Source organism: Macrosteles quadrilineatus, unplaced genomic scaffold, assembly GCF_028750875.1.
Source record: "Macrosteles quadrilineatus isolate MER2022 unplaced genomic scaffold, UCM_ALF_1.0 Scaffold_2__2_contigs__length_208266976, whole genome shotgun sequence".
In the NCBI taxonomy this organism is placed as follows: Eukaryota; Metazoa; Arthropoda; class Insecta; order Hemiptera; family Cicadellidae; genus Macrosteles; species Macrosteles quadrilineatus.
The window spans coordinates 19119059-19180006 of NW_026542595.1; the positions used below are offsets into that span (position 1 = coordinate 19119059).

Consider the following 60948-nt stretch of genomic DNA (forward strand, 5'->3'; position numbering starts at 1 on the left):
AAAAACTTAAATGAACTCTTGAGGTTTTAAGAGTAGGAGTTTAAGAGTTTTACATTTCCCTACATGGATAGTTCTTAAAATAACTCAAGCATGAGTTAGTATTTTGAAACTCTTTTAGATATATTATTTGTGTTTACAAAAATACTATGGCAGGGAATAAACCTAGTATTAGCAGTTATTCCTAGTATTTGTATCACCCAAGTATCCTATGATTGAATTACATCAATATTCTTGTATGACTCAACTTATAAACCTGCTAAGCTTACTTTAGGTATTGCTCACTACTAGTTTGAACTGAGAAAGGCTGAATAAGATCCAGATGTTACTAGGTTTGATTCTGTAGTGTCATTCATATGCCTTTGCATTTAACATATATGTTTTATTATTTAGATTGTTGTGTGTGATGAGGACTCTTGTAGAATAATAATAAATCACATTCTTGCAACATTTATTTGTATTTTATTTATATTATCTTACATCAGATTCAATGTTCCTAACTAATGGACTGTTATTCCTCAGTAATAAAGCTGCCCACAGCCTCATACTCAAACTTATTCTACATTTAAAACACTGGGTATTATTATATGCAAATCATGCATTTTTGTACTATGGAAAAATCTATAATATGGGCATAGAGGAGATTTTCAACTTACTTCACACTAGATTTACTGATTTTTACTTTCTCCCCCTATACGGATGCTCATAAGTATATGGATACTTACCCCCTATTGTATATGGAGAAAGTATTGTTTTGTCATAATTTTCGAGTTTGAGTTTTGAGTGGATATATTCGTTTTGGGTCCCCCTGGACCCAAAAAAGTGGTTTTCGAAGTGATGTCTGTGTTGGTGTGTGTCTGTGTGTCTGGATGTGTACAGAGCTAGGGACTACACCTGTGGTCCGATTTCGATGAAATTTGGTATTTGGGTTCTAATCCATGGTATCTCCAGGCATTATTTCATTTTTTTTATTTTGATTTTTAATGGGGATTTTCCCATAAAACCCCATGAAATAATGGAAAAATAGGATTTTACCAAAAATGGCCCGAACGATTTAGTATGTTATAGTCCTTTAAATTCAGAACAAAATTGTACAAATCCCATTTCCGTATATTTACTCTCACCGCTTGCAGATGATAAAGGTTGTTGACAAACTTATGGGAGAAAGTATGTGTCAGAATGCTGATACCGTTTATTTTCATTGTTAGAGTTAAAGCATCAAAAAACATCATGTGGTTACAGAATGGAAAAGCTGGAACATTTTAAATTATTGAAGAGAAATAAACACCGGTCGATATTGGACCAACTGTCATGGGACAGCAATAAGCTTTTGGAAGCAATGAGTTTGATTGGGGAAACAAAACTGATCTTCTTATACATTTTTCAAGCAATTTAGCTTTAATTAGAGCATGTTCATTGTTTGCCTGGGAAGATAATTATGTCATAACAACGAACCACAATTGAATAACTTTTTAATAATTTAAGCATGCTTTAATTTGTTTTAGGATAAGACTAGCATTCACTGGTACCCCAAGTAGTTAATATTAGACAAGTAAAATCTGTCTTAAAGGGAGTCCAAATCAAAATTTTTAAATTTTTACTTTTTATGCCCTTTTTATAGCACAGAATTTCTTCTTTAAAACGGTATACTTACTTTTTTTAATTACTAACCTAGAAATGTATAAAAAAATATATTTTCAATAACATTGCAGTGACGTTTTAAAGGTAAAAATCATAGACCCTTGGAGGCTTTTCTTACCGATTTTACTTTCTAGAACTTAAATGTTATTTTTTCAGGACTGGTAATACAGTTGTGAAATTTTTACCATGTAGTCTTAGTGACTTATTCTAAACACAGACATAAGGATTTCATCATATCTTTAATAGAAACCTGTAAAAAAAATTAATTAATTTGTTAAACAAATATTTTTAAAATTTAGAAAAACCTATAAAATAATTATTTTTTATTTTAAATGAAAAATCTTGTGTCTGTGACTAGTTTATTAGTTAATATAAAAGTATACCAAGTTTCACTATCAATTCCTATAATGTTACATTATTAATATCTTGAACTCAAAAATAGCAAATGAAAAATTACCAGAGTTTGTGTATGGTTACATCTTCTGTTATGTAGATAAATGGAATCCTTGTCAAATAATGGTTGAAAACCCCTTTAATCTTGCAAAGTACAAAGAGAAACCAGCTTTGGAGGTCTGTCCCTTGCACTTCAGGCACTTATTGTCTACAACTTTGTGTGCCACTCAACACTGCCTGACCAGGCTGTCAGAACTACCCCACCTAAACGACATATTGTTAGTGGGCTGAAATTAATTTGCAAGTCACCAAACAAACAATGGACGTAGTTTCCAAGCTATTACCAATGCAATTTAACTATGGACATTTTTAGTAAAATTGTGTATGATATGATATGAGAAAAGAAAACTTTTACTAAAAAGATAAGACACGCCTACATGTTTGTTTATTAAATAAGGAGACACGTTTAACATTAGTACGGGACCTATGTAATCCATAAAAAAATGACATTAACATCTACGATTTTTGGTTGATTTAACTCTAAATAAAGTTAATGATATCTTTTCAAAAAGTGAACTGTAAATAATGGTGAATGTGTAAATTCGCACAACAGTTTGTATGCAATTACCAGCCAAACTGTAATGTTATGGTTTCCAAGTTTTTTATCTCAATCAAACTATTGTTGGTAATTTTTAGTAAGAAAAAAGAAACTTATTATCTGCGGGAGAAACAAACTTTTGTCCCGAAGGAATTGAGCTGGTTGAAACAGCAAGGAAGTGTAATCCAATATCAGCCGTCAATGAGAACAAACTTCAATGTAATTTTAACTTTAAACTTCTATTGAAAGGATTTTATGTTGTCGAAACTACAGAAAATACTCAAGAAATAATTGCAAACTTTATAAAAGGCTGATCTAAGACAATTTTTTTTACACATTGTACTGAGGATCTATTCAAATTGTATTTAATAGTTTTAACCAAAATAATATTTTAAGATCTTACAAAGCTACTTATATCTGTATTTGGCTATAACACTGTATTAAGGTATATATACCCCTACCACTTTTGAAAAAAAAAACATTATCTTATCTTAAAATACACGATTGTGGACAGACCTCAGTCCTCAGTGTGATAAAGGCTTAGATAAATTTAAACAGCAAAACATAAGACAATAAGTAATATGAAGGCTATGTGAGAATGAAAATCCCTAGAAAAATTAAAGATAAAAGTCATTGCTTTACAGAAACGTAAATTTAAAGTCTGATACTCAACACAACAAAATTTACAAAAATGCATTTGTTCTAATTGTTTCAGTGATAATTTTGTATGAGCTCAGTTTTTTAATAATAATAAGATTTAAAAACCATTTCTGGGACATGTGAGAAAGAATATTTGTTCATACAGCACAACAATTACTCAAATAACCACATCAAATAACCGAGAAATTTTCCAACTTGTTCACAAAAAAATATCCGGCCTATCATTTTAAAGATTTTAACTAAGGACTGAGAGATGATATCTGTCGAGTTTGTGTTACGATAACTATGGCAATCATTGTAAAAGCAATGTTTTTATTTTTCTTAAGCTTTTAAAAATAACTCAATTTTCTGTGGTTTCCCTCTTTAATATCATCAAACAAACTAAAATAAAAACAAGACAACAATAAACTACTGCAAATATTAATAATCAATTACTAGTATTGGCTGTTTGAATTTTCATCAATACCTTTGCAGGGAAAGAAAACCCTCCAATGCCCAACCTTTACATCCTAATCGTATTAATTGATAGAACTTTTTAATGGGTAAAAAAATGTCTACAGTTTATAAAAAAAGTGGAATCTTGTTAAAACTATTTGCATAATTTACACCTGCATTAATAAACAATACAACAATAACTATGTCGAAAGGATTAGAGGGGTCTTCAATAGTCCTTTTGACAAATAGGGTAACATAGGGAAGGCATCTACGCAATCCAATTAAACTATCATTAACACAATTTAAATAATAATATATTCTATAAACTCATTGGTGACAGAACATTAAATAGCATAGTAAAGTGATTTTTCTCTTTAACAAAACATTTACTTAGCAACAACAAAATTCTGTTAATGTACCACTTTATCTACTCTTATTAAATTAAAATTATTTTTACCATCTTCTTTCAAAATTATATCAAGATCTTCTTTCTTCTAATTCTATCATTGATCTTTCTTATATGTGGCTAGTAACAAATGATAAACGTAAAATGTAACATTGCATGTTGTGACCTCAGACAATATGTAAATCCCAATGCAACAATGTAGGAAATGAAATATTTCTCTAGTTGAAAAAATATCTACTGTACATATTTCAAAATTAATATCACGCCTACTGGTGTTTCATGCTACAGGACAAAGTTTAAGGTGATACGTAGCCATCGTCAGGGGACTGAAGATGTTTGGTGTTCATCAAACTATCACGATGCATTGTTCTGAAAACAACAACATGTCTAAGCTGAGTAGAGGGACAGTATACATTGTTCTACTTTATTATTAGGGAAAGAAATCCTCCCCAGCTCCCTTACATTGTCTGGCAACACGTACCTTTGTTGATAATTTTGAATTTGTATTTATTGTCTAAACATATACTTCAAAAAATAACACATAGTTGAAGATTACTACAAGCAACAACTTGAGAGAAATGTTGGCTGGTTTTATTGTTGTAGAACTTTTAATGATATTTTTAGTGTTTTGGCTTTTAATTATGTTTGTGGCATCTGACAGATTAGGAGACCCTTACTCACACACATACAAACACAGCAAGTCCGGCTGCTAGGTAGATGACTCAAACACTGAGGCTCCAGTAAGCAACTGCTTTTGATTAAATACAAATTTCAATAGTTATATAACATGTTTATTTGTAATATTTATAAAATTTAAAAGCAAATGACAACAAACTTGATATGATTATGATAATATAGTGTGTATAGTAATGAGACTAATGTGGTTGAACTTCTTGTATTGACATCTCAAATATTTTATGATTCTATGCAAAGATTTTTTACCACCGTCAAATAGTCCTGCATCCTCCAAAGACTTTTGTAGTTTTTTTACGCCTAGGAAGCTCTTGCCGCTCATAATTTTGCAGTATGTGCCGTCGCACAGCCAATTTACCGAACTCGTCAATACCCGTTACTGATTTCTTCCTTTGCTGTTCTCTTGGGGTTGATATTTTAATTCTTTTAGGGGATGAAACTACACCTACATCTTTAGTAACTTCCGCTGAACTCTTCAATTGTCTCCGTATTTCATGCTGATAATACTGAATTCAGTTCCACATTTATCCACATTTATTTAGTGACAGTGCGTTTCAAAACACTACAGGCCGCTGAAAGTCGTTCAAGTACCTTTTTGACATCCAAAATAGGCCATATACTGTACTTTTCCAAATAAAAGTAGGTTATCACAGAAGCAACAATACTTCTTGCTCGTATATGCAACACTTCCTTTGACTTCTTTGATGACATCTTTATAGTATACTGTAAAACTATGAGCTCAACACCACTATACAACAATGACCACAACAATGACCACCTTACTTCACAAATACCAAAGGGCTACTGATGTATGTGAAACCCACCAGTCTCTTTTAGGGAATAGTACAGAACATGACTCATGTTATGTAGGGTAAGACTACTACCCTTGACTCATAGTAGCGTCCAAACAACCCTTTGTCGTCGTATGTCAGAGACCAAGCGTTCACGTTCACACTAAATATTCTTGCACAAATGACCCAAGGAAATTTAAGAAAGCAGTAAACAATTGACTACTGGGCATGCAGAAGAGCTCTCTATCTGTCCTAGTCTCCACCTGCCAAGTGCCTCCACTTCTCCCCAAGTCTTCTTAACCTCTTTCGCTTCTTTGATAATGGTCCTCTTCCAGGTTTCTCAGCGTCGACCTCTTCTTCTGATACCTTGTGGGTTCCAATCTGGGGCCTCTTTCTCAATGGTTCCATTTGGCTTCCTCAGAGTATGTCCCAGCCATTCCATTATATCTGATCCTTTACCAAGTAAAGTCATTCTGACATACCTTGATATTTCTTTCCTTTAAGACATTCTGCCTGCCTTGGTGGGATGTTGTTTCTAAGTTCATGTTTTAGTTTTTCTAAGATTCTTTGTTTGTTAGTGTTTTCATGATTCTTCATGCAAAATCATAAAATGTTAGTAGTCGTCCGTTGTTTTCCAAAACAATAGAGTATGTCCCAGCCACCTCCACTTCCTCTCGAATTTGCAGTTTGATCTGAATTTGACCTGTTTATCTCCATAAATCTTCGTTTGCAATGATCTCAGGCCAATTAATGTTCATGATATGGCAAAGACACCTATTAATGAAAACTTGTAACTTTCAACGTCTCACTTGCATACAGCAAAACATCTATATAAATAAAATTAGAGTTTTGTCTGTACATTGCTCAGAATCATAAACTTTTAGGTTATTTTTACGTTTTATACATTAGAGAAACCGAAACAAGTCTCATCTAAATTTCTGTCTGTCTTCATGTCTGTTACGACCCAAGAGCCATTTTACGCGGACTACTCCTGAAAAACGAGAGTACCTATCAAGTTCCAAATCATTTTAATGTATTCACTGGATTGGCGAAATTGTCTTTAGTCATTAAAATATGGCGTCACCACTTTGTAAATAAAATAACGGACGTTTAAAAACCCAATTTTGTGCGATTTTTTGTTAAGTTTTCTCCCAATGTTTAGCACATATTCTTCTATGAAATAACGAACAGCTGTTCAAATCAAGATTATTTCTTCTAGCTGTCACTGATATGTTTACATTGAATGTTGTTTACAAATACCGCAACCATTTCCGATCACGTTTTGAAAGCAAATCCAAACCAATTAAGATTAAAAACGTTTTTCCTTACATAACGGATTTAATTAATCGCAAGTGCAACAATATGTAGGGTAACAGTAAATGAAAATAGAGATTCTTTGTGTATAAAATTGTTCTTGAGTTTTGATAACCGGGAAATAGACCTTGAATCTGAATCAGTGTTGTATATTGCTGGGAAACTTGCATTTTTTAAATGAGCGTTTTCAGTCGAGACTCGGCACACGACCGACGCGCGTCTACTTGTCTATAGTAAAAATAAAAGTAGGCCTACTGTGTATTTATGTTTTATTCGTCATGTGTATAAGTATACATTTCGTGTATGTGTTTCAAAAACTCCAAGACGCACCTAATGGGGAAGCTCAAGACCTTTAGGACTGATGATGGCGATTTAATTTCGCCGAAATGCATCTCCTGTAATAGGATACATTAGGATCGACCAGCGGACACAGGTAATTTAGCCTTTTATTGATTGTCATACCGATCCGGAACCACAACAAACAACATAAAATGAAGTTATGTATAATAAATAGTTTGGCCAGCATATATGAAAATATGCAAACCAACTGCTGTTTTTTTATATAAGAAGGTTTCAACTGATTACTATAAGATCCCCGTGCGTAGAACGGGTACACAGCTAGTACTTAATATTTGTGTAAGATAAGATGCAAAGCTTTGTTTTCTTTGAGATGTTTGGATTACGCCAAATTGGGTACAGCTGTATAAAGGCGGCATTTGCTTTTTTAATGCAGGTCTTCACATTCTCATCAGCTCCTCTACTTGTTGAAACATAATTCCCAAGTAAGAAAAAGTGTCGACCTCCTCTATTTCTTCTCCATCATAGTTTAGGATTTGTCTGTTTTCTGCATTCATCTTCATAACTTTAGTTTTCCGATGGTTTATCTTGAGTCCTTCAGCACATTCAACTTAAACTGCATGTCAGTGTATCTCTGTACAAGCAGGCATATATCAACTGCGTAGTCTAGATCTTAAAGACATCTGTGTAATCTCCATTGAAATTCTCGGCTTCTACCACCAATTGTACTCCTCATAACTGCACCCAACACCAAAAGAAAAAGGATTGGCGACAAGGTGCATCCCTGACGGACACCTGCTTCAATGGAGATGGGCTGCGTCAACTTTCCTTGGTGAAGATTGATCCCTGTCATACAGATCTTTTATTATACTTCTTCGTATTCCATAATCTTCGAGTACATACCATAAGATCCTATGGCTAACGGAGTCAAATGCTTTCTCGGAGTCAATAAATGCCAAGTAAATCGCTGCCTAAAATCCTCCGGAGTGTGGACATGCACACAGCTGCGATGTGCTCTGCAACCTGCCTATTCATTTCGAAGTATGCTCTCAACTATAATTTTGATCCGATTTAAAATTATTCATGAAACAATTTTGTTAAGGACAGTACATTCCAAGTCAATATCTCAATTTGTAGGGATCTCATCAACTCTTTCTCTTCTCTACGGTTGTTGACTGTCCCCCTTACTACGTATTTCCTTTAAATGATCTTCCCATCTCCTGAGTTGTTCTTCCTGTAAGGTTAACAGTATTCCATTTTTGTTTTTTCCATTCAATTGCACCAGTAGTAAGTGTCTAAGGTGTTTGAGAGGCTTCTCAACACACAAGTAGTTGCGTTTTTGAGAGTAACCTATTATTCTCAAATGATCAAAATATGGTTTTAGAGCAAAAATAGGCACATGGAGTGCAATTGTTAATTTTATGAAAGATTGTACTAGTAGCATAGTAAAAAGAGGTATAAGTAGTTTTTATGACATGTCAAAAGCCTTTGACACTTTAGAAAATAAGCGTTTACTTTCTAAGCTTTAGTTTTATGGGTTTACCAACCACTCCATTGAACTTGTAAATTCATATTTGTCAGAAATATTTAGACTGTGTATTCTAATAATTGTTTTTATAACTACAATCAAGTCTGTCAATACTGGTGTTCTACAAGGGTCAATTTTTGGACCCACAACGTTTATTGTTTATGTAAATGATTTACCAGCATCAATCACAAATGTTTGTGTGCCATCTTAAATATATGCAGATGACTTTGCAATCCAGATTGATTGTCATAGCCTAGTTGACTAACTTTTAGATCAATCAAATGAAATAATTGAAGATTGGACTGGATCTAATTTATTGTTTTGAATAAAAATAAAACACAAGTTCTTAAACTTAGCCTAAGTGGTTATGAAGTTTCTGAAGATGTTAAATTTATTGGTGTGTTGTTGCAACCTAATATTAAATGGTACAGTCATATTTTAAGCTTGTGTAAGAAGATTTCTAAAGCTATCTTTTTAATTAGGTGACTTAGGTTAATTGTTAGCTTAGATATTGATGACAGTCTACTGTCTACTAGATCAGCGCAATCTGTAGGTGGCTCACATCAACTAAGACAAATTTTATTAAAAACCTGGCTACAACTTTAACATGGGTATGGAATGTCTGCTTGTTGTATTAATAGTCAAAAATACTGTGCATATATACAGGGTGAATAAAAAGTCAAGACCCCCCTCTAATATTTTTCCAAGTAAGTATACAGGGATATCCTTTTGATGGTCGTGCAATCCTAGCAGGAAGTTTCATTTTATGATTTTGAAATTTTTTAGTGTCTCCAAGGGGGGATTTGGGTGGCAACTTAAATATTTTAAATGTTTGTATCACGTCGTGTCGTGTCCCGTAGGCCTACCGTTTTCAGTATTTTTATGTTCGTGTACGTGTTTGTGTTTTGTTTATTTACTAGCGTACATGTTGCTCGAATTCGAGCAATTGCAATGTATTACAGGAGTTATTTCACAATGAATAACAGTCATATTTACAATGAGTTTAAAAGAGTCAACTCAAAGATTACCGGTGTGTAACTCAGACCATGTTTATCTTCGTTATTGATAAACCTAAAGCATTCCGGTCGGTTTTGTCCTTCTCTAAATGCCTCGCTGTACAGGCAACACAGGTCATTGATAGAGGGCCAATTGAGAACGAAAAGTCATTTTGGGGTAGTGTTAAGGCGGATTTGTAACCTAATAGTTGAGATTGTCTAGGGTCAGGTGCTGACTGTGATGAGTTAAGCCTAATACGCGCCACTGTTCTGTAGCTGCGGTCGTTATCACGATTACGCCTCCTGTCTATGTTTCGTTTTCGTCGCGTCGGAGGTATTTAAAAGAAAAAAAAACAACAAATAAACAAATTATAGGTACACAAAACAACGATAAATGCACAAATTTAAGTTAGAATTATGCTAACACGATCCGTCATAGCGACACAAAACAACCATAAATACACAAATTTAAGATAAAACCATACTAACACGATCCGTCTTGGGGGTTATGTTTACACAAACTCAAATAGTAAACACATGTACTCAATACGTGTCATTGAATTGAAAAATAAATAACAGCAATTAAATTATACAGCTGATCAAAATGTAAACAATTATGTTCTTCATAAGGATAACATGGGAACTTTCAAAGCCACTGGGGCAGAACCCAAAGGACTTATTCAAAAATGTAAGGCCAGTTTGCAAATCTACGCGACACGCTCTTTCCAATGAGACGTCAATGGATAAAATCGGTTAAGAAATGGCAGAGGAGTTCAACCGACAAAGTTTCATGTAGCGTATTAATTATATAGATTTATTATATATTGACGACCTTCGGATGAAGCGAGAAGACATCTTATAACTGCCTGAAGATGACTCCAATGTGAGTTGAAACCGGTAGCAACTCAGCTACAAACAAGATCGCATAAATGCAGGTATTTTATACCAATTTATAGTATTTAAATGCGATCAGGAGGCTAAAATTCAATATAATATTCTGTTTGTATATTCATTTTTTATAATTTAAGGAACATTTTGAATACAACCCTTAAATTTATTAATATTTGTAATTTATTACAATTAGCAATTGTCAACTGGACTCCTCAGTGGTGAGTCAGTGGCCAGGCAAGTCAGACCCAGGTGCTCGTGAGTGTACAAGAGTCAAGGGTCTCCTATGATTCATCAAGTGTCACGGACCGTGGAACCGGGTATAGTTGGTCAATGTGAAACCATTGTGAACTAAGCAATGTAATTGGTAAATATAATAGCACTATATCCGGATCACATGTTACGTTCTCTATATTAAGCAAAAGAGAACTAAGTGATATTTGCAATAACACCCCTGTAAAAGGGAAATTCCACTCTGGTTGATAGCAAGACTGCCAACAGCTGGTTCAGACAGAGTGAACCAAGTGCTGTCCAGATCACGCGAGTGACCATGAATTACTTAGTATTCCTTATTTGTTTTCGGAATCTGGCAGTGGATTTGCTTCTTCTTTGCTGTTTTCAGTCAAGTCTAAGTTATAATATCAATAATCGTTTATTTTATAAGAGTAAAAAGGTGTAGTTCACTAGTGTTCTAATCAAGGTAACCTGCTCTCAGCCAAAGTAAACCAAGTTACTTTAAATGTGTTCTCAGTTTTATTTAGGGTTACAACAATATTGAGTATTCACGATTTTTATTTACACTTTCTAAGGCATATTAGGTCCTAATATAAGCAACCAGCGTCACTCCCACTAATTGGGGCCGAGTTATAAATTGCCAAGTTATTCATATTGCCTTATGAACTCTATACCTTCCAATCAACCAGAGTGAACGAAGTAGCTAAAATAAATAAAATGGTTCAACCACAATGAAGTAAGTGTTTGCATTGTTAAAATTACAGTATATCCATTACAAAAGTTATTAAAAGAAGGAATTTTATATTAATGAGCTCTAATACCAAGAAAAGTTCACATATTTTAATGTGGTAAGGTTTAAATGGGCTAAAGTTGATCAAATTTTTTTTTTTTAATCCAAACTTTAACCTCGTTTTTTCTCAAAACATTGAAAATGTCACTTGGTTCACTATGGTTTCACATGAAAGAAAGTCAGGAGGTTTATCTGGAATTCCATTAGTAAAGGATGATTATTTATTACCAGCCGATCACGAAACTCGAAAAATTGGGAATAATGACAGAATTTGTACGACTCCCCAAATTCCAGTGAATGGTCAGTAGGCTACCTACGTAGCTTTTGCATAGGATTGGCAAATTTTAATTTTGAAAGAATTAACCCCAATATTCTATATATCTGAATATTCATATATTCAATTTATTAGCCAGAAGAGAACACAGGAACACAGGAGATGAGGTGGTTGCCATCTAACCATGTTGCCATAATCGCGAGGTGGTTTTTTTTATGTTGGTTTTGAATGTTGTCTTAGACACATCACTAATTATCTAATGTACTAAGTAAAATAAATAAATAATAAAAATTAACGTCAAATGGCACAGAGTGTATTAATAGCCAACATCGTCAAAACGTTCCTGCAAATAGGCCTCTTTCCTGTTGTTATTGAAATACTGGTATCATACTCCTATTTCAACGTTGATTGTCAGTACCACTTGTCATAAAAATCGATGGCACCATGAATTGCCTCCAGGTTCTGATATCAATGAATCACTAATTATAATTAATATTGTAAAATTGTTAAGAGATATATATTTTTTAATTCCCTTCCCCCTTCAGCCACCAATGTGAGAAACATTTTACAGATGGTACACCATGCAACTTTCTAAGCATAATAAATACCTCTAAGGTATTTGAAATCTATACGCTTTCTCGTATCCGGAAATAAATCAGCTTCTAGTAAATAGCAACCAATAATTTGATTCATTTTTTTTACATTTGGTCTAAAAAGTAGGAATTTATGTATTGTTTTATTTAGTTACTAATTATCAGTATAGAGTTTTTACCTGACCACCAGGTTGGCATATGGAATGATAGCCTCCTTTGTGTAGCGTGTCACTTCTAGTAACTCTGGGGTCCACACTGGAGTGAGTCCCAAGCGGCACCTGGCAACCATCACAATGGCAGCTGCCACTCTCGATGGGGGATGACCAACAAAAGTTAATGCTGCACACCAAATTGGACAATGAGTACAAAGTATCACAGTAATGGTGTTAATGACTAATTTCATATATATGTATGACCATTGATTAATCCTTATATTTCTGTTGTATGATTTATTTGTGAAGATAAATTACCACATGTTTTAATAATGTTAAATAATGAGTAAATAAATAGTGATGGAAATGTTGTACTGAAATTGACTACTCTTATTTTGACTTTGATAATTGACAATTTAATATTGGTGCCGAAACTAAAAAAAAGAACCATGTCTTACAGAAAAAGTAATAGGGAAGTTAAACCTCCAAAAAGATAATATACCCCTGATCAGAAAGAAAATAATGATAGTGACAAATTATCAAAGAATGTTTCTGAGAATGGAAACAATGACACTCAAGGAGTAGCATTGAGACAAACCAGCATTACTTCTAATAGTCCAAGGAAAACAAAAAGTAAATCAGCAACATCAAGCAGCAGGAGACAAATGGAAATAGAACTTGAAAAATTGGAGGAAATACAAAAACTGGAACGAGAAAATGAAGAAAAGGAGCTGGAAAGACAAAGACTGATGGAGGAGAAGGAGATGGAGCTACAAAGACTGGAGCTGGAGAAGGAAATGGAGCGACAACGTCTGGAGAAGGAAATGGAGCGACAACGGCTGAGAGATGAGAGGGAGCTAGAGCGACGTAAACAAATGCTGGAAATAAGGGCTTCTATGAAATCACTATCGGCAAATGGTAGTCAAGTCTGTGGATCTGAGGTAAGCATAAGTCAAAGCTTAATATTTCAGAGAGAGGAGAGAGAATCTGAGAGTAAAGTCGTAAAGTGGCTGAATGATAATGAACCGACAGTTCATCAGTGTTCATTAACCGCTATAACCACGGCTGCACAATTACTAGCAGATTCAGTCAAAAAAGCTATTCAACCAACCTATCTTTGCCGCCAACAGCTACCAAACTTCAGTGGTAGACCAGATGAGTGGCCTATGTTCTTTTCTGCATTTGAAAATACCCTAAAATTGTATTCTGATGATGACAATCAAGCTAGACTTAGAAACTGTCTTGAAGGCGAAGCCTTCAAAATGGTGAAACCTCTTTTTGTTTCCAGTAAAAACTTGCATGCCATAATGAAAACGTTAAAGATGCGTTTCGGTAAACCCGAGTTTATCATTGAGTCTATGATGAACCAAACTAGAATGCTAGCCCCTGTAACAGAAGACGATATTGTTGGCCTCATCGAATTTTCTACAACCATGCTTAACTTTACCTCTACAGCTGAGTTCCTTCATATGGAGTACTACATGACAAACCCTCAACTACTCAGTGAACTGTTAGGGAAATTGCCTTATCAAATGAAGTACCATTGGGCTCAACATGTGAACAGTATGTGTTTAACTAGACTTAGCCTAAGTGATTTTTCAGATTGGTTAGAGAGACAATGTTCTATCATGAGTATCTATTTTCATCCAAACAAGGAAGTCCCGACTAGAAAGAAAAATGACTTCAAACCTGTGTTGACCAACTCTTCAAAAGCAGCAGTTCCCGCAGTTGGCCCACTTACCTGCGAGTTCTGTGGTGGTAAGCACGAAAATGACAAATGCTCTATACTTCGGAAAGCTGATATTTCCAAAAGGTGGAAAATAGTAGGTGAGAAAAAGCTATGCTTTTCATGTTTCAAACGACATCAACTTAAATTTTGTAAATCTAAAAGAGCTTGTAGTATAAACGGTTGTAAGCTGTACCATCACCGTCTCTTACATAACTCCAATCTGGAGCGACCTCCAATGAAAAGAAATGAGGGAGAGTTAAAATCTAGAGATGAAGTAATCGGTAATCATTTTGAAGATAACATATCAAACCGTGTTTTGCTTCGTGTTTGTCCTGTAACGTTGTACGGTCCCAAGTTCCAGGTAGATACTAATGCCCTTTTAGACGACGGCTCGACTGTATCACTTCTGGATTCGTCAATTGCCGATGAACTTGGTATCAAGGGTGAGATTGTTCCTTTGACAACATGTTGGTCTAACAACACAAGACACGTTGAATCTCAATCAAAGAGAATAGATTTAAAAATAAAAGGATTTTACGAGGATGAAATCTTTACATTGAAAGGGGTTAGAACTACCCCTATAAAAAAGTAATTTCTGGCCATATATGGCCATATCAAAATTCCATATATGGTTTTATAAAGCCATATATGGGTTTTGATGAGCATATATGGAAGCATATATGGCCAGATGTGGTTGTATCCATATATGGTGGTGTCCATATATGGCCATATATGTAGTATATATATGGAATTATTGTTCATATATGGCCATACATGTTTTCGATATATGAAATAATTGTTCTTATATGGCCATACATGTTTTCTATATATGAAATAATTGTTCATATATGGCCATACATGTTTTCTATATATGAAATAATTGTTCATATATGGCCATACATGTTTTCTATATATGAAATTATTGCCCATATATGGCCATACATGTTTTCTACATATGAAATTATTGTTCATATATGGCCATACATGTTTTTTATATATGAAAATATTGCCCATATATGGCCATAAATATCCTCCATATATGGAATTATGGTCTATATATGGTCATATATGACTCCCAGGTATGAAATTAAATTACTCATATATGGAATAATAATTTTCCATTTATGCTCATCTATAAATGAGTTTTTGACAATAACTGGAATTATTATAAGGGATTTTTGCCACTTTAGGATTATGTAACTCTCAAACTCCCAAACACTTCTTATAATATTAAAAATCTAAAGTTTATCAGTTTGTGTATTTTCTTGTTGCTCTCCAAGCACAAACTACTTAACTGATTGAGTTGATATGTGGTACAGTAAGGGGGCAGATAATATAGGCAATTCTCCTTTAAAGTAATTATTAGTAAAGAAATAAAATATCCAGATTTGAACCCTGATGACAAAATCCTGTACATACATCTATTGTACAATTTTATTATAACGCAACAAAATCTTAAAACTGACGTATAATTTTAAAATTGTAAGTGTAGTAGGCCTAAATAAGGAGAATATTATATTAATAATTAATTAATTGTACCTTTGCTATCAAACAGCCTCAAATATCAATGTCACGTAGTTAGGCTATATTAACATTCTTCAAATGACATAAAATGTCTAAGAAAAATCTTGTTTTACGAGACCAAATACAGCTTCTCTTATTCGTAATGGGTTTTGATCATCCACATGATATGAAGCAATCGTGGTGTAGTGGCTAAGGGGGCAGACTCTCACGCCGGAGTCCCGGGTTCAATTCCCAGTCAGATGCTTAAAAATTTTGTTTAGAAATTTTTGAATTTAAAATTTTTATTATAGTTTTAATTTATAGTTTATACCATTTAAGGTAAAAATATGTTTAATTGTTATTTTTTTATTTATTTATATATTTTTTATTAAAAAATTCCATATATGGAGGATTCCATATATGATCATATATGGAGGATTCCATATATGATCATATCTGGGGGATTCCATATATGATCATATCTGGTTGTATTTGGTCCAAAACCAAATATATCCGGATAAAAAAATTTTATATGGCCATATATAAACTTTTTCATAAGGGTAAGTCCACTTTAGAGTTACCACACCAACAAATAGACAGTGTCAAAATGAGGAAGAACTGGCCACACCTACACTCGATCAACCAACCTCTTCCATTAGCGAGTGTCAGGCCCACTTTCTTGATAGGCCAAGACAACTGTAACCTAATTCTAACCCGTAAGATTATTGAAGGTCCTACTAACGCCCCAGTACTGTCATGGTGCCTTCTTGGCTGGACTCTACATGGGAAGTGTGCACAATTCAGAGATCGTGTGGATGAGAATTTTACCCTACTCTCATATGAAGAATCTTCACTTCATGACATGGTAAAGAAATCCTTTGAATTAGAGAAATATGGAGAAAATAGATCAAACAACCTGAAATTGTCCATAGAAGAAGAACGTGGAGTATCAATTCTTGAGGATACCATAAAGAAAACAGGAGATCATTACGAAGTTGGTCTTTTATGGAAAGATGACGAATTTAATTTTCCTCCAAGCTATGACAATGCTCTGAGAAGATTAAATAATTTTGAAAAGAAAATGGAAAGAGATCTGGAATTTAAAGAAGCTTACACCACCAAGATTGGCGAATATATCGAAAAAGGATATATTACAAAACTCAGCCCTGAAAAAGCTGCTATCATAACAGGTCGAACATTCTATCTACCCCACTTTGGAGTATCGAACCTGAACAAACATAACAAAATAAGATTGGTTTTCGATGCTGCTGCTAAATCTCACGGAGTCTCGTTCAATGATGCACTACTCAGCGGCCCTGACTATTTGAATCCATTGCCATCTGTGCTGTTGAAATTCCGGTTGGGAAAATTTGCCATTGTGGGAGATATAAAGGAGATGTTTCACCAAGTAAATATAAGAGATGAAGACGTTGACTCACATAGATTTCTGTGGCGAAAAGACAAAACCAAACCCCCAGATACCTACATAATGAAAGCGATGACCTTCGGAGCAACATGTTCACCAAGCTCTGCACTGTTTGTTGTAAACCACAACGCAAGACAGTTTCAATCTTTGTATCCTGAAGCTAGTAATTCCATACTGACTAAAGAATATATGGACGACCTGCTAGATTCAACCGACACAGAAGAGGAAGCTAAACAACGTGTTCAAGAAATAATTGAGACACATAGAGCTGGAGGGTTCCAAATTTGTAACTGGATGTCTAATTAAAAACAAGTACTTTCGAAAATTCCTGAAAACCTGAAAGCTAGCCAAGCCAAACATTTGATGCCCGATACTCGACTTCCTACAGAACGAGTACTTGGATTATGGTGGGACGCTGAATACGACTGCTTTGTGTTTCATCGCAATGTCGAAAAACTTGAATTTCTCGAATCTGACTATCCGACGAAACCAGAGATTCTTAAAGCAGCTATGTCAATTTTCGATCCTCTAGGTCTCATTGCCCCTACCACAGTAAAAGGGAGACTACTGGTTCAAGATATATGGAGAAAAAAACTAGGTTGGGATGATGTTGTGACACCTGAACTTAGTCTGAAGTGGAAAGCTTGGATGGATGAAGTCAAAAGTCTTCGAACACTGAAAATACAAAGGTGCTACTTCAACACACAAGTCAGTGACTCAGTTGAACTTCACATATTTGTTGACGCAAGCGAAGAAGCTTTTGCTGCAACTGCATATCTGCGTCAGGAGAACAAAGACACTTACGAAACGACATTGATCATGTCACGTGCCAAGGTGGCACCCACCAAGAACCTGACTGTACCTAGACTGGAACTCCAAGCTGCCGTTTTAGGATGTAGAGTAGCTTCTGCTGCCGAACAAGATTTGGGCGTTTCAATGCAAAAGAAAACGTATTGGTCTGATTCTCAAACAGTCCTACACTGGATTAAGTCAGATCCAAAAAACTATAAACAGTTTGTCTCTAATAGAATTGGAGAAATCCAAGAACTTTCTTCAGCAGAAGACTGAAAATGGGTCCCCACAAAATTGAACCCTGCCGACTATGCAACTAGAAGCATGAAAAGGTTCAAGTCTGACATTTAAAACATATGGCTCCATGGTCCCCAATTTCTATCTTTAAACTGTGAACACTGGCCCACACAACCACCGAATCTACAAGTGAAAGAAGACCATGAAACCAAACGCCAGTTTACCGGCTTACATGCAGATGACGAAGCAAAAATAATTGACATTTCAAAGTTTTCGTTATGGGAGAAACCGACTAGAATTGTTGCTTGGATTTTGAGATATGTCAATAACTTAAAATCGAGGTGCAAATCAAACGACAAAACTCAACTTCAATTTGGACCAATAGAATCAGGCGCTAATTTAATTTCAGAATCAGATGTTAATTTTTACCAACAGCATCGTTGAGCTGGAACCTAAAGAACTGAAAGCTGCCGAAGAAATTCTTTTAAAATCTGCACAGGATGAAACCGTTGGTGAAGAAAGGAAACTTGTGATGAGAAAGAAGTCCATTCCGAAGTCAAGCCGCATTTATTCACTCTCCCCATATTTCGATTGTAACAACATTTTAAGAATGTCATCAAGAACCTCAAACTCACCCGAACTGACGGAAGATCAGAAAAATCTTATAATATTAGATGGCCGACACTTTACTTCGAGATTGATAGGACAAATGTATCATAATGAATGTTTCCATCAAGGTCTCGAGACAGTTGGGTGCAAGATAAGAGAAAAATTCTGGATAACAAATCTACGACCACTTCTAAAGAAAATTAAGAAAGAATGCATGAGGAAGAAGCCTGTTCCCCCCCACAAATGGCGCCTCTACCAGAATTCAGAGTAACAAGAACTAGCCACCCGTTCTTCTACACTGGAGTAGATTACTTCGGACCGATAGAAGTAACTGTAGGGAGGAGACACGAGAAACGTTGGGGAGTTTTGTTCACATGTTTGACAACTAGAGCTGTCCACTTGGAAGTTGCACATTCTTTGAACACAGAAAGTTGTATCATGGCAATCCAACGTTTCATTAGCCGAAGACCCTGTCCATCGGAGATGTTTTCGGACAATGGGACAAACTTTGTTGGGAGTGACAAAGAACTCAGGAATGCTACTAAGTGTTTAAACAATGTCCACATTCAGAGGGTCATATCCAGACAAGGTATCAAATGGAACTTTATTCCTCCTCGAGCCCCACATATGGGCGGATGCTGGGAGAGACTCATCAGATCAGTTAAAACCGCGTTAAAATTTGTCATGCGTTCCCAGTATCCTAAGGATGAAGAACTTCAAACCGAAAGGGAAATTGTTCGAATAGAGTTTATCATCAATTCAAGACCACTGACTAATGTACCAATTGACCCACTCGATCCAGACCCGCTCACTCCAAACCATTTCCTTAGAGACACCTTCAAAATAGATATCAATGAAGACAAACTTTGCAGAAGGCAGCTAACTCGAGTTAAGACCCTACTGGACAACTTTTGGAAAAGGTGGATTCATGAGTATTTACCCTGCTTGACAAGGAGGTGCAAATGGCATAAAAGAACTGTTCCGCCTGAAGTCGACGACATGGCAATAATCGTAGACGAAGACAATGCACGAAACACCTGGCCCTTTGGAAGAATATCTGCCCTATACCATTTACTATATAACACTACTAGATTGAAGACTATGCGGGAGGACGCGTGAACAGGAAATTTCTACAATGTACTGTGTTGTGCACGGTGGATGCACGTAGTACTGACCCCTCTACTTAGATCGCAGCACCGTCACCACGAAGTTCATGGAACCGTCGCCTGGCGCGCTGCAGTTGCTGCCAACTGGACTGGACTGAGCTAAGCGGCGGACTAGACTAGACTAAACTGTTGGACTAGACTCGGCAATGCGGAGTGAACGATTGCCCGCGCTCGCGATGTACTTGGCGGCGGCGGCGCAGCTGTGTGAATGCGATGTAGGTCATTGCTCCTGATGTAGTAGGCTACTGCTGCGCGCGCGATACCGCGTTTTGTTTACTCATTTGCACGTACCGTCCGTATGCTTGGTACGTTACGAGTTTATTCAGGAGGGTATAGCAAATCTTTGACAACTTATTTTTAATTTCTCCCCATATTAGTTAGTACATAGATAAAGTATTGTTTACCCCAAAATTTTCGAGTATGAGTTTTGAGTGGATATATCCACTGAATTGATGTCCGAAATCACCGAACGATTTTGAAAAAATAGTTCTGTAGTATGTTGTAACCCTTTAAATTCAAAACAAAATAGTATAACTCCAATTTCTGTAAAAATTACGGTTAAAATTCCATTATAAATTATGGTATTTCAACAAAATATCCCTTAATACAAGAAAAAATCTTAATTTCTAAAGAAAACCCCTGTTTTTATTGAATTAAGTACTCGTATGTGATAATCCTTTTTATTCTTAAAAACATCTAGTGCAGCCCCATATTCCAGTAAAAATTACGGTTCAAAAGTTCTTGAAACTTATTTTATTTTCCCATAAAACTATGACAAAACTGAGAAATGGATTTTTAAAAAAATAATTCTGATTGAAATTCTTCTGGGATGGTCCTTATAATTCTAAAGCAAATTGTGCAAAATGTATTCATTATAAAAATTGTCATCGTAAAAATCTTAAAAATTAACAACGCTTAGTGAAGGTTAGTAATTTCTTTACTCCAAACAAATAATCGAAAGATAAATTGAATTAACAGAAAAATGATTTCTTATTTGCTTATGTACAATACAAAAAAAACTTGTTGAGTCCAAACTGTTGTTTGGATCTCCCAGACTGTAAAAACACCCCCGCTGCATAGTCAATGCCCACAGGGACGTGACCGCGAGGATATCTCGGCTTTTGTAAGCTGGGGTACGGTGAAAGTTTACGATCCCTCGTTTATGGCCCTATGATTTAGCAAATGAAGACCCCACATCGGCAGCTACAGACAACCCAATGTATAAAAATATAAAACACCCTGGTCAAAAATTTGGTTCTGCTGTATACAAATAAATGCTTGTTAAATGCGTTAAAAGAAAATATACTCCTGCATATGCTGGGGTTCTCGTTATCTGGTTTGAAAAATAATGTGACAAATCTGCATTGCAAAATAATTCATTACACTTTTTACAAAGTGATGTGATACTTAAATTGAAATAGTGGTAAATGAAATTAAATAAATTGTGTAAAAATAATATTTATTACGTATAACCATGAATATAATTAGTGTAAATAGTAATGAAAAAGTATAAATAATAGCATGCACAAAGAACAAAGCACATATCTACAGTTACTAAAAGCAAAAAATAGTGAATCAACGATTGAATAATTTAAATCGAGAATATAGTTTATATTGTAGACAATTTTTTATATTTTAGGCACTGAGGAGGTTAGTTGAATTGGCTTATAATTTTTAAATAATTGTATTATTAATACCATGCATTTGTGTTTATTTAATGAAATTAAATGTGTTACCTAAAGTAAAATATGTGAATATTTTTTTAAATTAAGCCCATAAAGTTTAATACGTATACTGTAACACCTCTGAAAGATAACTGAGGCTTATAAAAAACAAAAAAAAACAAATACAGGTCTTGCCGCGATAAGAAAACGTAAAGTACAAATTATTAGATGTGTTTAGATGTGTGTTACTAAAACTTTAAAAGTAAACAAATTTTACTTAATTGCGTAGTTTTTCAAAGTGCATTCATTGAGATATAGTACGATATAAGTTGTATTTGAATATAATATTACAAGAAGTAACATTATCAACACAAGTATTGTTAATTGGCCACATAACATATATATATAAATATATGTATATAGTACTGTTTTAACCCATTAAGTCACGAATAATACAAATGTAACAACCATAATACTAAGCCTTATCTAACGGGCCAGCTTTGAAATAAGAATTTGGTTAAGAACTCAAATAATTTTAACTTAACCTCCAAACAATATTGAAACTTTAGCAATAATGTACTTTACCAATGAAATAAATAGATTTATGCTTAAGCGTTTATACTCAAAATTGTTGAAATAGTAATAATTAAAATAGTTAAACCTATTAATGAAAAAGTAATAACATTCAAAACAATCAGGAGCAACCATTAAAATACTTTTTGCAAAACAATTTAAGAAAAAAACGTTTTAACGTGGCAACAACGTTTGTCATTTTTTGTAAATACAAACGAAACGACCAAGTAACTTTATACCTTAATGGGTATACATAACAAACTACCGAGAAATGGATGCTGTTTTAATGTCCAGTGTAGTAATGGTAAGTTTTACTTTTAAATAGTTTTAAACCATAAATAAGTGCCGTATATTTTACTTTGTTAACCTACTAAATAACATCGAACTATGCTCGGTCCCCTACTGTTCAGTCTAATTACAGTACTGTCACAAATTGCAGTACTGTACCTTAATATAAATGAAAAGAACTGAACAACCTCTTAACTGAACAACAAAGTAATGCTCGGCCCCTTAACGTTAAGCCTAATCGCCGTCACAAATGGCACTACTAAACAAATTAACTAAAATAAATGAACTAAACAACCTCTTAGCTGTACAACAAAATAATATACATACATAATTAAAATAATATACATTATGTACAAGGAAAGATCATTTCAGTACAGCAGAGCCTCACGAAAATTGTCGGTTTTCATTCTATCAATATTTATTATTTAGTCTATAATAGGCTATGTATGTAAAAACACAGTCAGTCCAGCAGTTGTAAAGGTAGTGGCCAAGGATTAAGTATTTTCTTTGTTTAAATAACAAGATATTATGTAATTTTTTGTTAGTTAGTGTCTAAATATTTTAGTTAAATACAAGAACTGAAATTGTCATTTATTAAAATTACTGCCGCAAACTTATAATACTTTTACTTTATAATCACGCACGGCATTGTGACTGACTAAGCTGTTTAATGAAACCGAATAAATTATGCATTGTGTTGTGACATGTAAATAAAAATGACTGCTACTTTTTGGTATTTATTTGTTAGACAGATTCTTTACTTTTTGTGATGTGATTGATTTTCTGTAACTCTGAACTCTAAATTCGCGGGATTCCCAAAGAGTGTGCTTTAGCAGCTTCAGCCTGATTGCCCTGTCAAGGATGAACTCTCTATGGATATTACAAGGTGTGTCTGATGCGAGCCACTCTCTTTGATTCCTGTTCACGGCTGCCCTGGCCAGGTCCATCAGTGATCTCTTGATGTGGTAATTATGTTTCAACTTATAGTAATATTGTTGAAAAACTAAAAGGATATTTTCAGTGGCTGTGACCATTGCTGGAGAAGGTGCGGTTAGATGACTCAGCCCCTCTTTGGTCGCATATGTGCGGTGAAGGATGAGCAGTTCGTTTGGGTTGTCCAGCGACACATCTGTTGTCAGGAATGTCTTGCAGGTGTCACACTGATACTTCTTTAGTGCGACCATAGCTAAATATCCAGCAACATGTCTTCAGTTATATATAGATATATATGTATATATATATATTGTTGTAGTTATGGTGGTAATGTAAAACAGTAGTGGAGGTTAACAAAAAAGAAGAAGTTAACGAGTTATTTAGCTGTACGTAAAACGTATTGTGATGATTTTATAACATTCATCAGTAAAAAAAGGAGACTTTATGCGACTTCTCAATAACAAACATTACATGAGAAATAACAGCGGTTAGGTTCCAACAAATATATCAGCAAATTAAGAAGTAAGAAGACTCGGGATAATTTTTTGTCAAGTTTAAATGTTAATGCATTGCATTTCGATTTCATTGAACTGCTCCATATGTTTGATCAACACCTATGATAAAAAACTTAAGACGATATCTTTTGTAGTACTTTAGTAGTATTTTCTTTTACCAAACAGATAATATTACTGACAGAAGTTTGGAGGGTTTTGCTGGGGGTTGTACATTGCAGGGTGACTGTATCGACAAAAAAAGTTCGGTGGATTGAGTGACAGGGGACAGGGACGACGACGCATTAGTTTAGTATCCCACATTAGTATAGTAGTAGTAAAAAATGTTATTTTAGTATCCCGGTTCACAGTTAAATCAGACTCTAAAACAAAACCAAATACAGGTACTTGATGAGTTCACAAAGTACTCGATTAGGTCACTAATCACTTGATCCGGCTCCTAATTACTTAATCCCGACACTACCTACTCGGAAAGTACACAAGGTAACCTACCGACCACAAATCGCACTCGCACCAACTCTCGATTCAAGAAACTGAACTCTCGATAATAGTGTACGATAATATGTAGTAAACGGCTCGACAACTCAAACAAAACTAAACTAATGTGTCGTCGTCCCTGTCCCCTGTCACTCAATCCACCGAACTTTTTTTGTCGATACAGTCACCCTGCAATGTACAACCCCCAGCAAAACCCTCCAAACTTCTGTCAGTAATATTATCTGTTTGGTAAAAGAAAATACTACTAAAGTACTACAAAAGATATCGTCTTAAGTTTTTTATCATAGGTGTTGATCAAACATATGTAAATATATTTAAGCATTAACTGAAAAGTTAACATTTAAAAGATGCTACTTTTCTTGTACGGCAATAACAGCTGTGTTTCAAAGGTGTCTCCAGTAACTCAAGTATAGTACTTTAATACTTTTCAATCAATTAAAAAAAATAAATGTTTGTATTTTAGTCTTAAAAATGTTAATAATTATCTTATTACTAAAATATAATATGATATATTGCTGTATTGGATTTAAGAGTAAAATGAAGACGTTATGTAGTGATAATCGTGTCTGTCTAGAGTTATCAAAACATGAGATAGATGAACTATTGAGTTGTATTGTTCATTGTTCAGTATAATGACTGTTAATTGTCAAACTTATTTCGGTAATATCATTGACTATATAACACTACATTTTATATATGTAGTGTTATATAGTGAATGGTAATATGTTTTATTTTCTATTTTTTACAATATTCAGGTTTTACAGTTAATTCAGGAATTTACGATAATCATTCAGCTAGGACCACTTGTCATTCAGCTAGGGCTTTTAGCAGGGTAATAAAAGTTTCTCTTCTGTGAACGCTTCCCTCGCCAGTCCTTGGAAATTTGTAATCCCAATCTTGGGTGAGCGAGGTTTCTTTTTCAAAGCGTAAAAAGATTAGCATGCAAGAATGATGCAAGTGTTTTATTTTTTATTGTTATACGAACGATGGTTAAAAAAATAAAGAATTGTAAATGTTGTTCTGCTGTATGTACACAGTGGAGAAGTATACATGCGAAATGTCAATTCTATCTCTGAAATCACCAAACAAAGGATATTGTTTAGGTAATGAACTTCAATTATGTATGAAACACACTTGTGATATAATAAATCACCATGTTGGGGGGTGAAGGTCGTTTCGGATTTTTAATAGTTTGTAATATATTCCCGCTGTTAAAAATTTCGAATAACCATTTTGGTTATTTTTTCCCATTGATTTGTGAACATTTATAAACATCTAGTATTATAAAAGGCTGTGTATTTTGAAGGCTATTTCAATTATACGCAGTGTAAATTTGATATCACAATATCAAAATCGTTCAAAACACAGAGACTTTGTACAGTTCCCTACTGGTTTCGTAAACAAATATTCACAAGACTATTGTTACACCATTATTATTATTTGAACTTCATCAATGTTTCTTGTGTTCTAAATTAAAACTGAGGCTTACCATAGGCCTATCAAATATTTAACCCCGTTTTACAGCAGCAATGTCTCATATTACAGTCCACTCTTGGTAATTCAAACACTTGATAATTCAAAACTTTCGATAATTCAAAATGAAGGCTCAGTCCCTAGAGAATCTCTCAATATTTCAAATTTTTACCATGCATTTTGATACACTCGGTATTTCAAAGTCCAAATAGAGGGCAGGTCAATTTGTAACACACAGTAATTCAAAGTTTCGTCGGAAAAACACTCTATAATTCGAAGTAACTCAGTAATTCGAAGTTTCGTCGGTTAACACTCTATAATTCGAAGTCATGCTGTAATTAGAAGTTTCGTCAAAAAACACTCTATAAATCAAAGTCGCGCAGTAATTCGAAGTTTAGTCGGCAAAACACTCTATAATTCGAAGTGATCTCTTCCTGTTATTTTGTTATAAAGTTCATAAAGTTTGTTATAACAGGAAACTATACAGTACAGTACATCCTGTTCCCATGGTAGGCTGGTGTTGGATGTTTTGATGTTTGTTTAGTTAGAGCAGTAGTCTGAGTTAGTTCGCTGACTTGTTTTTCTAAGTTGGCAATCCGATCTCTAGATTGCGCGACATCTCCTTGAGCACAAATGTAGTTGTCGACAGCTGATGGTTCAGCTATTGGCAAAATATATGGCGCTAAATAATAGATTTCTTTCCAACTACAGTATCTGAAAAATAAGCCGTTGATTGTGTACTAGAATACGGTATGATGTTTTATTATAACGTGCTGTACCTTTGTATGTATTAAACAAATGAACTCTCTGTAATTCGAATGGTTTATTTTTCTCCCGATAAATCAAACTCTTGATAATTCAAAACTCTTGATAATTCAAAACTCTTGATAATTCAAATTTTCATGCTTGGCCCACCAATTTCGAATTATCAAGAGTCTACTGTACTGACAAATCAACTGGTGCCTGTTTCCCTATAGCAGACAGATGTTGTAAATCATAGTGTAGCCAAGGGGTTGTCGGGTATTGTGTGAAGGCAATGCCCTTATACCCGAACTGAACGAACGCTCTGCCACCCCCCATGTTCTGTCATTTCACTTTCTCTTTTCTCTGAGCACCTTTTGCAGTTTTTATTTGCTTTGGGCGTTTTGTGTGGTCTTTATTTCAAGCTCGTTCACTAGTTCCAAAGTGTTAGGTGGATGTATTCTACTATACTTAATAGATTAAAATTTAATTGTGATATGTGGATAAATCAATTTATTTATTTATTGATAAAATATCACACTTTCTTAATTCCAATTAAATATTTGATTATAAATTCTTACAACAAAACATTTACAACATGACGGGTTTGATTACGCAAATTTGTATTTAAGTTATTCTCATCGGCGTTTTAAATTTGATTAGATAGGAAATTGACACATATCTACAGGACATCTTTTTTATCATTCAAATTCACTAACCACTAAAATATCACGATAAATATTAGGATACGAGTCCCTGTCTAATATCTCAGATTCTTAGCGAAGCAGTTAAATTAATGATCAGTCGCGCTTCACCTCTAACAACACGAATTCGAGGCGAGCGGGGAGCGGATGTGCAGTTCCGGCAAGTCACGTGGGCGCGGGTAGCATGGCTCAGCTGTCGGCTGTCTGTACATTGCGTCGTAAAAGCAGACAGCACTATGTTTTCATTGCCCGCCACATCGTGGCAGCACCTACTGGTCGGTGACGTCAGCGCTATGATCGCCCCTTCCCGCCAGAGTGTGCTGATTGCTTGTTCACAACCAAATGCATGGGGCTTTCAATCTAGTAGTGTTATATCGTCAATGCCTATACCCTGGTCGAGATGGACAAGTAAGAGTCAGGGGTGCCCACAGGGGGGTTTGATGTCGCAAAATGCGACATCAGAATTTTATTTGGGGGGGATTTTGTGATTTTGGGGGGGATTCAAGCCTGTGGTTGGTTAAAAGCACATAAAAGATTAATCAGATAATTTTTACGACCTCCTTAATTTATTACTGGGGTAATTATGCAATCAAAATCCCGTTTGACATTTTATCTTGATTAATACAGCATTTTATAACTGCTATAAAATATATGGATACTTTTATCTATGCTTTTATGTGGATGGATTTCCACTTTCTGACTCGTATCATGTTTGACAGTGAGAACAACTCCATGACAACTGCTGTCAAAGGATTATGGTTGCTTATTCAATTGTATCTGCAATTTGAGTTTGTTTTAGCCTTTCATTATGAACTCATTCTCAAATAGTCTCATTGCCTTGAGGACCTATTGATGGTTTTATAGGTTTGTTTATTATAATATATTCTTGATTCATAAAAAAAAACCAGTATTATGATAATGATAATCATTTTGCTATTTTTACAACATGAAAGCTTGTGATAATATTTTGGCTCTCCTAAATAATTATGCCTGGGTCATATTTATTCATTGGAAGAAATTGACATACAGTACTGTGACATTTAATTAAGGTTTTTGATAGGCTATGTGTTTACGTTAACTTCAAGAACTGAAACACATGATTATGGATTAATTAAATTGTATTTGTTATTGTCTTTTCTTGAATCTAGAAAGAGATTCAAATAAATTTTACTAGTCTTAGAATAGATATATAATTATTTTTTTACGCCACGCTACACTATTTTGACGAACTTCCCATGCAAGGATTTAGTCCAGAAAACAGCTGTTGTCCTTAATCAAATGGGGTTTCATACAGTACTACACTGTACTGTAATGAGTTTTGCTGGACACCAATCAGCTGATTATACTGTAGGGCCTATTTAGGTGGCAATGAGTGGTTATAACAAAAACACCTCTAGTGATTTTTAGTCCTTTAGTTGGTGGTAATATAGGAATTTGAACGGATTTAGTAGTATGGCGTAAACTATCGTACGTCACTCGCCCAAAATGTGTTGGCCGGACTCGTATAAAAAAAAACACTACTCGACTTCGTCTCGCACGGGATTCAGGACTAGTAACGTAATATACTATTTTACCACACTATGATGTTTTTAACTGTTTTACATAAAGGTACATTAATTGGTGGCTGAAACGCTGAAAGTTACGTTTTGCAGGCCATGCCAGCTGTCATCGTCATTTGGGGGTCGAGCAGGGTTTTACATCCCTAGGGCCGCAAAATCAGCTGCCCGCTTTAAATACGCAATCAGTATCCATAGCATTGCAATAGAGATGTTTTATTGTCACCGCTGCCTAGCGACTATTCATTATTGTTTTTGCTGATTCCTCAAACTATTTATCCACATGACCTTAAAGTTGTAGTTGTGTTGACTATATCAGTGTGCAGTGTATTATCATTGAGGTGAATTAGTGGCAATAGAGTATAGTGTGGGGTGGTGAATAATAGCGTTTGTACCACGGACTGAAATGGTTTTTCAGTTCTCGATCGTTTTAAGTCCTCAACCTCGTATCGGACTTAATAACTACCTCGAACCAGCAAAACCTCATTTTGGCCCTAGGCACTAAATATACTATTAAGTTTAGGCCTAGTAATATTTTTGAGACTGAATATTTTACACCTATTTAAAAAGGACCAAACTCAGAGGTGGATTAAAGGGCAATTTAGAAAATATCTCAAACTTTTTGACACAACTTCAAGTACTTTCTCCCCTACAATTTAATATGGTAAAAGCATTTTTTATGTAAAAAACCTGATCCCAAAAAAGTGGTTTTCGAAGTGATGTGTGTGTCTGTCTGTATGTGTGTATGTATGGTACAGAGCTACAGACCACGCCTGTGGTCCGAGTCCGATTTTGATGAAATTTGGTATTTTAGGTACCAATCCATGGTCTCTCCAGATTTTTTTTTCATTTTGGATTTTTAATAGTGATATATTCCATTACCCTATAAAAATAATGGATAAATAAAATTTTCTCAGAATTGGCCCGAACGATTTTGATTAAAAATTAACATGTTACACTCTTTGACTATGGCCAATTTTGATTCAAATTGTGTGCATGTCAAAAATCCAACTCATTTAAATTAAAACTAAACCAACAAATAGTTTGCTACTAGAGTTTTAAAGGAAAATTGTCCATTTTTATTGGGTTTAAAGTTTGATTCAAACGCTTAAATTCCCATAAGTTTAAAGAAGTGTCGGGGGCACCCCTTCCCTCCCCGCATTATAAACATAACTATGGGTTAGCCCCCAGACCTTCCGGCATGGGTATGTTAAACAACGAATTTGGGGGGGATTCTGCGACGTGAGCTTTGGGGGGGATGGGCACCCCTGGTAAGAGTTGTTGACACTACAACACCAAAAGGTACTTTTCGGCATCCGATGACAAAAATTGCCATTCTACCTGAGGAGGGGAAAGATGTTAACGACTAATTTCATATATATGTATGACCATTGATTAATCCTTATATTTCTGTTGTATGATTTATTTGTGAAGATAAATTACCACATGTTTTAATAATGTTAAATAATGAGTAAATAAATAGTGATGGAAATGTTGTACTGAAATTGACTATTCTTATTTTGACTTTGATAATTGACAATTTAATAAATGGTTACATAAAAAACTAGATTTATTATTCTAAGTCATCTGAGAGAAATAAAACTGATGGTATCACACGATACATTATTTCACCATTTTTATAGTACAGGGCACTGACTAATAGATTATGTTAGAAGTTAATAGATTATGTCAAATTGTTTCCAAAATAACAATCAATAGATTTTGATGTTTTCAGCACAACATTATAAATTTGATTATTAGTAGTGTCAAACAATTAGTTTTTTAACTAATATAATTTATTTAAAAATACAGTCAATAATAAACTAAAATAATACAAACCCTTCAAACAAATGGCCATCAATTCTGCTAAGATGGCACATGAAATTTCTGCTACTTGTCTCAAAGATGTGTTAAAGCTGTTAAGTTCTTCTGGTACAGACCTGACAGTGTACATGCCATAATACTCTACAAAATGTGCAACAGTTGGCTGGGCCAATGCAAAGTTATGGAAAGAGAGAACCATAGCTTCAATTTTCATAAAATCATTGTTCCTGTAACGAAACCCATCAAATTTGTTTAATTCTGATATTGATGGTACCTTGTACTCAACTTCCTCAAATTTTGCTGAAACAAAAAGAAAAAATTTAAAATTCATTGAGTATAACAGAAGCAAGCAAATATGAAATATTACAGTCAGAATGGATTGAAATAAAATTAAAAATAACTAAATAAACCAATAATACAAACTTGATAAGAAATAAACATAAACAAACGGGAAATAACTGTATAAGAATAAGAATAAGAATAAGAAAGTGTATTGCCGTTGACCAGGTTGTATACAGGAATAGGCATTGTCAAATTACAAACAAAATATCAACAAGTATGTTATATCTATAGCTAACAAAGATTGAAAATTCCTAACTTACAGTGTGAATGATTCCATTGTAATTTTATGTTTCAAAAAGTCCTTGACTGAATAGAACGGATTTGCTACAAGCCAGTTGTACTAAGCTAACTAAGCTGGGCTCAACACCATATAGCCTACACAACTCATGGATAGCTGGCTCAGTGTTGGCCATGCGGTCTAGCTTCCCCCACTCATGACTGGTAGAAGCCCCTGCAGCTTATACACTCACCATTATAAAACGTACCTTTTCGCTGTTGCGTGTATGTTGAAATATATAGAAATAATATATTCTATATATTATTATATATATTTCTATATATATATTCTATATATATTCTATATATATATTCTATATATATTCTATATATTCTATATATTCTAACGCATGTAAAACTCTTTTTACTATTCAAAAGCTTTATGTCTGTTTTTTTAATAAGCCAATTATAACTAATACTAATATTCGGGTAGTTTATTAAAAAAGCGAGTTGAGTTGGTTTTGAAGGAGTCGCCCATTTTAGCCAGTCTATAAGGTTTTACTTTACTCGTCAATGAATACAGTTTTAACAAGGGTTTATCCATAGGAACTTACCTGCTAACATTATGCACACGAGAGCAACACATTGAAGCCGATCCGGGTCAATTGAATGATTGTCCATAAACATATCAAGTAAAAAAACTCCAAGATGGACTGTTTTGTGACTAAGTTTGATTTGTTCACAAACATGGATGAGCCACTCTATCAACTGCCTTCGACATTTGAGCTGAAATAAAAACACATGCATACCAAGAGTAGCAAAACCAATTTCAATAATGAAAACAAATTATCCTATTCCTAGTATTCTAGTAGGCCTGAAGGCTACGATTATACTAGGACGCTGGCGAAATGGGGGCGATTAGACAAGGGATGCCAGTATTGGATGCTAAAAAAACCACCGAATGCTCCATTTTAAGCATCCCAGCTGGGACGCTGAAATTCACGTGTCCGGTGACTTTTTGTCTCCCGGGATGCATTTCGGACTCCAGCCTCCTAGTATAATCTTAGCCTATAGTTCAGGCCGCTTAGAAAGTGACCTCCTCTAGCATTGGTTAGGAGGTCGCTTTCTAAGCGGCCGAACTATAATAGCAGTACAAACTACAGTAGATAACGAGGCCAGTCCGGATAACGGGTTTTCCGGTTAAACCGACGTTCCCAAAAACTCTATAAAACGGACTGTTTACTGTGATATTCGACTTAAATTTATGAGAGCATTGTATTTACACACGTGATCACTGGTCTCAAATATTTCCCACGAGAACAGTCGTTTCAGTACTGCCCACTATCTCCCTGGCACACTTGTTCAAAGGTCGGATATCTCTGTAACATGAACTGGCGGCAACAGACTGAATTGGGTCATGACTGCTGTGAATTGTATTAGGCGTATTGGATAAAATTTCAATCAATTCGTGGTTGTTTAAATCCAGTAAACAACAATTGGAATTTTGTCTGATTGGCGATGGTTCGTGGTTGTTTGCGATCAGCAAACAACAATCGGGATTTTGTCTACTCGGTGTGACATTGTGACATTATGACATTGTGACATGATCGTTCGTAGCATTTATGTCAATTGATTGCTCTAAATTCCTTCTTTCCATTCGAACACGTCTGGCTGTCGTATTATATTCGGGCCCAAATTGTCGCGGCATTTTCTCGCTAGGTAACAATTACAATTGACGTTAAATAGATCTCTGTTTTACGAAAAATAATACTTCACGACGACGAACGACAATTGACAGTGATTCACAACACAATACACAATAACAATAACAATAAAACTTTCTAATAATTCAAACAACTTCAGTGAATCACACAGAATCAAACAATACCAGGAAATCACGCGATGATATCGTTTATTTGTAAAGAAAAATAAAAATATTTATTTGTAAAGAAAAATAAAAAGGCTCCGACTTATATATTTAAATATATATAACTCTCCTTGCAATACTCTCAATGATTAATTCTTTACAAATCTTGGTTGCCCCTGGGTTGGAAGAACAAGAGAACAATAATAAACAACAGAGCGTTGGCAGTGGAAGTTTGATGTTGATAAATATTGAGTGGGCCCTGTAGAATAAAATTATTTCCAGAGATCCTTAGGGGACGTCCCTGGTACTGTTTGAAGTTCTTCCAGATTTGGAAACAAACTTAAATATACACTGACTCTACTTTGCGCACTACCACACTAATGTTTAGTGTTGCATTTAAATGTGAATCTTTTGTAGTGGCTTCTTATATATAATAAATACCAAACTCTTTTGAATGAATTTGTTCTACCAAGAATGAAATACCAAGGTTATTGGAAACTCTGAAAATATATAACAATTTGATTTATTGCGCTGTACTACATAAATAAAAAGTACACTGGTTTCTTTATGTAAATAAAATATTTCGACAAACATTTGAAAGTAGATAAGATATTAACGATCTCTTTGAAACCTTGAATGCCATCGCTATTGATATCTTTATTTTACTAAAAATTACAGAAACAACCCCTTGAAAGGAGAAGCGTTTGACACGGTTACAATTTGATCACGGCAATGGCAATGGAGTGTGAATTAATCTAATTTTGAGATGACCAGTACTACTAATCCTTCTCGTTGGCCAACGAATATTAATTGAAGATCATAATCTCGTAGTCCAACTTGTTAGACAGTATAACTGTTTGTAACTCAGTAAAACGTGTTGAAAGATTATTTATTATTTATGGCTAAACAGTACTATGGCGGTTTATCTATTGTAAAACACACACGACCCCATGTGACACTGTCCCACCTCCTCGAACCTGCTATCTATACCTCAACTTCCAGTTAAAAATTTTCTAGACTATAACAGTTTTTGCGCCTCCCTAAGCCCTGCGGCTCAATGCTCCGCAATTGGTTGCATTGGCGTTAGTTAGGCAACTGTGCGGGAGAGTTGGAAGGTCTGGATTAAACAAGTATTCTGACTATGTACTAATTCTACACTGAACTAACAAGGTTCTCAATATTATCAGCCAACTTTTATAGATTGCATTCATCAGGTCTATTAAACTTCACCTTAAACTGATTCTAATTTTTTCAAACCAAGTATTTATTAGTGTCTGGTCTTCCAATGTTTTTTTCTAAACAATTAAAAATGTAAGCCTAAATTACAAGGTACTATCAAAAGTGACACAATTCTCTAACAGTTCCATTTGCTTTTGGTTTAGGAATAGCACATTGTGAGAGATATGATCTGAATAAGCTACAGAATATGAAATGTACCTGTGGTGAAGCATGATTGTATTTTCGCCGTTGTATTTCCTTGCTTTTCCAATGTTCTTCTATTTCCCTGGCGTATTGGGAGAAAATTGTCTGATCAGCATCACTTCTAACTGACATCTGGAAAAGTACATTCTTTTATTAATAGCAGCCAGCAGCATCACTTCGTGACTTCAAGATCCGTGGTATATTTGAATTAATTTACAACTTTATATTGCTCTGAGTCTTCACAAAATCCTATCAAAACACTGTAGCATGGTTTGATTTCAAATAGAAATTTGAAAAGTTATTTTCTCAAATTTCTATTTGAAATTTTTAGCGAATTTCCCTATAGGGAAGTAGCTATTACCGTAGGTGGCACGGTAAGATCTAGACCCGGGACTGATTTACTTTTTCATTTTGATGTCCCCAGAGGCCAAAAACACCATTCGTTCAAATTTTTATAATTGTATATGTACGTCCTTGAACGCGATAACATGAATTAATTTTTGTCCGATTTTGATGAAGGTTTAAAGGTGTAAAGCGGGATAAACTTGAATGAGTTCAAAAAACCAGCATGATCAGACCATGGGAACGGGGCTTTACGGGGGGTTTTATGGGGTAAAAATTGGTTTTTCTCACTTTATACCCTCAAAACAAAAATCTTCCCAATTTCTCTTTAGACCTTTTTAAAGAGCTTAAAAAACTAGTAATTTAGTATATAAAATTATTTTTGTTCGGTTATTGGTAAGGGATAAAATTTAAAAAATTGTAAATTTAAAATTTCCATGTTATTCTTATGGAGAATATTGTAAAATGTTGTAGTTTGCTTGTTTATATATATATTTTGATCACAATTGGCAAATTTTTTTTTTATATTAAGCTATCAATATTTTACTAAAAAACACACACTTAATTAGTTTTCTTATGGCAGAAAACCTAGGTACTCGTTAAACCTAATGTTATTTATAATATACTAGCAGAGTACCCGTCCTTCGTACGGGGTTGGCATATAAGTTTAAATTGCTTATAGCAGTTATACTCAAGCTTTTCGTTTGCAATGGGGGAGGACAAAGTTTGATAAAATTTGCTTCTTTAAATTGACAGTATACTATGGTATTACACATCTACCATAGCCATAATGTTCTACCTCTTCACCTAAACAATAAAGAAAAATAAAGTATTACAAATTTAAAAAATCACAAATTATTCATGACATTAAGAACATAAACATAACTGTAAACAATCCTACTTTGACAGTTCTCATTGCGTATCGCAGTCATTTGTTGCTGCTTAGTTCAAATTAGCTGTTTACATAAATGCAAAATAAATATAGTGCTGCACCCTGTTGGGAAATCTTATAACTTTTTAATGCTTTTGTATATCATAGAACCAACTTTTTTAGTTGAAACAGCTGACTAAATTCTTTAATTTCCTTTAAATATGAATATTCATAAGGTTAACATGGGGAACTACAGAGCCACTGTGGCGGAGCCCGAAGGGATTTTTGAGATAAGAATATGCCTATATGTTACTCGGGAATGTGAGTTATCATCATGCCAAATTTCAGCCCAATCCATCCAGTGGCTTATGCGTGATTGACCCTTAAACACACAAACAAACAAACAAACACACATCCTACTAATGTTATAAATGAGAAAGTTTGGATGTATGGATGTATTTTTGTGACAAGTAAACGCAAAAAATACTGGTTGGATTGGGCTGAAATTTGGCATGATGATAGCTCACATCAGTGGCGTAACAGAAGGGCCCGCAGGGCCCGCAATGCGAGGGGGCCCGGGAGCTGAGGGGGCCCACGAATTGGTGAGTGGGATACGGTGAGCAGACATGCCCGTGAGACGAGTGGGGCCGAAAAATTGGAGTTCATTCTTATTTAAATGTATTATCATTCATTCAATAATTGTATTGAACAAGTAATAACATTGGTGTTATTAATATTATGTTGTTATCAGTAATCGTTTAATTTCGTTAGGCCTCTTCTTCAGTGATAACGAACTAGGGTAACAAATTTAACGTGTTATAACGTGGGTCTTTGATTATTATGCAATCTTACTTTCGTCGCCAAGAAATACTTTACTACTTTACTTCTCGGTGATTTTGTACACTGCTTAATGTCGTCTGCAAACATTCTGTTACTTTGGAGCCTGGAATCATGAACGTTGGGGCTTTTAATATTGTATCGTATCATTTTACATTTTAGTTTTGTCATGATATTGATTGCATTTTGTTAAATACGATATATACTGCTACTCTAATGACTGTGTTTGTTAGCCCGTATCTTATTTTACCTCCCAATTAACCAACATTAAAAAAAAGACATTTGTTGTAAGATAAACTCTTACAACATAATAAAACGCTTGAAATTCATACAAAGATAAAATAAAATATACCCCCGCCGCAGCAAACCTGCATACTAAGCGAATTTCCATTTGTCTGAGTTGATTTTTAATTAAATCTATTTAAATAACATAAGATTGAGTACCTAGGTTTGCTGCTACAAGGAAACTAATAAAACATATTTTTTTTGTAAAATGTACATAGCTTAGTATAAAATAAATAAATTTGCCAAGTTTGATCAAAATATATTCATAAACAAGCAAACAACAACATTTTACAATATTCTCCGGATAAAGAATAACATGGGAATTTTAAATTTACAATTTTTTGAATTTTCTCCGTTACCAATAATCGTACAAAAACACTTTAATATACTAAATTATTTGTTTTTTTAAGCTCTTTAAAAAGATCTAGAGAGAAATTGGGAAATTTTGTATTGAGAGGGTCAAAAATGAGAAAAACCATTTTTTACTTTATAAAACCCTCCGTAAAACCCCGTTCCCATGGTCCGATCATGCTGGTTCGCGAACTCATTCAAGTTTATCCGGCGTTACACCCTAAAACCAAATTTCATCAAAATCGGACAAAAATTACTCAAGTTATCACGTTCACGGACGTATATATATATATATATACACGGCCGCGCCCGGGAAGCCAGTCACATAAAATATACACTGGAAGTCAGTCAGTTGCACCCCCCAATATATTTCAAGACTATGATATATATATAATATATGTTGGTAAATATCTTAAGCCTAGACATATCTGAACGTATATATCTCTTTTTTTCTTAAAAATACTAAAATATAATTACGTAAAAAATGCTATGCTAATGCAGTCACCACCGCATTTGCATGGGAAAGCCAGTCACGTAAAATTTGTGCTGCTAAGCCAGTCACTATATATTTTACCGCATACCACTGGAATCCAGTCACTGAAAATCCACCCGGGTATCCCGTCACTTCAGTCACTTTCACTCCTGCCCTTCTACTTTGTGATATTTATTTGTTCTACAAGCTTGAAAATCCGCACCTCAAACAAATGGATTATGCTTCAGGCATTGAGCACTCTCATAACCCATCTTTCGCACTTCATTTTAATTAGTTGTCTTCCAGATTACTTAACAATTACTATTCTACAGATTAAATACCTAAATGTCAATGTAATCTTTGGTCGTCTTAATAGTCGTCCTGGCAACTGTGGATACAAATATGTACCGTACTAATTCGCAAGCGTAAGGTGGGAAGTTATTGCTTTATAGTCGCACAATTAGGCCTATTGTTGAGTCCTTGGAGGCAAGCGGCCATCTTGGATGATTTCAAAAAGCTGCAAAATTTATCGTCCAAAAATATTTTTCAAACACCAAAGTGTTTATAATTTAAATAGCTAGTATACTGTGGGATTAGAAATGTTCTTTGTAGTTTTGAATTATTCTCCAAGGGAGTCCATAAAATAAGTTAACGGTCACGGTCATCTTGGAAAAAGGCCAACTAATACGAAAACAATATCCTGTGTTGCGCGGGGCCGTAGCACACAAATAGTTTTCCCGCCTCAGACAATCAAAGGCGTGTGGAACAAGGCAAAATTCTTGTCTCTTTTGTGGCGAGAGGTAGGGGCGAGCCTAACGGGTTCCATTGATGGGCTACCCGGCTACCGACCGACCTGGGGTAGCGACTAGCGAGCCAGTGGATGGTTAAAGGTTCTGCCGGTTATTTCCATCTTATTGCTGGTTCTCGAGCTTTTGAGCTCGTTGTACAGTGAAATATTACTTCCCTATTTTATATAGCCACAATCAAAGCGATTTTTACAAGAAAGAATGAAGATATAGACTCAGTGATGTGTGGTTACTTAATTAAATCATGTTCCTTGATTGTTTACCCTTTTGTAAGAGCCAATAATCAATCAACTTATATTTCTTTATTTTTCGATTTATTATCTATATCAATTCAAGAGGTAGCCCTGTACCTGGTTAACAAATATACCGATTACATTTAACGTGTTTTCTTTGAGTTACGCCCCATGGGATTCCAAAGTTTCACAATGTTTACATTTTTGAAGAATGTAGATAACAGAATGTTTAACGAAGTCAGCTTTAAATGCTGTCAATAAAGTTCTTTGATTTTGCGGTCCAAAAGGTAGAAACTATTCGAATTGTGAAACTTTTAATTTTTGCTACGAGCCTGTTAATTGGAGATTGTGACTTTCTTAATTTAAGGAAGTAAACGTATTAACATGACGTGTTTGGAGTGGGATTTGAAATATGTGACGTGTATCAAACTTTTTCTCTTCAAAATCCTCTCCGATGTAAAACACAGGTACGGCAGCTAGGTTTATTAGAATTCAAAAGTTTTTTAATTGTCCTCCAATGTTTAAAATTTTTTTTCGATCAAGTTGTTTAATGAATATATAATTGTTTTGCCAAATTATGTTTCGAAAACAGGAACTAAAAATAGATCAGGAAATAGATATTTTAGTTCAGAAAACAAAGCCAATCAAATAGGCCTACGTACTTTTTAAATAAAAACACTGGTCAGATGGTTTTTAACTTTGCTTTTTATTTACTTCAATAAATTTCTAATAAAAATCACCACAGGTACTAATCTATATAAATAAAATTAGAGTTTTGTCTGTACATTGCTCAGAATCATCAACTTTTAGATTATTTTTACGTTTTAAACATTCAAGAATCCGAAAAAAGTTTCATCTCAATTCCGTTATTATCTCAATCATCAATTATTATCTCAATTCCGTTGTTGTCTATCTTCCGTCTGTCACGGTCCAAAGGCCATTTTACGCGGCCTTCTCCTGAAAACGAGAGTACCTATCAAGATCCTCGAATCATTTTAATGTATTCACTGGATTGGCGAAAGTGTCTTTAGCTATTAAAATATGGCCTCGCTACTTTGTAAAAAAAACTTACGGACGTTTAAAACCCAATTTTGTGCGATTTTTGTCAAGTTTTCTCACAATGTTTATCACATAATCATCATATGAAATAGCGAACAGCTGTTCGGATCAAGATTATTTTTCTCTAGCTGTCACTGATATGTTTACATTGAATATTGTTTACAAATACCGCAATCATTTCAGATCAAGTTTCAAAAGCAAATCCAAACCAAGTTGGATTAAAACCGTTTTTCCTTACATAACGGATTTAATTAATCGCAAGTGCAATAATGTGTAGGGTAACCGTAAATGAAAATAGAGCTTCTTTGTGTATAGAATTTCTATCGAGTTTTGGGTTTATAACCGGGGAAAAGACTTTGACTCAGTGTTCTATATGCCTGGGAAACTTACATTTTTTACATAAGCGTTACCAATAGCTTACATAAAAGGTTTCAACTCGTTGACGGCACTTCAATGGTGGTTGTGTAAAGTGTTTAGAGACAACTGCAGTGGGTGATTGTAACAGAGGTTTACGGATTATGCTCAAATCGTATTTCTAATGTGTCTTCTCAACGCTATGTGCTGCTCGCTGGACCATACGTCCAACAGACCAATTATCCATCTCTTGGGTTCGTAGGCTTAAACAATTATTCATAAGTTGGTAGCACATATAACTCAGTGTTCCGTACGGACAGGCCAAGAGCACCTTTGATAGTGAAATTTCCAACCTGAATGTTTAATGGCGAGGTTGAGGTATAGTATTTTAACTATATATTGTTTGGTTAGTTAGGTAAGGTTAACCTAACCTAACTAACCAAACGATATATGGAATTAAACAATCGAATAATCAATATTACTAATTTAGTTGTTTGTGCCAACAGATATGGAAGTGTACCCCTCATAGATCTATTACGCATTTTTTTTTACTTGAAACTGTCAGATACTGTATTTGTTTGTATATAATAGTTTGGCTAGCATATCTGAAAATATGCAAACCAATAGTTTTTCTTTATTTAGGAAGGTTTCAACTGACCACTAGAGGATCCCCGTGCGTAGAACGGGCACACAGCTAGTAATTAATATTTAATTAATACATCTTATCTTACTAATATTATAAATGTGAAAGTTTGTGTGTTTGTTTGTTTGTTTGAAGTTCAATCACGCATTAACTACTGGCACAGAAGATATACTGTTTTAAATTTATAAATAATTTGTCATATTGTGCGAATCTTGGTGATTTGAATTTGGTGATTTGCTTTTTTCTGCTGTTTAGGTGCAGTGGTAGAACATTATTATGGATATGGTAGATGTTTTATACTATATTATACCGTAAATTAAAGAAACGACACGACGAGTGTCGTTGTCAATAATGTCGTCTGATTCTGACTGATGTCAGATGTTACACTGAATCGGTCACAGGGATAATAATTAGTTGTAACCTACCACTAGCTTACCTAACTAAGTTTGAGTGTTGCTATTTGCAGTGTGGGATGATTGCACTGGACAGTTTAGCTATCTATTTCAGAAAAATAAAGTTTAAAATAAATCAAATTCTAGGATCTGTTCTTAAGTTGTGGCCGTTTTGAGATGGATGCTTTCAGAGTTCAGTTTAGCCTAGCCTGAACAACTGGATTAGTAGCTTGACTTAGTGGTTCATCCATGTTTAGTTTATAAACACTAATCAATGCCTAATCTAGATTATAGGTGCCTTATTCTACTCTTTTTTAAAACTAATATACATAGGCATAAGCTTTAATTTTTGTATTAAATACTGTGTGCATCATTAAGGTAACTCCGTTAGGTTGCTTTTTATAAATAAATAATTTCATAAATCACTGATACCCTATATCATCTAAGTGTGCTCAGTACATAATGACACTCTCTCAAAAAAGTACTAATCCTAACCCAAAAAAATATAGATAGGTAGCTTTAGGCCTACAGAGGATGAGTGTTTATATTTATATCACTTATATTTATATGTCTGTGGTTAGGTTTTGGTTATGTTTGCCTTAAGATGGCTATAAGCTTAGGACTAGATATCAAATAAACTTCTAATTAACTTATAGTGCAGCCTAGCCCTAATTTGTCAGTGTCAATGAAATAGTGCAATATCAAGGACAACCAAACTTGGATATACAACCATGTTTATACCTAAGGTTCCTTTTTGGTACTCACCAACAAGGATCAACCGTAATTATTTTCAGTCAGAAAGTGTCCTGAGTTTCCAGAAAATTGTAACTTATTACATTTTAAAAATTGAGGGTAAATTAAACGTTTCGGTTCTGGTTTTGGAGCGAGTCCAAGTTCTTGCAGTGACTAATACTTCAAAGGAAGGAAGGTGGGAAGATTTTCATACTACTAATAGCCTTCTTTGAATTCAGCGTGAAAAATACTGGGTAATTTCTATAGTTTCGGCCATTTAGGGGAACCAAACAAATTTTTAAAAACTCTTCTATCTCATCATTTCAGTAAACTATGATATTATTATTTGAATAGAAGTTAAATGTCAAGAAAAAAAATACCGCAAATTATTATTTTTGGGATAGCATTACATTGACCAAGGAATACTCTCAAAGTGTAAAGTTTCCCGAACAAAGCTTGGTCCCCAGCTACTTGTCAAACAACGCAATAATGTACGTTATTTCATAAAATTTGTACCTGAGAAATCTACAAATGGAAAATGCATTTCTCGTAAGTGTAAGCAAATCTTAAAATGATAGGATTTGTAATGGTACGATCTTAAAACGAGCAATTCAGTATTCTTATTCAAAACACCAAACACCCGCCACTGGATCAAAATATGCCCGCACGGCGCAATCCGGCACGGTGGGAAGCCCCTCTCGTACAATTTAAATTACGTACATAAGCCAAAAATAAAAAAAATATGATTTAGAACATTTCACTTTTTGTATACAGAATCCACTGTTTTTATACTAACCTGACCAAAAAATAAAATAAAGTAGTAGCCGACAAAAAAAGTTCCGTGGAAATTTGCTATGTCACGTTTCATAAAACATTAAAAATAATCGACTTTATTTGAATATTTAAAATGAAAAGTACCGGGGGACCGAGCCGTGGCTCAGTATGTATATTTCGATTGTAAAAGCAATATAAAGGAAACTCGTGTTTTCTTTATAACTAATTTCGGCTTTTATTGTTTAAGTTTCAGTGGAATTTTAATTTACTATGATGTAACTTTAAATGGACAATGCAACACATTAATTTATTTTAATCTTACACATTTCTGTTATTGTAAATAAATCATAGAAATAAAAAAAATAAAAGTAGTATTTTTTTAAATACGTTCCTAATGAATGAATTAATATGCTATCACAGGTTAATACAGTAGCAATCAACTACACAGCATTAAAACAGCACAGTGTATGTAAGGGGTGTGATTTATTTCTTGGTACTAAATTAAGTCATTCTTCAAGTATAAGTAAAACTTCAGCATGGGCATACTCTCTAACGTACTATCATATGATGGATTAGCTGAAGGCAGATAAGTCCGATTCAAGCTTATATTGCTTACTATAAAGATTGTTGTAATACAATTAACTTTAACTAGTGGTCGTCCAGTGGTCGAAAACTCGACCAAAAATATGTAATGTACAGGTTTAAAATGATTTAGGCCTAAAACTTTTTTCCCCGTGTGAGTAACTAAGGACTTCTGGATAGTTTAAATATGATATTTATATGTTTCTTACTCAGGAACAATGCCGTTCCGGGACACTATATAAATGGACGTTAACGTGATTATAAATTTGCATTTTACATAGTCAAAATACAATAGGTATTGCGCAACCGTGATATGTTAAGTCATTAACCTTGGTTTACTAATAAAAACTACACCGTATGCTTACTCAAACAAAACAAAACTTGCTTACTGTACAGCAATAAATCACGTAAAGAACAAAACAAAATGAAAATGTAGACTAGAAGACTACTGATACCGTAGTCATCCTAGGCTACTACTACATGATGTTTCAGAACAGAAGTATGGGGATAAAAATATTAAATAACTGTATAAATAATAATAATAAAAAAATAATAATAATAAATTTAAAAATATTAAATTTAATATTTAATATAAAATATTAAATATTAAATATTAAATAACTTAAATAATTAATAAATAAAGTGCACGGGAAGCCATACCTGACTGGCTTATGGGAGAGCTGACTGGCTTTCGGGCGGGTGACTGCCACACCGAGTAAATTACCAGCGCACTGACTGCCAAACCGGGTGGGCACAAAAGTATATATATATATATATATATATAAATCTATATACAGGGTGTTCATTTGAACACTTTCCATATCTATTGTGTCCAAAGGTAAGGCTTTTAACTCTTGTTAGTTCTCATTTCCCCCTAATTTGGACATGCCAAATCCAATCAAATTATTTTCAATTTTGAAAAATGCCCCCATAGGGCCTAATTTGGGGGGTAGGGGTGCTTTTTGAGAAATTTTCAAATGTAAACATGGGTTGTATGATACACCAATTCAAAGGTCTAATCACCCTGATGATTTTGGTGCAAAAAAAATTTATTATCTTTAACTGTATTTACAGGTTAGGTCAAAACGTTTTAAAAAAGGACTTTGAAGTTGATTCTTTAGGATGCACCATACTACGGAGAAGATTGTATTCTTTCAAACTGTTCATCTACGGTCCTCAATTGTCCATCTAACTCACGTGATCGTCCAGACGCTAGCACAGTTACCCGTTACGGAAGGTCCATCAAGATACCGAGGCGGTACCATAAATAAAACATGTAGTAGATTTCTCATCCTTATGGAACAGCTGAAGACAATTTTATTGTTAGTTCATGTACGGTTTATGTAGAGGTTGTGTTTTGTTTACAATTTGTTTCCCGTTATTACAGCCAATTAAAACCTCGTTTAACCAAATAATACGATCTAATCATAAACAATAACTTGTCCCCTAGTTATATAACCAAACAGTAAAGCACAAATCAAGAAATTAACCCTAAAATAATGGAAACAAAGTTTCATCGACACTAGCGCCTTTGTGTTACGGACATGAACTAGACATGAAAAACGTGCTTCAAAATTTACAATGGGATGAGAAGTCTACTTGTGTTGGTTAGTCTATGGCGGTACCGAGCTTCATGAAGATGTAGACATCTTGAGGCGGGATTTTGTATTAAGTCTGTTCTTTTAGTCATATGATTTATTTGTGTTAAAATATCTTTTGTTGACAGATGATTTTTGTAAACATGTTTTTGTAAACATTGGTTTAGTTTGGAAATAGAGTTTGTTGAAACAAGATGTGTGTTTAATATTCTTAAATTAGAAATAGAACATGGTACCTTATTACCCTAACTACTGAATGGAAAAGGGCCAAATTTCTTTCCAAGCTTATTCTTGAGCTACTCTTTAAGATAAGTTGTAGTAAGGGCATTTTACATGTTATTTTCTAATTTTAAAAAATATCTCAAATTTGAAGAATAAAAGAAAGCTGAAAACTCAAAATTCTTAAATAGCAAGGTATAACAAATTTCATACCACGTGAAAGGTCCTTTTTTAACAAACATTTTATGTATTTAAGTTTTCTTTCTATCTCTTACCGTTTAAAAATTGCAGTAGAAAAACATAATTTTCTATGCTGAAATTGTAACTAGTCTATTCTATATATAATTCAGTTTTAAAAATCTTTGTACAACTAAATCTAGAGTTCTACTGGACCGATTTTATTAATTAATGGGTCGTTGGAAAGCTTAAGTCGTGTAGATTTGCAAATAATTATGAAAGTTTTTTTTTGTTATGATTTATGGTGATAAATTAAAGAAAACGTGTTTTCCATAAGAAATACATTGAAAACGGTGTTTTTCACACTTTTTATTTTGGCGCGACTTTTAGCTGCCATTTTTTTATATTTCCAAGAAGTGCATGGTATCAATTTGTAGGAAATTTTATTCTCTTTCAGAATATCACCTTCCACTTTAGTTGATTTCCTCACCATTTAAAAGTTATTTTCAAAAAAGCTAAGCAACCTCCGAATTTATAGTAATGAGAAAATATTGAGTTTGGGATATTTTTGTTAAACTTTGTACAACTAAATCTAGACTTCTGCTGGACCGATTTTGTTAACTAATGGGTCATTAGAAAGCCTAACCCATGTATATTTGCAAATAATTATAAAATCGTGATTTTATTAAATATTTGTGGTGAAAAATTAAAAATAACAAAAATACATTAAAAACTGGGTTTTTCAAGTTTCTGTTTTCAAGATTCTATTTGTAGCCAGCTTTTGGCTGCCTTTATTAAGTATTTTCAAGAATTGCATAGTAGTTATTTGTAGTAAATTGTATTCTCTTTCAGAATATTACATTCATTTTGGTCGATTTCCCCTCCATTTAAAAGATATTGGCAATAATCTAAGTGATCTCCAAATTTATAGTGGTGAGAAAATACTGAATTAGATATATTTTTGTTAAACTTTGTACAACTAAATCTAGACTTCTACCGGACCGATTTGGTTACTTAATAGGTCGTTGGAAAGCCTAATTTGTGTAGATTTGCAAATAATTATAAAAGTTTGATTTTATTAGTTATTTAAGGTAAAAAAATAAAAAATAAAAATAATACATTTAAAACTCCTTTTATTCCAGGTTTATATTTTCAATTTTATATTTGTAGCCAACTTTAGGCTGCCTTTATTGAGTATATTCGAGAAATTCTTAATAGTAATTTGTAGGAAATTTTATTCTCTTTCAGAATATGACCTTCCTTTTTGGTCGATTTCCTCGCCGTTTCAAAGTTATTTGCAAAAACGTTAAGCAGCCTCCAGGTTTATAGTAGTGAGAAAATACTGAATTAAAGATGTTGTTGTTAAATTTTGTACAATTAAATCTACAGTTCTACTGAACCGATTTTATTAATTAATAGGTCATTGGATAGCCTAATTTGTGAATATTTGCAAATAATTATGAATGTACTGTTGAGGTTGCAAGCAAGATCATTTGGCTATAAATCGATGATAAATAACTCCATTTTTTGAACAATTTGTGTTGGTCGTGATTTAGCTGCGTGCTTTAATGAAATGGAAGCTGGTATTTCAATGAGGGTTCTTAGGTCAAAAAAATAGAATAACGTAATTAGAATTAAGTAAATGTATCTAAAACTAAATTCCAAATCCAAGATATAATCAAATTTATATTTTCTGATTGAGCCAGGGGCGTCGCCATGGGGGGGGTAGGGGGGGGAGCCTCCCCCCCCTAGAATCTGGGAAAGAGAAAAGTTGGGAATTTCCTTGCCACGAGTTGGGACAGTTGGGAAGTCAGATACAAGAAAAATATATTTTTAAACTAAACAAAATTTAAATATTTGCAAAAATCCATCAAAGATAAAAATTTCTTTGACTTGGACAAATAAACTTTGATTTAATTTAACTTTGATTAAACAAGGCTAAACCATGGCTAAACACGCCTTATTTTAAGAAATCAATAATCAATTATCGGTATAGCTTGTTGGAATTTCGTTTACAAGTAATTTTGTTCCTTATTGGACGTATGTTGGCTACCTTGATCCTGTCCTGTGTTGATGATTGTGAATGATTCGTCTGCGAGACTGCGAGTTTGAATTTTGAAAGTGCAAGCAATGTAGCTGTTCTGTTCAATTATGTTGTTTGTTAGTGTTTACAAGAAATTCAAAAATATTTTTCACGTCAGTCAAATGAAATATATTTTATACCTCTTTTTGTGGTATTTGGAGCAGGCTAACTGACCAGAGTACTTGCTAATAAGCAGATTAAAATAACATTAAAGATAGGTTTTGTGTATCGGTATTACCTTTAAAACTCTTATTTTTTTAATAACCTAAATTGAATATTTATTCTCTACACAAGTTATTTATCATTCCTAAGGATTTACAAAAATGTATCAACTAATCACTCTGAAACAGATCTACGTGGACAAAACATAACCTAAAATTTGATGTTTGACTTTCACTCTAAGTTTGATTTTTGTCCAAGTTCTAATTTGATGAAGATGAAGGTTAACATTTTTATTGTATGTATAAGTTTATTATCAACCAAGTTGAACGTTTTTATTTTATACGAGTCTTATTTTAGGTTTATTCTTTTCTAGACTAGAATAATATTATTCACAACACTTATATTAATATTTCATCATTACAAACTTGTTTAGGCCTACCCTAGTTGTAAGTTTTATGAAAGTTAAAATGTTGATCTTAACTTCTAAAAGTATTTTAACTTCATTATTTTGTAATAAAATATTTTTTCTATACTAATTTGTACTCTGAGGCTTATTTTATATCCCTAAAATTTTACACTGCTACGTCTGCTACCACAATGGTTTGTAAAGTTTTTTGGATTTGAAACATTACTAATTGTTCAAGTTTTTTGAAGTCATAAAATTTAATTTTGAATTGGTAGAAGTTTTAGAAATTGAGTAATTTTGTAAATAATATATACAATATAATATATAATATGTAAAACTAGCTATGTTTTGTTAATGCAAGTTTATAAATACTGAATTGAATGTTACTGCAGTGTAGTATAATAATTTGTAGATTTTTAAAAATAGTACAGAAATTGATTTCTAAAAAAAAAAAAAATAGTTGGGAAATCTATGTTAAGCAGTTGGGAAATTTGAAGCTTCTCCCCCCCCTGGAATTTTACCAAGCAACGCCACTGGATTGAGCGATACAGTATCTTGAACTTAACTGATTAAAACTATCAATATCTCAAGTGAAAGCCTTTGAAGTATTTTAAGACCAAGACGTATGAAATAACTTAAATAAAAATAGAGTTACGTATCATTGATTGCAGATAGGTTACTAAAACTATTGTATTTATTGTTGATTCGTGATTCAGCAGTGTGCTTTAGGTAGTCCGATCTTAATAATCAATAGCTCAAATGAAAGCTGGTATTTCACTTAAGATGTTTAGACCAAAATGTATAATGTAATTAGAACTGCTGGAATACATCTTTAATTGAAGAGAAAACAAATTCTTTCGTCTATTAATACATTAGATAAATTAATGATGACGCTTGATGACAAATATGTGCTTGCATAGCATTATTTTAAGACCAAAATTATGAAAATCGGGCAGGTAGAAGAGCCCTCCTGTAAACCATCGCCCGCTTGCGAAACATTGAACTCGGAAAAACCAAAATTTAACTCCCATAAGAAATGTACAGGGAGGCAGTTTGTGCATAGCTCGAATTATACGTCAAAATGAATGCCGATGCTTGATGGTAAATCTGCGCAACGTCCATACCTTTAGTTTAAGGCCAATATTGTGAAAATCGGTCGGGTAGAAGAGCTAAACCGCCTGGGAAAAGAAAAACCAATCATTTTTATAGATGGCAATAATTGGTTTACCAGTATGCATAATCTAATCATACGAAACATGTGTTAATAATTCAACAGCTTATTGGTATATTGTTATCTAATTAATTTTTCTTTGATTAAATGTTGTTGTTAACAATTTTTATTTGTGTTTAAAGTGTGTTCCTTATGATAAATGTGTGATTCTAATGTTATGTGCTTAAACTGTACCATTAATATAAGTGAGTAAAGTGGTGTATGGATTTCATAACCATTACTTTACTAGAGAACGTTGTATTTAACCACAATGGGCACTGTTGCTAGTTTTATAATAAAACAGCCAAAATTCGTCTCTAGACACATTAAATGGTGCATTAACTGAAGTAAACAATTCATAATTATTGATAGACAGATAGAAAAACAAGTTACTACGTTTTACTTTTCGAAAAACAAGTCTTATACCTGATGAGAAAACCCCAAACGTGGGCCGCTTTCTGTAGTACCATTGACTTGTCAATGGTAGTACCTACTAATTTCAAAAGTACTATTTTCAGTAGTACCTAATCAAATATGGTGTATACACTTAAAAAAATAGACTCTTTTACTTATTGGGCAGAACAAAAGTGTTCCAGGAAAACTTCAAAGTCTTTAACAATAAATATCCAGGTAAGACCTCTTGAGTCATATAGCTGTAAATGATTTAGTTAGGAAGTTTTCTGAAACTGGCTCAGTTACCAATGAGAAAAGAACAGGATGAAGGGTCCAAGATGAACTGACACAAGAAAAATTAGTTGATCAATTTGTTGAATACTACTACATCGTTGAGCAAAGTGCAATGTGTTTTATTAGAAAACTAGTTAAAATTTTACCATAGAAAATTATGTTTTTCTACTGCAATTTTTAAACGGTAAGAGATACAAAGAAAACTTAAATACGTAAAATGTTTGTTAAAAAAGGACTTTTCACAAGTTGTTATACCTTGCTATTTAAGAATTTTGAGTTTTCAACTTTCTTTTATTCTTCAAATTTGAGATTTTTTAAAATTAAAAAATACAGTAGACCCCCCCTTAACCGACCCTAATGGGACCGGACCTAGGTCGGATGATTCAAAAGGTCGGATAAAACGGGCAATCCCTAAAATCATAACATAATAAAGTGCTATTCATTTGGAATTATATAATCATTATTTTGAAGTCATACTTGCATTATTTATAAAATAAACTACTCTTATCTCCTTTTTCATATTGATAGAAATGTCACAAATAAACACAAAACACGGTTAAATCAAATAGGCCTACTTTCAGTAGAATATATTATAATACTAGGCAAGAGTCAATAAAATTCCTATTTCAATAACTTTACTACTGTAATGTAATAATTAATGCTTTCCAAATACATCGTAATACAGTACAGAACCTTTTGTCGTCATTAAAGATACAAGCGACCATTTTGTTACAAGACAGGACGTTTATTTATAGCCTCTCACTGGAGGCTCGAGGCAAAAAAACTATCTTGACCTTGGAGTTGTTAACACCCCTTTCCTGCCCTCCCTACAAGTTGTGTTGTTTGTTTACTCCGGCGATAAGATAATCAGTAATCAGTTCTCAAAATCGTAACGCACTTTATGATGTTATAAATTTGCCGCACAGATAACAAATCAGATCAGATGTGCTCGAGCTACGTACGATGATGACAAACTGACAATAGGCTATGCTATATTTTTTGTGATCTTCACAAGATAACTTATTGTTAGTCATATCCTGTGGAGATAAGCGTATGGTTCAGTTCTCATTGCCCAGCGTGGGAGCGGAAATGCCGAGATTCCTAGAAAGCGGCGGTTAAACCGAGCTGCTCTCAAAGCAAGGTCGGTTAAAACAAACTGTATTATTTTACGATCAAAGGCGGATAATCCGATTATCGGTTAATACGAGGTCGGTTAAGAGGGGGTCTACTGTAACATGGAAAATGCCCTTACTACAACTTATCTTAAAGAGTAGCTCAAGAATAAGCTTGGAAAGAAATTTGGCCCTCTTCCATTCAGTAGTTAGGGTAATGAGGTACTTAACTTCAAAGTCCTTTTTTAAAACATTTTGACCTACCCTGTAAATAATGTTAAAGATAATTAAATTTTTTTGCACCAAAATCATCGGGGTAATTAGACCTTTAAATTGATGTATCATACAACCCATGTTTACATTTGAAAATTTCTCAAAAAGCAAACCTACCCCCCAAATTGGGCCCTTTGGGGGCATTTTTAAAAATTGAAAATAATTTTATTGGATTTGGCATGTCCAAATTAGGGGGAAATGAGAACTAACAAGTGTTAAAAGCCTTACCTTTGCACACAACAGATATGGAAAGTTTTCAAATGAACACCCTGTATATATATTACATACATATATACAAATTTTAACGAATGGTGTTTTTAGCCTCTGGGGACATCAAAATGAAAAAGTAAATCGGTCCCGGGTCTAGATCTTACCGTGCCACCTACGGTAATAGCTACTTCCCTATAGGGAAATTCGCTAAAAATTTCAAATAGAAATTTGAGAAAATAACAATAGGCAATAGGCTATTTTAGCCTATGATAAAAGTATGTCAATCTATTAAATTCAGCTTAGTGTATGAGTTAATTATAACCAAAGAGTTAAACTAACCTAATAAATTAATTCTTTCTCATCCTTTCACTCATATTTGGGTTAAAATACGCACATAGTGGCGTCCCCATTTTAAATAATTGATTGATTGACTTTAATACTTTACTTTGAAATGGTGGCTATACCAAAGTAGGTACATTTTAAGCCAAGAATTAATGGAGATGAGTGTAGGATGAGTGGCCCAACCTTTTAGTTTTCAAGGGGACTGAGGCCGATATATTCCTTAGACACAGATGTTAATTTTAACTAATAGCCAATACAGAAAAGGCAACCAAGGGGGTTAATAGGGGAATTCGAACCACGTCTTTGCCTTGTAATTAACGAATTAGTCTAATTATCAGAGTAACATACCAATTATCAGGATAACATGTGTGATAAATTAAATGTAAAATTTTTAACCTCCTTGATGTAAACATTCTGATAGACGGATGGAAAATAAGGTTTTTTATTTGATTTCAAAACTATTTACAAACACTAATATTGATATAATGATGTAGTGATGCACGACTGAAATACTTAACACACCCTTTTATAACCAACCCAAACCGGTAATTTAATATTTTAATTTTTAATTCAATATTTTTTCATAATTTATTTACCACTCTTTTTATGATTAATCTGTTTGATCATTGTATCGGTGTTCCAAAAATAACTCTGGGGGGGGGAGGGCTTTTGATTATGTTGTATCGGTGGTCTAAAAAAAACTCATAAGAGGGGGGCCCAAAAAATAGGTTTGCAGGGGGGCCCGTAAAAATTTGTTACGCCACTGGCTCACATTCCCGATTAACATATAGGCATATTCTTATTTCAAAAATCCTTTAGGGCTCCGCCCCAGTGGCTCTGCAGTTCCCCATGTTAACCTTATGAGTATTCATATTTAAAGGGAATTAAAGAATTTAGCCAGCTGATTCAACTAAAAGAGTTGGTTCTATGATATGCAAAAGCATTTCAAAGTTATAAGATTTACCTACAGGGTGCATCACTATTATTTTTTCATTATTTATGAAAACAGCTTATTTGAAATAAGCAGAAACAGTGGCGCGGTGCGGGGGGGCCCGCAAGCTAGGGGGGCCCGTGAGCATTGACCGGGATTTCGGTAACTTAAATTTTACCGGCACACGGGCCCGCAATAGTGTGACAGGCTCAGCCACACAGGTCCCCTATCATAAAAATATTTATATGAGGATTCAAATACGTTTTTTATGATGAAAATTTGTTCAAACCTATAGTTCAAGTAGTTTACAACAACTAAACTAACACTATTACTTGACCGATCGATATAGATTATCTACCAACCTAAGTAAAAGAATTGTCATCAGTCATGCGGTTGCATTAACTTTCCTCGTGGATTGTGTGAAGGTGCAGTCAAAATTGGTTGCATAATAATATAGGGCCGTATTTATAACCAATGTGGCCTCTGGCCTAGGAAGATAAAACATTAATGTTAATCCTCCTAACCCCCAGCGGGTGACACCATAGAGGATCCTCTATGCTGCTTCGACTAAATAAACTTGACAATTTAGTTACGACCAAATCGGCAAATTACCCTAGGTGGCTAGGGCACTAGCTAATAAATAATTCTATTCTTTCATTGATGCTAAAGAAGGATTTTTATTTCATTTCATGTCTTACTATTAGGAGGCTGCCCTTTAGATTTTTTTACTTCGCACTTTAGATGTGTTTAAACATCGAGTCAGGTAAAAAATCTTACTTACAGAAGGGCCTCAGGCCAAATCAGATCGGTTCAAAATCGGGTTGCTTTGGAAACGGTTGATTTTTATAATAGGCCTATATAATGTTGATTTTCGAGCCTAGCAGAGCCTGGACTACAAGCTTGAGAGATCAAGCACAAAGTCAGAAAATCAAGCTCGAGCCGATTTTCTCAGTATTCAATACAATAATGCACAATTAAAAGTAAAAGCTCTTATATTCGTGAGGATCAAGCTCACGTTATTGAAAGATTAGGCCTACGCTTTTGCCGCAATTGCGGATATCGACGAGAACATTTCCCCGCGGGTGACGATGACGATGTCTCTGCGGCGGCAGATGTTCAATATTTTGCCGCGATTGCGGAAGACGATAATGACGTTTCTTTTTTAGTGATAGGAGAGATATATCTAGGATTTAGCCGCGATTACGGAAAAATGACCGTCACTACTGACGGGTCGCGGGGAGATATTAGGCCGTGATTATAGATTGAGCCATGAACGCGGGAGACGATGATGCTGCTATCTAATGAATGATGCCATAGGTTTGGTTGCATTTGCAATCACGGTAAACTATGATAATGTTTCTTCCATGACTTATAACTACAGGAAGTATTTATGATTTTGCCTCGATCATGGAAGCCGATAATGACGCCTCTGGAGATGCCTTGTCAAGTTGCAAAATTACAAGTTTAGGCGGTAATACATGGGAAATGGTTTTAAAGATCATTGGGAGAGGGGGGCCCGGCGAACAAACTTGCGGGGGGGCCCGCGGGTTCTTATCGTCGCCACTGAGCAGAAATGCCACAGACCTAGTTGTCTTGGTGGGTTACCGATGCAGAAAAGGAGGTCTGTATAAGCTGAAGGTTCAAAATGTAAAACCAAGCGAGCCTATCCAAGTAAACTTACTAAGCAATAATGACAATCTTCTACAGGTGTAGGCCTATCATGAGCAGATGGGGCATCAAAACACGAAACATGTGAAAGCGACCATTGAGAGAGAGCTGGGAATAAAACTAACAGGAGATAAAGAGTTATGTGAAGGCTGCGTCTATGGAAAGAGTCACAGGTTGAAATTTGGCACTAGAGAACGAGCCACAACACCTGGGGAACGAATTCATACGGATGTGTGCGGACCTTTCCAGTCTTCAATGTCAGGCTACAAGTACTATGTTTTGTTTAAAGATGACTATTCCAGGTATCAAAATGTTCACTTCATGAAGGAGAAATCGGAAGTTTCTGAAAAACTGAAACTATTTCTGGCAGCAGCTAAAACTACTGGACATGTAGTTAAAGAAATGGTGAGTGACAATGGCGGAGAGTTTGATAACGGCGTAGTTAAGAGCATGTTGCAGAACAGAGGAATCAAGCACACCCTGACGATGCCCTACACACCGGAGCAGAACGGTTGCAGTGAGAAAGAAAATCTAACAATCGTGGAAACAGCTTGTGCTGTGATGCACTGCCATGAGTCCCTTCCACAAGGCTTATGGGCAGAGCTGATCAACTGTGCTGCTTACATCCTCAATCGCACCGGCCCTTCTTCAGAAGCTGACAAAACCCCGTACCGTACGAACTATGGCTTGGAAAAAGACCCAGTATCAAGCATCTAAGGATAATCGGAAGCGTCTGTTATCCGCATGTACCAAAACAAAAGAAGAAAAGATGCAGAAGAAAGCACAGAAAGGAATACTCGTTGGGTACGATGAATGTGGCTATCGTATCTGGGTCAAAGAAACTAACACACTGGTGAGATCGAGAGATGTGATTTTCAACAAAGAGCCCTTATTACAGAGAAAAGAATATCGAATCCCTTTGCCAAGTGAAACAAGTCAAGAAAACGACTGCCGAGGCTTAGAATACGACGTTGAAGATAACGTGGGGCAAGAACCGGAAGAAAATGAAGACGAGGAGGATGCTGACCTACCTGAGAGATCGAACATTTATGATCTACGAAACAGATCAGAAATCAATGTTCCGAAGAGGTTCGACGACTACATCATGACTGCAGTTACTAATGTTCAAGAACTGAATTAGCCTGAGTCATACACGGAGGCAATGAGAAGTGAAAAGGCTTCCTACCGGAAAGAAACGATGGAAAGTGAAATGAAGTCGCACAAGGAAAACCAAACTTGGACCCTGGAGAAACTGCCTGCAGGAAAGAAATGTATAACATGCAAGTGGTTATACTACAAAGTAAAAACTAATCCTGACGGCTCAGTTGTCAGGTTTAAAGCAAGGTTGGTGGTTAGAGGTTTCTCGCAGAACAAAGGAGTGGACTTCAACCAGACTTTCAGCCCAGTAGCAAGACTCAGCACAATCAGGTCTCTACTGAGTGTAGCAGCTGTGGAACATTTGAGTTTAACACAATTTGATGTATCAACCGCATTCTTATACGGCCAAGTCGATGAAGTTATTTACATGACGCAGCCTGAAGGATACAAGGATGGTACAGATCGTGTGTGCAGGCTGAACAAGAGTCTCTACGGTTTGAAACAGGCACCTCGCTGTTGGAGTACCAGATTCAACAAATTCATGGAACTTGAAGGATTCAAGAAAGTAATGCTGATCCGTGTCTGTTCATAAAAGAAGATGGAAAAAGTAAACTGATTGTAGCGCTGTACGTAGATGACGGGCTTATAGCGACAAACAACACGGGAATGCTTCAGAACTTCATGGATCATCTGACGAAGGAGTTCAAAATCACATCCAAACCAGCATCTTTCTATTTAGGCCTAGAAATAGAACAGAAAAGTGACGGAAATGTTAGAATATCGCAGAAAACGTATACAAAGAAAATTCTTGAACGCTTTCAGATGAGTGACTGTAAACCAGCTCCAACACCCATCGTGAAAGAGAACGAAACGCAACCAGCAGGGAAAGCAGAGAGCTCAAGAGACAAGTTTTCATACACTGAAGCTGTAGGTGCTGTGATGTACCTGATGACAGCAACAAGGCCAGACATAGCCTATGCTGTGAGTAAAGCATCGCGTAATCTTGAAAACTCGTCTCACGAAGACTTCATAAGGGTGAAGAGGATACTGTGATACCTGAAAGGAACGATCGACTACAGAATAGAATACCAGTCCAAAGAAAACAACCATGTTTTGGAGTGCTTCAGCGATGCTGACCATGCTGGAGACTCATCGACCGGACATTCTACAACAGGAGTAGTCTGCAGTTTTGGAGGAGGAGTAATCGCCTGGCTTAGTCAGAAACAATCGAATGTGGCAATCTCAAGCACTGAAGCCGAAATTGTTGCAGCCAGTGAAGCCTGTCGTGAAATCGTTTGGCTGAAACGACTTTTGGAAGAGATAACTACACTGAAAAGTGTGCCAGTTCTCAACATCGACAACGAAGCAACAACACGGTTAGCTGAAAACCCTGAAAACCACAGAAGAACAAAGCAGGGTGAAGTGGGGTAAGTGTAACCACACTTTGGCATAGCTCAGCTTTGACCTCAAATTGCCATCTTGTTATACATGATATAGTTCTCAAAATTTTCATGCATAAACTTTGACTAATGGGCTTTAAAACATAATATGCATTGTAATTAAAAAATAAAATCTTTTTTTGGTAAAAAAATGACTAAAAATTTTGCGTTTTGTGGTTACACTTGCCCCAGGGTTCGGGGCAAGTGTAACCCCTGCCTGTTAAAAATATATAAAACATTGAAAAAGAGACATGGGGCAAGTGGCCAGATTCCAAATCTTTTGCTGATTCCAAAACTTTTTAACTTATTAAAATATCTTAATTTTTACTCAAGTTACGAACTTTTTCGTGAACCTCTTCTCGCGTTTTGTGAAAAACACAAAACATGCAATTACGGAAAGATTACTGTTAAAACATAAAAAACACAACATTAAATGGTACTTATATAGTTTTTAATGTTGTTTAACATGTGTAGAATAAATCTCACAGTAATATTGTTTTTTTTATTTACATTTGGGCAAGACAATCCTAAATTATAAAATGGGGTAAGTTTAACGTAAAAGTTATATAGCCTCATCACTTAAGCAGTTCACTCACAAACAATTATGTTTTTCTTCTCAGACCAACTTAAAACTCAGTAAAAATATGTGTAAAATTTTACCTTATCTTTTAAATTCCTATAATTTTATATTTAGGCCTACAACAAAGTTTTTTTTTTCTTTACTGGATATTATATGAATTACACCCTGGTTACACTTGCCCCAAATCCAAAAAGCCACTTGCCCCGACTGCAAAATTTCAGGGGTAAGTGTAACCACGCTTGTAAAATCTAAACAATAGGAAATAGCACAGATCTGAAATTATATTCAGATTCTACATGCAAAAATTAGTTTGTAAACCAAAAACTGTCAAATTTACATTAAAAATGTGAGTATGAAAAATTGTTAAAGTTTGAGGTCGGCACTTGCCGATGGAGTGGAAATGTAAGCCTTTTTTTTTAAACATTCTAAAACTATTACTTGCACATATTTTATATGCATTCAAGGCTAAATATAACAAAGGAAGGTCCAAATAACAGGATATGATAGTATTTAGGTCCAAAATTATCTTATCAGTTGAGTGATAAGCCATGGTTACACTAGCCCCCCAGTTAGGCCTACTCTTACCCCACTTCACCCCATATCAAAATTAGACATTTCTTCATCAGGGAGCTTGTAGTGGAAGGGCAAGTCAAGGTTAATCATGTACCAGCTGAGTTCCAACTGGCAGACTGTATGACCAAGCCTCTCCACAAGCCAAGACTAAAGACTTTGTGGCAAGCTATGGGACTTAACTAGTGACTTTAAAAATTCTTTAAATGAGGGAAAGTGTTAAGATATGTAATTATCTGTCATTTCAATAATTTTGCTTTATGTTTTTTTTACAGCTGTGCTATTATTACTAATGCAGCTTTGTCATATAAACAAATAATATGAGTTTGTTCGATGTGAACATAACAAAAATGTCTAAATACAATTATTCTTTCCTGTATCAACAGTAGTTATTTTCTTTAATTTCAACAATATTTTACCAACTTATTGATAATAGTAGGCCTACTAAGTAATTGTGGAAATTGGAAATTTTTCAATTAAGTTAATTTATTTTTGGAAAAAAAGTTAAATTAAAATTTTACTTTATAAGTTTAAGTTATTTTGACAAAAACTTTTTTCATATGACCCATATTGTGTTGTATATTAACAGAAATAGCATAGAAAATACTGCAAAATGGCGCCTTTCCCAGCTCTCTATCTCATTTAGGACAGCTGTTAGAGCGATTTCAAACAAACATGGCTACCGATTTTTCACGTTTTTACGAAAGGTAACATAGCCATATTATTAAAACCGTTTGACAAAAAAAAAATTAATTTGGTATTTTTCTTAGTTTTAGTAAGTTACCCTCAGTGAGCACCAAATTTCAGCAAAATCTGAGATGGTGAGGTAAAATTGTTATCATAAGTGTGTTGATTTGACATGGAATGACCCCTCTTTCGTTAATACGACAAAGTTTTATAGTAAAATAACCAATAAAATCCATAATTAACTATCAACTCAATGTGAGATTAATAACCGACCTTGCTCTCATCTTAAATCTACACTGATAGACTGAGTAAGTTTAAAACGAGTCCGAACCAAGTCTGTCTGACTTCTGACTCGAGTAAAGACAAGATTCATTTCCAGAATTCACAGCAGAGCTTCAGTGCTATACAGGTCAGAATCGAGTCCAGTAATCACGTAGTTGCGGTATCAAGTCGAATTGACTCGAGTCAGGAGGGTACTCGACTCATCACATCACTACAAACCAGTTTCATTACCGTAAAGTTGTAACAGTTGTCATCAGCTGATCCATAACCCAAAGTTTATCTTTCACATATGCTACTTAGACCTGACTTCCCTAAATGAGTTATTGAGTTATTAAGTTATACTGTAACTTAATTTAGGTTAAAAAAGAGAGTAGGCTGACTCATGTTTTTTTTTTTATGAGGAAATTACGGGTACAGTTTCTTAACTGGGCGATTGAAACTAACTTATCGATTCGATTAACTTAGTAGGCCTTCATGCAATTTTTTCACCATCAGCAAGTTTGGTTGGCTAGGTTAGGTTATGATAAATTAATTTTATAATAGATATTTTCAAAAATATTGATTATTAATCAATATTCCCAATTCGATAGTTTTAATCCATATTATTTTTTGAATTAGTTACCGCCTTTGGTCTTGCAGGATGAAGTTATAATTCTCTAATATATTTCACCACATGTGTGGCATCTTCAGGGAGTCTTGAAGTTCTATTTAGGCCTACATATTTACACAGTTTATACACGTATCACAAGATTGGCACGTTTACGTCACGGCGGGGCTTCGCGAAAGCCCGCGCTCGCGTTTGCGAAGCCGCCGTGACGTAAACGTGCCGATCTTGTGGTACGTGTATAAACTGTGTAAATATGTAAATAGAACTTCAAGACTCCCTGAAGATGCCACACATGTGGTGAAATATATTGGAGAATTATAACTTCATCCTGCAAGACCAAAGGCTTAAGTTAAGTTAGGCTAAGGTAACTAATTCAAAAAATAAATAGGCTATTCTAGTTCTTGCCACTGGGAAAATACATAATATCATCAATCCATATTAGCAAGCCTAGCCCAGTTAAGAAACTTTACCCGAATTTACTTCTAGACGGATCTAAGTAACTTATATTTATAATCGGCCTAATTGCTATCAATGTCTTACCAAAAATAACTTAAGTCAAAAAGTGTTACCTATAGGCCTAGACCCTATGCCTAGGTTGGGAGATTAAGAAATTTCGTAAACTCTTAATTTAGGCTGGTAAGTAGAATTAACTTACGTTTTTCTACTGGAGCCTTGCTTAGGCTAGGCCTATTATTTTTCCTAATGAAAGTAATATCTTTGTTTACTCAACTAATCTTTGCTTCAACGATTGTATCCAAACAATCAAAATACTGTACTGCTACTGCTTTCCCTGCTGTCCACTCACTTCCCTAACCTTGCTTCTATTACTATTACAACTTACTTTCATGGATTAGATAAGCAGGTTATTTTGCAATTTGCTGCATGTTTTGTTTGTTTACAAACAGAGAATGAGAATACAGAAATCGTCGAATTAAACCAAAATGGATCGGAAGAAAGAAGAAGAAATTAAGAATATAGAAGGAAGTTGTGTTGTAGTCGAGTACAAAACTTAGCGTTAAGCGGTTGGGTGTGGGGTTATGATGTAGCTTATAATCGGGAATTTGTTCCATTGCTTATAATCTTGAAAATATGGTATAACTTAGTTATAAGATTTGCCAAA

General features: G+C 34.6%; 1 protein-coding gene across 1 annotated transcript; it reads right to left on the bottom strand.

The window, feature by feature from the left end:
- Positions 1-4016: 4016 nt before the first annotated feature.
- LOC128987969 (cyclin-J-like) lies at positions 4017-60695 on the bottom strand. Its single transcript, XM_054409120.1, has 6 exons — positions 60484-60695; positions 34770-34886; positions 32080-32251; positions 30923-31207; positions 12707-12866; positions 4017-4499 (listed from the first exon to the last, which is right to left on the bottom strand). The coding sequence occupies exons 2-6, from the start codon at positions 34884-34886 to the stop codon at positions 4427-4429; spliced, it is 807 nt and encodes a 268-aa protein (XP_054265095.1). The 5' UTR covers positions 60484-60695; the 3' UTR covers positions 4017-4426.
- Between the last annotated feature and the right edge of the window lie 253 nt (positions 60696-60948).

What these genes read in the sequence shown, in the direction of transcription:
- LOC128987969 (XM_054409120.1), bottom strand. Translation starts at nt 34,886, where the DNA reads ATGTCAGTTAGAAGTGATGCTGATCAGACAATTTTCTCCCAATACGCC. An exon ending in ACAATCATGCTTCACCACAG is followed by an intron (nt 32,252 to 34,769) that starts GTACATTTCATA and finishes TTTTTATTTCAG; the next exon opens with CTCAAATGTCGAAGGCAGTT. An exon ending in GATGGCCATTTGTTTGAAGG is followed by an intron (nt 12,867 to 30,922) that starts GTTTGTATTATT and finishes TTTGGTGTGCAG; the next exon opens with CATTAACTTTTGTTGGTCAT.